At 36.2% G+C, this 72,089-nt stretch overlaps 1 protein-coding gene across 1 annotated transcript in view; it reads left to right on the top strand.

Moving 5' to 3' along the window:
* The first annotated feature begins 70,639 nt into the window (after window positions 1-70,639).
* LOC141723384 (protein SPEAR1-like) overlaps window positions 70,640-72,089 on the top strand; it is a 2,865-nt gene continuing 1,415 nt past the window's right edge. Inside the window, exons 1-2 of the mRNA XM_074525167.1 lie at window positions 70,640-71,125; window positions 71,260-71,385. Coding sequence (XP_074381268.1) covers window positions 70,859-71,125; window positions 71,260-71,385 — 393 coding nt within the window. The 5' untranslated portion in view covers window positions 70,640-70,858. The remainder of the gene's footprint in view (window positions 71,126-71,259; window positions 71,386-72,089) is intronic.

Genomic DNA, 72,089 nt, shown 5'->3' with positions numbered 1-72,089 from the left:
TAAATCATTCTCAGAAAAATTATCGAAACCCGTAGCATGACACCCAAAAACATCGAACCAGAATACTCTAACATACATCCCAAATAGATGACCACGAATGACAACATTGATAAAATGGTACACAATAAAATTCAATCCAAAATGGATTATATATCGATTTTATTGTTAAAACTGATAAATATAAGGGAGTTTGAGAGAGCGAAGGAAAAGGGGAAGGAAGGACCGGAAAATGAAGAAGGGAGGGCTATATAAAATCTGAAATATAAGAGTCGACTCTCAAAACCCTTTTCTTAGCTTATAAGAAAGTTACAAAAATTCAATAAATTTAATTTGAAACACAAGCGATCCTATGTAAAACAATTCATATAAGATTTGGTGGTGAGTCGATCACATCAATTGTTTTATAATCGTTCATTTAAATAAAATTCATCTTCTCGATAATAAAAATAATAAAATTCATCTGAAATCATATTAAAGTTATATTAAATAATTATGAAAATAATTGTGTGGCTGACCATGTAATTCATGATTATTGTTGTAAATAATGTGTTGTAAGCCTTGAATTACTAGATAATATATGACTTAATAATTTCCCATATAGAGAGAATAATAGTTGAATAGAGAATTATATTTTCATATGTTTCCGTATCTCTGATTTCAACAATTGAATGTCCTATTTATAGAGAGTGGTTAACAAGTCTTACTAAGGAAGGTATCTAAGTCTTCTTTGATAAGTATCGCATATCTTTACTATTAAGTTTTAGAAGTCTTCCTTAATGAGCTCTATAATTCTTCCTTACTAAGTTTCTTCTTTAAAAAGTTATGCAAGTCTTTCTCGATAAGCTTTGAGAGACTTACTCGATAAGTTTTATGAGTATTCAAGATTAAGCTTTGACAATCATTATCATATTATAACACTCCCTGTGATATCCCGTATTTTTAGAATTTATTATTATTATTATTTGAATATATTTATGTGATTTTTGGATTTAGAGGTTGTGTCTTTTTATGGCTTAGTGTGTTAATTGATAGGGTGTATTGATCTTTGTCATTATTGTGAAAGTATTTGATAACTTTACTACTTTAAAAAAATCTTGTTTAAAAGCCAATCATTTAATCCTTATCGGTAAATTGAGTTTATTTTGCAATCTTGGGGATTGAGTAGATATTTTATCTGCGTGATTATTTTCTCCAGGTTCATACTCATAGCGGGTGGATTGTGAAAATATTAAAAAAGTAGTAACTAACAACTATTTTGTTACGCGTTAAATGAGTTCTTATGTGTTTATTTTAATTTAAAATGTTGCTGGCCATTATTTAACATGTGATATATTTGTATGTAGTCATGTAAGGACCAATATACTTTTCAGATATTTGTTACGTGTTAAATGCCAATGTATGCGCTTAATTGCTATCTGAAATTAATTATGTTAGTCGGTGTCTCGTATGTCATGTTCTGTGTTTTGTGTGTGTCCGCATGTTTTATATTAATTTTTGGGGTTTATTTTAAATTTACAAAATATTTTGGTATTTTAAAAATGATCGGATCGGGACCCAACCGGGACGCCAAAGCCCACAAAAAGTGTATTTTCATTTTTATAAAATCAAAGATCTTGCAAATATTCTGTGTTTTCGTATTTTTGGAATATTCATAGTTTTTGGGGAATTTTAGAATATATATTTTGTATTTACATAAAAATAATAATTTTAAAACTATTCCCTGTAAATTATTATGTTTGGGCTTCTTATTTTAAATTATGATAACAAAAAGAGTACCGATTGTGATTTATCAGGAGTAATTTTACGAGTATAAATATCCCCGTAATTATCTGTAACTTTTATAAAAATCAAAAATCTATATAGACAATTATAAACTCTCTCGTATATCTTGTTAGTGTTTTTATAGCTCAGTTGCAAAGATTTCCAATTTTTAAGAGATTCATCCACCGTTTCATTTCATACTTGATATCGAATTGAAGCTCTCGAAGAGACGGTCCTTTTGATACCGAGAACTCGGACTAAGGTTTGGTATTATGCAATAACGACGTTCGTTGTTTTTCCTTAAATTGGGATGTCTAATTTTTTGAATTTTTATTTGTTTTTATGCTTCAGTTAGATTCCTGAGAGCGGTTGGAGTCGAATCATATAGTTATGTGTATCAATCATTTACCGAAAGGGGTTGCTCGAGTTTTAGTTTTTTGTGTTTATAACATTCGATTGTTAGAATTATTTAGGTTATAATTGCTTGGTTTGAGTACATAAACTGATTGTACGACTCCTGGGCTTCATTTTGAACTATAAAACATTGGATTTGGTTATGATTTGAGCAAAAATGCTGCTCACCGGAAAAGCTCAAAGTTTGTCCAATTTTAATGGCGAGTCTGGTCGGAGATGGAGTTCGAGTGATTGTTTGAATTGGTTGTGATTCCTTGTATGTTATAATCAGTGGTTGAAATCGACTAGCATTAAAAACCGTGCAAATCGAGCCCCTATGGACTATGGTCGATGCTCGCCAACATCCGGAAAGGGCAGCCGGATTCTGGGCTCTACCCAATTTTCGGCTGGCGTTCTTGGCGACCCGGCTGGAAACCTGTTGGGTTATATTTCGACCCGGTTTTGATTCCTTCAAATCCAAACCCCAATTCAATTTCTGTTTGTGAGATTTATTTTTTAAAAAATAAATCAAATTTCATTTCTTATTCCAAATATGAATTTGTTGTGATTTATTTCGGGAACATATTTTCTGAGGATGTGCAATAAGAACATATACGACACTATCAAAAATTTTAAAATGTGAAATATTAGGAATTTAACCAAGAACTAACTCACGAGGAGATTTTTTGTGATAAGCCGATGGTCTTATCTTAATTATATTTATAACATGAAGTATTGTGTGACCCCAAACAGAAGTAATTTAGCTCTTAGAAGTAAGGGTCGTGCAATAAACTGAATTCTTTTAGTTATGGATTCAATTAAGCCATTTTGTGTATGCACGTGAGCTATGGGGTGTTCGATTGAGATTCTTACCGACATATAAAGACAACAGATGTAAATTCAGTGACATTATTTAGTCGAATTGATTTGATAGGATTATCAGGAAATTGGGCTCGTAATTTGGTTATCTGAGTAAAAAGTTTGGCAAAGGTTGTATTTCGGGTGAAGAGTAGACAGAGTTGAGACCATCTAATTGAAGCATCGATTAAAATCATGAAATGTCTAAATGGTCTAGATGATGGATGAATATGACCATATATATCATCTTGAATTCATTCTAAGAAATATTGAGACTCGATTTGCAGTTTAACGGGAGATGGTCGAACAATTAGTTTTCCCAAAGAACATGCTGAACAAGGAAGTTCATCATGTGGTATAACCTTTTGATTCTTAAGAGGATGTCATGTTGAATTTTCTATGATACGACGCATCATGGATATTTCTGGATAACCAAGTCGTTCATGCTAAATGGTGATTGATTTTGGGTTTATGACTTTGGGATGGTGATACTGTGAGACTCGATCCTTTTAATTTTGGTAGCATATAATCTAAAGGAGATTGATTGTAATTTTTCTAAGATCTGCTTATGGCCCGAGATAATTGAGGTGATAAGAAGATATTCTTTTTCATTCTCAATTGTGGTTTCTAGTGAAAACCATTAAGACGAATAGTTTTAAAACTCATAAGATTCCTAATTAATTTTCTAGAATATAGAGCATCATGTATGTGAATTTGAGTCCTATTTGGTAGGATAAAACTGGTTTTACCAAAACCCTCTATGATATTTGATGTTCTCGAAATAGTCCAAACATGTGAGTCGGCTTTTGTCAATTGTGAGAAATATTTTTTATTTTTTAAAATTGTGTGAGTGGTTGCACTGTCAGTAATGCATATATCTCCCATATTTATGCTCTTTTTGTTGGATAAATTTTAGTTGACATAGGTTCGTGAATAAAGTTAAGACTTACTTATTATATAAACCAAGATTCAGTTGGCAGAGACTCGTGCTGATAACGTGTTGTAAATAACATATTGTAAGCCTTGAATTACTAGATATTGTATGACTTAATAATTGCACTTATATGGAGAATAGTAGTTAAAGAGAAGAACTTTATTTCAATATATTTTAGTATCTCTCATTTCAACAACTGAAAATCCTATTCATAGAGGTTGGTTGACAAGTTTTACTAAGAAAACTATTTAAGTCTTTTTTGATAAGTATCGCAGATCTTTAGTCATAAGTTTTGTAAGTCTTTCTTAATAATCTTTATATTTTTCCTTACTAAGTATCTTCTCTAAAAAGCCGTTCAAATATTTTTCGATAAATTTTGAGAGACTTTAATGATAATTTTTATGATTCTTCTAAATTAAGTTTTGACAATCATTATTTATCATATTATAACAACTATAAGATTTCAGAAACTAAATCTCTTTATGCTTAGAAGAGTATCTTTTTTTTAGGGATGCTTCGAAGAGTATCCGTTATTAAGACTTAAAATATATTACAGTTTTGATTGCTAGGATTCAATTTATTATTTAGATCTTGAATTTCTCTCCCAAGCAGGAACATCGCTGTGATTAAGTCACAAGATTTTTAAAATTTATTATGTTTTGACATGAATATATGAGTTGATCGAGATTTGATCCACATAAACTTACTGCTAATAGTACTTAAAATTTTTAGATTTTGTATGTGATTCCATAGTTAGATAGGCATCATGGTGCTATATTTGTGTGCTGACGTCAAACACTGCAAAGACTCCAAGAATCCCTTCCTTTTCTGCCCATCATTATTTTTGGTTTTCTCAAAATACCCATATTTTTTATTCAACTTCCCATCCTACCCAACTTTTTCTCCCTATTCTCCATGTCATCCACCTTTTCCCAGTTTCCCCTCCTCCACATCATCTCATGTTTAGTTTTTTATACATACACTTTTTACGGTATTTTCAATTATATTTATAATCATGCATATTGGTTTGTTCTTCTAATAAATATACTTATTTATTATTTAACTAAATAATTTATTTAATTTAGTTAAGTTGAAAATTAAATTTATTATTTAACTAAATAATTTATTTAATTTAGTTAAGTTGAAAATTATAAATGTAAGAAAACATATTTAAATTATAAATAATCAATAAATAATACTCCCTCAGTCCCACTAGATTGTTTACGTTACTTTTCGGCACGATTTTCAATGCTCGTTTAAAGTATACTTCCATAATATTTTTTTTTAAAAAAAAATTCTGAAAAAAAGTTTCCTGTTTAAACTTTTATTCAGATATTTTTTTTTAAAAAAACATTATGAAACTATACTTTATTGAAGCCTCGAAATACGTGCAAAGAGTGTACGTAAACAACTCACCGGGACGGAGGGAGTAACATATTAGTACAATTATTATAAATATTTTTTGAATTAAAATTTTTAAACATATAGAAAAATAGGTTTTGAATTATTACTAAAACAATTTGCAGTGAATTGTCAAATCTTAACTTTTCAGGGACTTGTTAACTCAAACTTTTGATTGAATAGTCACTTCCAACCTTTCAGTGTATTATCACTTCCAACTTGTATTGTAGTGTCAAGGCAAATAATTAGAGTATTGATAGGGATAAATAAATTATGATTGTATAATTAAATACTGCATTAATTGTACAAGTTGTGGGCTGCTAGGCCCAATAAAAAGATATATGAAACTCAGACCAGAAAGGTTAAGCCTGATGGACCAGATCAGGCCTGGTGGAATAAAAAAGGCCCAAAAGCCCTGATTATTAATTAATTTCGTAATTAATTAATAAGGGAAAAATCAGCTATTGAGAAGAGTCCCGATAAGGATATAAATCCTTATAGATTAGCCTCAAGGGGACCTAAAAGGATAAGGGATCAGCTTCCTACTTCCTAGGACTCCTAAGTCTATCCTAATTCAGAGGCTTGTCCACCAAGTCTCCTATACCAAGTCCAAATCAAGGACTCCCACATCTATATAAGGGGTCTCACCCCCACCAATCAGAACTACGTTTTTTGACTTGATCCTTGGCAATCAGCAAGGTACGTAGGCATCTTGTTAAGGCAGATTGAGTCACGAAACACAAGAGCAGTCAAATCGAGCCTCGAAGCTCACGTTCCTTAGTATTAAATACAGCAATTATATATAGTAGTTTTAATCCATAACATTTGGCGCCGTCTGTGGGAAAAACGCAACAACAACCATGGCGAGAACACGGAGAACAACCAGCACTCTGGAGGAGGGAACACCATCAGGGACAACCCAGGTGATTTCATCAACCGTGGAGGTTCCTCCCCATTCAACTTATGCATCTACTCAGGGGGAAGCCCAGACAGGGGCAACTCAACCTCAGCCACAAGGGACAACTCCCCCGACTATTCAAGGTACGAATCCTCAAGTTCAACAAGTACATATACCTGTGAATTCTCGACCTGTCGGGTATGAATATTCAACTGTTGTTACTACTAACCCCCCTTATGGGATGCCCCTTCACCCTGAGGTTGGAGGAAGCGGATATGCTGGGCGAAGTGAAGCACGAGGGCGGTCGCCCCCCTATATACGAGGTTTGGATCCTATCCCTGAGGATCGGGAATTTTCTGGTCCATACACTGAGAGAGACTCCGAATCTTCGGATGATGAAGTGGCCCCGAGAAGGAGGCGTCCTGGAAAAGAGCCAATGGCCGATGGAAGGCAACGCCCCCAAAGCACCCCAGGGGCGAATCCCCAAGAAGTGCAGGAAAAGATCAGGGCTCATGAGGCTGAAATCCAAAGGCTGAGGCGTGACCTGGAGGCTCACCAAGCCACCAGAACCCACATACCACCTGGGGGAGAAATCCTCCTCCTATCATAGACCTGGATGGTCCGGTAAGAAGAAGGGCTGCTGTCCCAAGAACTGATCCAAGCAATCTCCTTCCCCTTGGAGATCCTGATGATCCAACTCCACCCTTCACAGAAGGGATAATGAATGCCCATATCTCAAGGAAATTCAAGATGCCCACTATCAAAGCCTATGATGGCACGGGAGACCCCGCTAATCATGTTAGGACATTCTCTAATGCACTGCTGCTGCAACCCGTGAATGATGCTATAAAATGTCGGGCCTTTCCTCAAACCCTGTCGGGTATGGCTCAAAGATGGTACAGTCGCCTACCCCCAAATTCTATTGGATCATTCAGAGAATTAAGTCAGGCTTTTATTAAGCAATTCATCAGTGGAAGAGTCCATGAGAAAAGTTCAGCATCTCTTATGAGTCTTGTGCAGGGAGCTAAGGAATCCTTAAGAGATTACCTGAATCGTTTTACAAAGGAGGCTTTAAAAGTCCCAGACCTTGATGATAAGGTAGCCATGATAGCACTACAACAAGGAACTAGGGACGAGTTTTTTAAGATGTCTTTGGCCAAACGACCCCCTGAGAGCATGTTGCAGCTCCAAGAGAGGGCAGGGAAGTATATCAAGGTTGAAGAAAGTATGAGGAAGACCGTAGTAAGTAATGAGCCCACTGGAGGCAAGAAATGAAAAACTGATTTGGAGTATATCGCTAAGGACAAATATCCTAGAACCGAACAAAACCCTGATTCAACCCCCAAGAAGGGAGGACCTGGGCAAAAGTTCACTGAATACGCTAAGCTGAATGCTCCCAGAAGTCATATTTTGATGGAGATTGAGAAAGATAGAGATATTCGCTGGCCTAAGCCCTTGAAGGCTGATCCCGCCAAGCTAGATAGGGGCAAGTATTGCAGGTTTCACAAAGATGTTGGCCATGACACCGATGAGTGTAGGCAATTGAAAGATGAAATTGAGTTTTTGATTCGAAAAGGAAGATTGAATAAGTATACTGGAGATGGAGGGGACAGAAATAATAATGGAAGGAAGAACTTTGAAGATCGTAAGAGGGACCAAGATGATCAGGGGCGGAATCCCCAACCTAGAGGACCAGTTATAAACACCATTTATGGAGGGCCGAGACCTCAAGGGCCTGTGATAAACACGATCTTTGGAGGTCCAACTGCTGCTGGATTGTCCAAAAATTCCAGAAAGGCATATACTAGAGAGGTTATGCATATTGTTGGAGAAGCCCCGAAGAGGGCCAGGACAGAAGTAACATTGGCTTTTGATGATTCCGACCTAGAGGGTGTGAAGTTTCCCCATGACGACCCGCTGGTCATAACACCAATAATAGGAAATAGCCCGGTTAAGAGGGTCCTTGTGGATAATGGTGCTTCTGTGGATATCTTGCTCCACGACACCTTTCTAAGGATGGGGTATAACGACTCCCAGTTAACACCAACTGACATGCCGATATATGGATTTGCTGGAGTAGAATGTCCTGTGGAAGGGATAATCAAGTTGCCAACCACCATAGGTACGGAGCCAAGGCAAGCAACGCAGATGCTGGATTTCGTAGTGGTAAAGGCTAGTTCAACTTATAATGCTATCATGGGGAGAACAGGGATACATGCCTTCAAGGCAGTCCCCTCTTCCTACCATTCAGTCATGAAGTTTCCCACCCGAAACGGGATTGGAGAAGAGAGAGGAGATCAAAAAATGGCTAGAAGCTATTATGTGGCCTCTTTGAGGGCAGATGGAGTCGGGGGGCAGGTTCTTCCTATTGAAGATATGGATGTTCGAGAAAATGATGAGAATAGAGGAAGGCCAGCAGAAGAATTGGTTTCGGTTCCTTTAGATCCCAAGAATCCTGAGAGGATGACTTTCATTGGAGCCACATTAGAGGAGCCCCTTAGAGGGAAGTTAGTCAAATTTTTGCAAGAAAATAGTGATGTGTTTGCATGGTCAGCAGCTGATATGCCAGGCATAGACCCAGAGTTAATTACTCACAAGCTAAACGTGGATCCAATTCGGAAGACAGTGAAACAAAAGAAAAGAAATTTTGCCCCGGAAAGACAAGAGGCTATAAAGTAGGAAGTGGAAAAGCTCTTAGAGGCTGGTTTCATTGAGGAGATTCAATTTCCGGAGTGGTTAGCAAACCCTGTAATGGTGAAGAAGGCTAATGGAAAGTGGAGGATGTGTATAGACTTCACCGATCTGAATGATGCATGCCCCAAAGACTGTTTTCCGCTGCCTAGAATTGATACTTTGATTGATGCCACCGCTGGACATGAGATGCTGAGTTTCATGGATGGGTTTAGCGGATACAACCAGATCAAAATGCATAAGGATGACATTCCAAAGGTATCATTTATCACTGACTTTGGTGTTTATTGTTATCTTGTTATGGCGTTTGGTCTCAAGAATGCAGGAGCCACCTATCAAAGGTTGGTGAATAAAATTTTTAAGGATCTTATTGGGAAGACTATGGAAGTCTATGTTGATGACATGCTAGTCAAGAGTCTAGTAAAGACTGATCATATAACCCATTTGAGGGAAGCTTTTGAGGTCCTGAGGTACCACAAGATGATGTTGAATCCCACGAAGTGTGCTTTCGGAGTAGGATCTGGAAAATTCTTGGGATTGATGGTCTCAAAGAGGGGAATTGAGGCTAACCCCGATAAAATAAAGGCAATCCTGGACATGGAACCCACAAAAACTGTCAAGGATGTTCAGAAACTCACAGGAAGGGTTGCTGCGCTAGGACGATTCATCTCCAAGTCAGGAGACAAGTGCTTGTCATTCTTCAAGTCATTAAAGAACATTAAAGACTTTGTATGGAGTGAGGAAAATCAGAAGGCATTTGAAGAGTTAAAGAAGTATATGGGTCAGGCCCCGTTGTTGGCCAAGCCAGTTCTGGGTGAAGTTTTATTCTTGTACTTGGCTGTTTCAGAAAGCGCCTTGAGCGCGGTGTTGGTTAAGGAGGAACTGAAAGTCCAGAAACCCGTATACTATGTCAGCAAAATTTTGCATGGTGCTGAGTTGAATTATTCAGCCATTGAGAAATTCGCTTTAGCCTTGGTGATGGCTTCAAGAAAGCTGCGTCCTTATTTTCAAGCTCACCGAATTGAAGTGCTAACAAATCAGCCACTGAGAAATATCATTCACAGTCCCAAGGCAAGTGGGAGACTAATTAAGTGGGCAATAGAGTTGGGAGAGTTCGATCTCAAGTATAAGCCACGTATGGCCATAAAAGCCCAGGCACTAGCTGACTTCGTGGTGGAATGTACCATACCCAACCAAGAAGTCGGGGGGCAGGAAGATACCACACCTCAAGACAAGGGAGTCGACAATGGGGACAAGGAGAAAGAATATTGGGTTCTCTATTTTGATGGAGCATCAAAAACACATTCCAGTGGAGCAGGGTTGGTTTTGCAAAGCCCTGATGGATTCTTAATTGAGTATGCCATGAAGCTAGACTTCCCAACCACAAACAATGAGGCAGAGTATGAAGCCCTGATTGCTGGCCTTGGTCTAGCTGGGACACTTAGAGTCAAAAACTTAAAGGTCCGTGGAGACTCGAAGTTGATCATATCCCAGGTAAAGGGAGAATTTGAAGCAAGGGATGATACGATGGCAAAGTATGTTCGCCTAGTAAGGGCTGTGATGACCCAATTTAATGAATGCCATGTTGAACACATTCCAAGGGAAGAAAATGCTAAAGCAGATGCGCTATCAAAGTTTGCTTCATCTGAGATTGAAGAAAGTTCAGGAAGTGTGTACTTCCGTGTTTTGAAGACACGAAGCATAGATGTTAAGCTTGTGGCTCCCGTAGGCTTGGGGACGTCATGGATTGATCCCATCAAGGCTCACATTCAGACCGGTTGGTTGCCAAGCGATACAATTAAGGCACGGAAGTTAACTGTTCGAGCACTAAGGTACTCTTTGATAGATGGGATTCTATATAAAAGATCTTTCGTGGTTCCTTACTTGAGGTGTCTCAGGCCCGATGAGGCACGCTTGGCTCTTGAGGAAGTGCATGAAGGCATTTGCGGGCAACACTTGGGGGGCAGGGCCTTGGCTCATAAGATAACTCGTTTAGGCTTCTATTGGCCAGAAATGATGGCTGATGCCAAAGAATATGTAAAGAAGTGTGATCGTTGTCAGAAGCATGCACCAGTCGCCAGACAACCCCCCGAGATGCTGACCTCTATCAACTCACCTATTCCCTTTGCTATGTGGGGGATGGATATTCTAGGGCCTTTTCCTATGGCCACAGCACAAAGGAAGTTTCTGATTATAGCCATTGATTATTTCACCAAGTGGATCGAAGCCAAACCTTTGGCCAAAATCACAACTAAGCAGGTTGCACAATTCCTGTGGGAAAACATTATGTGCCGATATGGAATTCCCCGTATCCTCGTCACTGACAATGGAACACAATTCAACAATGAGGAATTCAAGAAGTATTGCGAAGAAAATGAAATTGAGTTACGGTTCACCTCTGTGGCTCACCCGCAAGCCAATGGGCAAGCGGAGGTAGCAAATCGGATAATCCTGGATGGACTAAAGAAGAGGATCGAGAAGTCAAGAAATAATTGGGTAGATGAGATACTTCCAATATTATGGGCCTACAGGACTACTTGTAGAGTCACGACAGATGCAACTCCTTTCATGTTGGCATATGGGGCGGAAGCAGTAGTTCCCGTGGAGATATCACATTCCTCTCCAAGGATTCAGGCCTTCGATGAGAAAGAAAATGAGGAAGGGCAGAGATTAGCCCTGGATTTAATTGATGAAGTGCGAGATAAAGCACACGCAAAGATAGTAGAATATCAGAAAAAGGCTTCATTCTACTACAACCTAAGGGTTAAAGAGAGGTTTTTCAAACAAGGTGACCTAGTCTTGAGAAAAATAGAGGCTTCTGGTGTCGGACAGAAAGGAAAGCTTGCCCCAAATTGGGAAGGGCCGTATAGAGTCAAGAGCGTTCAGGGTAGAGGAACCTACAAGCTGGAGACTATGGATGGTTTTGAAGTCCCGAGAACCTGGCACGCACAAAACCTGAAGGTTTACTACGTGTAAGATGGTCGAAGTACGATTCTCACTTGTCATTATGACAAGTAGGTTTAAAAGCACCTTGAAGCTTTGTTTGCATAGTATTTTTTTAGCTATTATAGATCAGGGTCGAACCCATATTATGTAAGATTTTGGAAAACCAGACTTGAAATTGAAGAGTTCGAAATTATTTCAACCTATGGATGTTTGAGTTGTGATAATACTTGTGTGGCCCATTAAGCCAAGTTTGAATATTAAAGTATCGGAAAAATGAAGGAGAGAATGCAAATAAGGAAAGTAGCATAGCCCCGCAGGGTAATAAGATCTGATACAAACAAAAGTCCAGACATAAATTAAGGATCAAATTACAGAATAGAAAAACTACTCCTCCATGTGGGAGCCTTCATTCTCTTTCTCCTTATCAGCGCCTTCAGCGTCCTTCGCAGGAGAAGCGGGAGGAGAAGCAGTGTTAGGATCCAAGATGCGATCATCTGGCTGAGGGGAGTTAAAGAGGGCATCTATGCTGTCCTCCGACTCAGCCTGCTCAGGACTTATAAAGTCCTTAGGGTCGACTAAGCCCGGGTACTTCTCAGAAACCGCCTTCACGGCCGCGTCCCATCCCTGAGTAAACTGTAGGGAATAAAGACCCTCATCATGAATCTCCATGAGATTCTTAAACTTGTCAGAATCCATGTAGTCATCGATGAGCTTATCCTTATCGCTCCTAAGTTTCACCAGCTCGGAATGAGCCTGAGCCAGCTCCTCTTTCTTCGTGTCCAGCTTCTTCTCCAGGACCTTGGCTCTCTCCTCCCATTTCTTCATCTCTTTCTCAAACCCATCTGAGTTACCCTTCCAGGACCTAGCCTGATGGAGGGCCGCCTGGAAGTAGGTATTACTCTGCAAAGAAATATGTATGAGTTAGCACAAGTTCGTTGGAATACAAGAAAGTTGGGATTCAAAGAAGGAGAGAAAGAAAATTACCGCAGCTTGGGCTTGAGAACCCAGAAGCTCAATAGTCTCAATATCACTCCCCGTAACAATGTCAGTAAAGTCATGGGGAGTGACGGAGTGATAAGACCAATCTTTAGCGTGTTTGGTGGATCCAACCACCGTATCGCTCCTCCTGAAGCCCCAGTTAGGCCTGAAGGAATGTGCCTTAAGTGGAGGATCCACATCGTCCCCCAGCTCGACCACCGGGACGTGGGGCTTAAGAAAAGAAGGACCGTCAGGTTTGCTCCTAGGGTCCCTGTTTAGCTTGGCCCTTTTCTGACGGCCTGACTCCCCCTCCTTAGGCCTGTTAACATTATTGATGGCCTCGCAAGCTGAAAGGAAAAGTAGAAGGAACATTAAAATCCAGAAAAAAAAGAAAAAGTGCGATTAAAGAGAAGGAAAAATAATTACGCAGGTATAAATTTACCCTTATCACTGGCCTGGGAGAGACCAACTTTCTTCAAGGAAAACTCCTCTAAAAGGGTCCAGGTATCCGTTTTCCCATCATCTGAAATTAAGGCCTGGTAGGCCACCTCCTCCTCATCAGTCAATCTGATACTACCAGGACTACCATCTGATACCTTGCAAAATGGCCTACGGAAGAGTGTGGCCCAATCACCCCCAGCCCAGGTCAGCCTCACAAACTCATCCCTCCATTTAGGGTTGTTCTCGACTATAGAGTTACTATCAAAGATATGGGGAACTTTTGGTCGTTGGCGAATTAAAACCCATCCCGGTTGACTCATGGAGCTATTATAGAATTGGAAAACTTTCCTAAAGACAGCTACGGAAAGAGGGAAGTTATTCCTGAGACAAAGGACCATAAAACAGATAATATTCCTCCAGGCGTTGGGAGGGAGTTGACAAGGGTTGATTTGTACATCGGCTAATAAACGAGGAATAAATTCGTGGAATGGGAACCTAAGACCTGCGGTCAGGGCTCCTCGATAAATGAACAGGGTATCCCCCTCCCAATTACAAGTCCTATCCCCAGGGGCGGCTGGAGTGATCCTAAAGTGGGGTGGAAGTCTGTACAGGGTGTTCATAGACTCTATTCTACCATCTAACTCATGAAAAGTGTTACCATGATTATACGAATCTAACTCAGATAGAGAAGGATATTCATCACCTCTCGAGTTAATCATGTCAATGAGAGAAGTATATGGAGATTGAATTTGAATGTTTGTACCTCTCTTAGAGACATTCATCTTCTGCAAACGAGCCAAGTCGCGGTCCGCCATTGATATACTTCGTTTAAAAGCTTGAAACCCAGAAATACTTGAGAATGGTGGAGCTACGGTGGCTGTGTGCTCGCCGGAAATCGCCTACTCAAAGGGAGAACTCTAGAGAAGTTTGTAGAAGAAAATGAGAAATGAGAAGTGAAGTGAGGATTCTCACTTCACACTACACTTATATAGGCGAAAAGCTCGGAATACGAGGCGTTTCTAGGCCCATTTAGCCAGGCCCAACCTAAAAGCCCGTCTACTAGAAATATCAGGAATAATCTAGAAGCTCATATGGAAAATGAATGGTCAAAAATCGACCAGAGTTTTAAACTGGATCGATCAGAGTCCTGATCGATATATTATTCGAACAGAAGGGAAGAAATCCCCTAAATCCGATCAGAGTCCTGATCGATACAAAAGAGAATCCTGATCGATATATTATTCGAACAGAAGGGAAGAAATCCCCTAAATCCGATCAGAGTCCTGATCGATACAAAAGAGAATCCTGATCGATATATTATTCGAACAGAAGGGAAGAAATCCCCTAAATCCGATCAGAGTCCTGATCGATACAAAAGAGAATCCTGGTCGATATATTATTCGAACAGAAGGGAAGAAATCCCCTAAATCCGATCAGAGTCCCGATCGATACAAAAGAGAATCCTGGTCGATATATTATTCGAACAGAAGGGAAGAAATCCCCTAAGATCGATCAGAGTCCTGATCGATACCAAAGAGAATCCTGGTCGATATATTATTCGAACAGGAGGGAAGAAATCCCCTAAAATCGATCAGAGTCCTGATCGATACCAAAGAGAATCCTGGTCGATATATTATTCGAACAGGAGGGAAGAAATCCCCTAAGATCGATCAGAGTCCTGATCGACACAGAAGAAAATCCTGATCGATATTCCATTCGATCAGAATGATAGAAAATCACTTAATTCGATCAGAGTCCTGATCGAAATCGATCAGGAATCCTGATCGATTAAGCACGTGTAACAGTCGACTAGGGTGTCACTTTGAAGATCAATTCGATCAGAGCCCTGATCGAAATCGATCAGGAATCCTGTCGACCAGAGTGTAAGATCCTGAGTTAATTCGATCAGGATCCTGATCGAAATCGAGCAGGAATTCTGATCGATTTGGCTGAATCCTGATCAATTTCTTCTGCATCCTAATCAATTTTGTATGCATTTTAAACCAGAAATTACGGATAAATCCAGAAAATTGCGGATAAATCCAGAAAATTACGGATAAATCCAGAAAATTGCGGATAAATCCAGAAAATTGCGGATAAATCCAGAAAATTACGGATAAATCCCAGAAGTTAAGGATAAATCCCAGAAATTAAGGGAAAAATCCGGAAATTAAGGAATAAATCCAGAAATTAAGGATAAATCCCAGAAATTAAGGGAAAATTCCAGAAATTAAGGATAAATCCCAGAAATTAAGGGAAAAATCCAGAAATTAAGGGAAAAATCCAGAAATTAAGGATAAATCCCAGAAAAATAAGGGAAAATCCCAGAAAAATTAGGGAAAAATCCAGAAATTAGGGAAAAATCCCGGAAATAAGGGAAAAATTCCTGGAAATCAAAATAATTCCTAAATAAAAGGAAAAAATCGTTGTAAACGTGTAGGTCGCTCCACACTTTACGGAAAAACAAAACCCTGTAAGGGAACAAATAGACTTAACTTCTGCGAAACCTATTCAATGTTTCCCAAAAGTTGGGGGGCAAATGATAGGGATAAATAAATTATGATTGTATAATTAAATACTGCATTAATTGTACAAGTTGTGGGCTGCTAGGCCCAATAAAAAGATATATGAAACTCAGACCAGAAAGGTTAAGCCTGATGGACCAGATCAGGCCTGGTGGAATAAAAAAGGCCCAAAAGCCCTGATTATTAATTAATTTCGTAATTAATTAATAAGGGAAAAATCAGCTATTGAGAAGAGTCCCGATAAGGATATAAATCCTTATAGATTAGCCTCAAGGGGACCTAAAAGGATAAGGGATCAGCTTCCTACTTCCTAGGACTCCTAAGTCTATCCTAATTCAGAGGCTTGTCCACCAAGTCTCCTATACCAAGTCCAAATCAAGGACTCCCACATCTATATAAGGGGTCTCACCCCCACCAATCAGAACTACGTTTTTTGACTTGATCCTTGGCAATCAGCAAGGTACGTAGGCATCTTGTTAAGGCAGATTGAGTCACGAAACACAAGAGCAGTCAAATCGAGCCTCGAAGCTCACGTTCCTTAGTATTAAATACAGCAATTATATATAGTAGTTTTAATCCATAACAAGTATGGTGCTTAATTATTCTATAAATACATTTCAATGGATATCTAAAATCAAACAAGTTCACCACGAAGAAGTTTTTGTATTTTTATTTTTGTATTCATTCATTCTTTCAGTTATCACTAATAATTATTTTTATTTATTGCAGATGGATAATACTTCTCTTCTTAACGAAATCATGAGATCAACTATAATATATAATTTAAATGGAGCAGATGATGAACAAGAATATAATCATGAGTCAGAAATGGAAGAATCTAAAGGTGAAAAAATGGATAATGAGGACCAAGAAGACTCAGATCATAGCACCGATAATGATGGTGAACATATTCCAACTGCCCCTAGTCTACAACCGAAGATATCAACGTTAATTCTGGTAATTCTTCAAACATAAACTCACTTGACGATGATTTGTTTGAAGGCCAATATTTTGTAGACAAGCGAACATGCTGGAATTATCGAAGCTATGAAAAGGGAAGAAAGTGGCTTTACCGGTGTAATCTACCATAATTTTTAAAGTTAGATTAATAATAGAATAATAGAATATAAAGTATTAAAATTAGATAAGGACTAGGACTTAAAATTGAATTAGAGTATTGGGCCTAAAATTTAGATCAGATTTTAATATGGATAACTTGTAGGTTAAGATATAAGATTTTGTATCATTATAAATACATCTTATTCGTCTTCCTTGTTTTAATTATTAAAATCCGTAGGGCTTTCAGGCACAAAAATCAGCAGTCTTGTAAAATTCATAAAAAAATCATCGTAAGTCAGAATTCAGTGACCCTGTACTTTTCGGAAAGATCTTTCCGTTCTCTACAACTTTTATGTTTTATTTTTCCAAGAAAATGTCATTTAGAGGGTAAAAAAAAGTAAATTCAGATCTGACTGGTATTTGAGGTAAGTTTTTGATCGATTTTGCTAGTGTTTTCAAAATTGTATGTCATGAATATATATTTGATTATCAAAATTTGGGCAAAGTGATTATATTTTTGAAAGTATTATATGTTACAAGTATACGTATTATTGTATCTCCGTGGTGTCTAGATGATAATTCTGATTCTCTGATTTGTGTCATGGTTTGTGAAAATATCGAATAAGAACTTAGGACCGCAATCACCGGATTATAGTGACAGTTTTATGAAAATTTATGACTGTTATCACCGGGTTGTAGTGGTCGTGGCATGGATTATGGATTTTAAATAATTGTTGTTTGTGTGTTATGTGTATTGTGTGTATCGAATAAGAATAAGAATATATATCAAAAGTGTTTGTTTCATATATTATATCGTATAGATTATCATATTTTTTTATGTGTGTGTGTTACTTGGCCAACTAGTTGGATCGAGTTGGTTAGCATTGGTGTTAGATATATTTGTGATGTCATGGCTAATATGATTTGTGTTTAAGTTTTCAGATCTTACTTAACAGGACAAATCAGTACTTAGCTGGAAATCAGTACTTATACTGAAGTCAGGACTTAAGATATCAGAACTTAAGTTATAAGAACTTAAGATATCAGAAGATATTTATCAGGAGATAATATCAGGACTTAAGGAGATATTCAGATAAAGCAGGCGGCTGATTGAAAGGAAAGAAGATCAAGACAAACGCAAGAAGAAATATGCATGAACAAGGAATCCTATGAAGAATAGAATACTTGGAAGAAAAGATATCTGATTGATATATTTTAGAAAGCAGAATTATATTCGATATCAATTAGAACATTATCTTGTAACTGTGTAGTATAACACAGACATAGGGTTTACACTATATGTGTTATCTTAATCGAAGTCATTATTCTTTGTAATCCTAGCAGCTCTCATGATAATTTGTTCATCACTGAGAGAGAACAGTTCTTTGTAACAAAGGTTATTGTGTTAAATAAAATCTGTGTTCTATTACTTGAGTTCTTATATTCGATTTGATTGTAGTAAACACTGTATTTAACCCCCTTCTACAGTGTATGTGTGTGTGTTACCTAACAAGTGGTATCAGAGCAATCTGTTAACACACATACAGTTTAAGATCTAAAAACAATCATGTCTGAAGAAGAAACTCTAACCAAGCCCACAAAAACTGAAGAAACTCTAAAAACCATAACCCATAGTCGATATGAGACTATAAGAGTTCCCATGTTGAGACCTTCTGAGTATTCCATATGGAAAGTGAAGATGGCTATATTTCTAGAAGCTACAGATCCAGAATATCTTGACAGGATTAATGAAGTACCACATATGCCAACCAAACTCTCTGTGGAAGTTGTAGGTCAGCCAGCAAAGTCTGTACCAAAGGAAAAAAGTGATTACACTGCTGAAGATATCTCATCGATTGCAAAGGATGCAAAGGTAAGACACTTGCTGCATAGTGCCATTGATAATATCTGAAAGGAATATGTCCTAAGTCCAATCATGTATTAGGATTTAGGAATAACTTTTATGTAATCTGTTTTGATTTCATTGATATTAATAAAGACTTGTTTTGTTTTTATTACAGGCTTTATCTATTTAAGTGTTTAAATAAGATATACCATAGTTTAGAGTAAAGCTTTTTATGGATTATGATGAGATCATAATAGTGAGACCTAAAAAGATGATAACTCTAAATTTAAATAGTTCCTGGTCATAGGATTACTAACTGGTAATTAATAATCCGCAAAGATCGGTACATACTATGCTTGCTTCATTATGAAGGATGTCTGTTCTCATAGACATTTGTGTGGTGACACTATAGCTAGTATGTAGGTGCTTATTATAGAATAAGTTCACTGAACATGACTCGCACAGCTGAACAACTGATGGAGTTCACTCACGTGTCAGTAGTTGTTCACATAGTGATAGTTGTACAAGTATCCTTAGACTTGAGGTCATCATAGTCATCTTGTGTACACTGAACTATGCTTTGGTTTAGTTCTTAGTCTCCAGGGACAATTATTAGGGCCCTTCTGGGTATAGGAATTTGTACACGAAGATAACGTATGATCAATAAAGGATCTACCCCTTCCAGTGAAGGAAGCGAATGTTCAAGGCTGATCCACTTATGCTAGTTCAGGAATCTCTGGCTAGAGTAAATGAAATTAGAAAGGAGTTTCTAATTTGCATAGAACTACGCATAGTAAATGGTAAGCAAAGTGACTGAATTAGATAGGCTTGACACGAGATCCATGCCTTGTATTTAATCGGGACATTGTAGGGTAGAAGAAGTTTATTGTACGGTAACTATTCACTGAATAGGTTCTTGGTATTCTAAGCAGTGAATTCATATTATCCGGATAGTCGCGATATGCTGAGAAGTATCCCTCACGATGTAGAATAAATGTGATTAATTAATTAATCATGTTTAATAAATTAGAGAATTTATATAAATAATGATAAAATAGTTTTATTATTATTTATTTCTACTACCGGCTTAATATTGAACCTACAGGGTCACACCATAAAAAGAGAATGATTTAATGGTGGAGGAATTAATAAATAATGGCTAATGATTATTTATTTGTGAAATAAATAATTAATTGGCAAATTTAATAATTGATTAAATGAGATTTAATTGATTATAAATTAATTAAGAAAAGTTCTTAATATTATTAATTAAGAATTTAATTTTTGGAAATTAAATCAAGAGAGAGAATTATTTCTAAAGTGTTTAGAAAAAGGATTAGTAATTAAAAGGTGTTTTAATTATTAATGAGAATAATAAATGGGATAATAATAATAATATTTATGGGAAAATTTCAGCTGAAAATTTTGCCTATAAATACACTATTATAGACCCTAATTTTATTCTAACCTCGAAACCCGAAAACCCAAAAAGTTTGGAAAACCCAATTCTCTCCACCTCCTTCCTCCTCCTTAACATCGTTTTCTTGGTGGATACCGGTGGAGTGCTTCACACTTGAGGAGCAACTGCTATGGATCTCTGATCGTTGTCTCCGAATTATTTTAAAAGGTTAGATTCGATCCCTCGAATTTTTATTCACGATTTATATGCTTTTATTTGGATTTTATATGTGCAAAAGTGTTTTACCATGCCCCCGCTGCGATTAAAATCCAACAATGGTATCAGAGCATAGGTTGTATGCATATAGATCTGTGGTAAAAATTTCAGAATTTTATGTGCTTGTATGAATTAATTATGTTTTTTACAAGTTATATCATGGATTAATTTTATCTGATGAGAAATCGTTTCTCAGAATAATTTTGAATGTAGATCTGGATTCTACAAGTGTTGTAGATCGTCTGGGTATTTTTTTCATAATTTTAGGATGTATAGATTTTTTATTATGAATTTTTGAAGTTGTTGCAATTAAAATTCGTAATTAAATAAATCTTATATATATATATATATGAATTGTATATATTATACTTCTGCTGCTGTTCTACATCTGTGTGTTTGTCTGCTGTTGAAACTGTGATGCACGGAAAAGGTACAGAGACTGACAGGCACAACAACCGAGAAAAGGCGGCGGCGGCTGCTGCAAAAAAAAAAAATAGGGGTGTAACGCATTCCGGGAATGCGTTACACATCTGTGGCGCATTCACGAAATGCGTTACACCCTTTAATGGCTTAAAAGGGGTGTAACGCATCACCGGAATGCGTTACAGGTCTTGTAACGCGTTCCTGTAATGCGTTACAGCCCGTCTGTTGATTTTAAAATTGATTTTCTGGGAGTTTCGTAACTCCGTTTTGGGCGTGCAATATACCGTTGGATTCATTTTTCCGAGACGGATCTAATGGAGTGATCAATTTTAGTTTATATAAAAGTTTTGAACTTTTTATATTTCCGGAAGTGTTTTAAAGCTGTTTTTGACTGTTTTAATTGCTTTTAAATGCTTCATGTGATACATAGAGATGTATAATGCTTAGACTATTGTGCTAGATGATGTAACATGCCTACCTTGATGTTTATTCATGTTGATATATGTGATATATGCTTAGTTTATCATGCGATGATAGATTTAGGTGAACTTAAATGAACATAAGGCGTTTGTTAGACAACCTAGTATAGTGAAATTGTTTCATAACCTTAATGAAAATATTATGAATACAATCATGAGATTCTTGTATTTATGAAACACTTAATTAAATATGAATTTTCGATATGAGAGAAAGGATGATTCTGTCAACAACAGATTTCTATCTGTAAGAAAGGGTTATTAAGTGACGCCTCTTGACAATGCTCCACCCGATCTGGGAATCATCTGATTATTGATTATTGATTTGAAATATTTAATTTAAAAGGAAGAATTTCTTTATAATATGATTATGATTGTTACGTAATATAATCCCTCTAAAATTAGATAATATCAAGTAGTAATTGGCCAATGATACAACGGGCTTGTGTCGGTCATAGTCTTCCAACATGATAGAAAAGTAGTTCTTATTTTTGAATCATTGTCGGTTCGTGCTACAGCCGAGGGCTTTGATTTTGAAATAAGAAATACTTGTCTATTACATAGAGATGTGTACATTGAATAAGAATCTAAAGGTCGGTACGTGCTACAGCCGTGGGCCTTTGGGGACTGATTCAATTATACGGAATATTGGGTTAGACTTGACTTAGAATATTGAGTTTGTCGTGCCACAGCCGAGACTCAATTATTCAAGAGGCTAGAGTTTGATTAGGGAATAACATAAGATGTAATTGACAAGAGTTGTCTGCCTATTGAACATTACATGGCGGTTCGTGCTACAGCCGGGGTTGTGTAATGGAATGTAGGATCCATATTCCCACTAGCATTATGAATGCTTAATTTTTCACGTAGGGGGTTGAATAAATTAGGAAAACTAGTGGGAGCCACTTATGAATAAAGACCCGATTCATATAGTGTTATGAAATGAAATCGAATATTTGCTGAGTGTTGTTATGTGTTTATCATTTACAGATTTACAATATACATTATGTCTTCTGCACTATCACTCAGGAGCATACTAGATGCTCATAAATTGACTGGTCCTAATTATGCTGACTGGCTTCGAAACTTGAGAATTGTTCTCAGGATTGAGAAGCTGGAATACGTGATTGACTCACCTAAGCCTACTGAACCTGCTAGTGATGCACATAATGATGAACATGTTGTGTATCGTAAGTGGATAGATGATGCAAATGTTGCTCAATGCATCATGCTAGCTTCCATGAACATTGAGCTACAGAAGCAACATGAGCATATGGATGCTCACACTATCCTCATGCATCTACAAGAGTTGTATGATGTGGTGGGGAGGACAACTCGATATGAGATATCAAAGGAGTTGTTCGGTTGTAGGATGTCTGAGGGATCATCTGTGAATGACCATGTACTTAAGATGATCAATTTGATTGAACGTCTTGGACAACTTGGTTTTGCCATGGATGGGGAGCTGAGCCAAGACTTGGTTTTGCAATCGCTTCCGAGTTCGTTCTCGCAGTTTATTGTGAACTTTCACATGAATAAGTTGGATGTCAGCCTGCCTGAACTCCACAACATGTTGAAGACTGCGGAATCGAATTTTCCCCCTAAGAAGAGTTCTGTTCTTCTAATTGGTGAAGGTTCCAATCCTAAGAAAAGGAAGAGGAACCCTTCCAAGAAGAAGAAAGTAGGTGAGAAAACGCCGGTTCCACCAAAAGCTGAAGACCCCAAGAGCAAAGTTGTTTGCTTTCACTGTAACAAGGTGGGGCACTGGAAGAGGAACTGCAAGGTTTACCTTGTAGAATTGAAGAAGAAGAAGGGTAGTGAGACTACCGCTTCTGATTCAGGTATGTTCATGATAGAAATGAATATGTCATTAAATCAAATTTCTACTTGGGTATTAGATACCGCCTGTGGTTCTCAAATCTGCAATTTGTTGCAGGGACCAAGGAGAAGTAGGACTCTTGAGGAAGAGGAGGTGATCCTACTGATGGAAATGGAGCAAGAGTTGTTGCTGAAGATGTAGAATCATTTCATTTACATAGGCCTACGGGCAAGACTATTATTTGAAATAATTGTTATTTTGTTCCCTCGATTGTGAGGAATATTATTCCCATGTTAGACTTGGCTGGATTTTCATTTATTATTGAGAATAATGAATGTTCTATTCTTAGAGATAATATTCTTTATGGACGTGGTGCTTTTAATAATGGTCTGTATATATATGTGACATAATTTGCTTCAGATTGAACAAACTAATAAAAGAAAAGGGATGATGAAAATCTCACTTTATAGTGGCACTGCAGTCTCCATTTAGTAGACATGGAGAGAGGGCTGCAAATTTGCTAGGAATGGTACACACAGATGTATGTGGACCAATGTCTAAGCATGCCATGGGTGGATTTTCATACTTCATTATTTTATAGATGATAGATCTGGATTCGGATATGTGTTTGATGAAACACAAGTCTGAGGCCTTTGAAAAGTTCAAAGAATATAAGTATGAAGTGGAGAAACAACCAAACATAGTATTATAACTCTTCGATCAGATCGAGGTGGTGAATACTTTAATGGAGTGTTTCTAGATTATCTCAAAGTAAATGGTATAGTCTCCCAGTGGACTCCTCCAGATTGGTATCTGAAAGGAGAAATCGAACTTTGTTAGACATAATTTGGTCCACGATGAGCTATGCAAATCTTCCAGTATTCCTATAGGGTTATGCATTGGAAACCTCAGCATATTTACTGAATAAGGTGCCTTCCAAAATCTGTTCCTCAAACTTCGTATGAGATATGGAAAGAAAGGAAACCGAGTCTTAAACACGTTAAGATTTGGGGATGTCCAGCTTATGTCAAGTAAGTTGACCCAGATAAACTGGAATATCGATCCGTAAAATGTAGTTTTGTGGGATATCCTAAAGAGACTTTAGGGTATTACTTTTGCACCGATCATCGGGTGTTTGTCTCCAGACATGCTACCTTCTTGGAAAAAGAGTTTATCCTTGAAGGAAATAGTGGGAGCAAAATTGAACTTGATGAAGTTCAAGAAGCACAAACTACTACGGATCAAGTGGAAACACCTGTTCTGACTGAACAACCTTTTGTGGAACAGCCCATTCATAGATCAGGGAGAGTGTCTCGCCAACCTGAGAGGTATTATGGCCTTGTCATTGAGAATGACAATGAGTTGTCGATCATTGATGATGACGACCCTGTGACCTATAATGAGGCTATGAGTAGTGTTGACTCAGAGAAATGGCATAGTGCCATGAAATCCGGAAAGAAATCTATGTATACGGGATACAAAAGAATGATTAGAGCAGATGGCCAGGTGGAGACCTTTAAGGCCAGACTTGTGGCAAAAGAATTCAAACAAAGGCAATGGATTGACTTTGATGAAACCTTTTACCTGTAGCCCTGTTAAAATCAGTTCGGATTTTGCTTGCGAATACTGCTTACTATGACTATGAGATCTGGCAATTAGCCAGATGGTTTTCTTTCCAAGAGAAATGAAAACCTAGTGTGTAAGCTGCTGCGAACCATATGTGGTTTATAACAGGCTTCTCGAAAGATGGAACATTCGTTTTGATGAGACAATCAAAGAGTTTGATTTTATCAAAAACGAAGATGAACCATGCGTCTACAAAAGGGTTAGTGGGAGCATGGTAACATTTCTTGTATTGTATTGAAATAGAGTTGACACATATAACAACATAGCAGACCCACTCACAAATCTACTTTATGAAAGTCACTTTGATCGTCATAAAGACAAGATGGGTATTAGATACCAGAGTGATTGGCTTTAGTACAAGTGGGAGATTGAAAGTAATATGTCCTAAGTCTAATCATGTATTAGGATTTAGGAATAACTTTTATGTAATCTGTTTTGATTTCATTGATATTAATAAAGACTTGTTTTGTTTTTATTACGGGCTTTATCTATTTAAGTGTTTAAATAAGATATACCATAGTTTAGAGTAAAGCTTTTTATGGATTATGATGAGATCATAATAGTGAGACCTAAAAAGATGATAACTCTAAACTTAAATAGTTCCTAGTCATAGGATTACTAACTGGTAATTAATAATCCGCAAAGATCGGTACATACTATGCTTGCTTCATTATGAAGGATGTCTGTTCTCATTGACATTTGTGTGGTGACACTATAGCTAGTATGTAGGTGCTTATTATAGAATAAGTTAACTGAACATGACTCGCACAGCTGAACAACTGATGGAGTTCACTCATGTGTCAGCAGTTGTTCACATAGTGATAATTGTACAAGTATCCTTAGACTTGAGGTCATCATAGTCATCTTGTGTACACTGAACTATGCTTTGGTTTAGTTCTTAGTCTCCAGGGACAATTATTAGGGCTCTTCTGGGTATAGGAATTTGAACACGAAGATAGTGTATGATCAATAAAGGATCTACCCCTTCCAGTGAAGGAAGCGAATGTTCAAGGCTGATCCACTTATGCTAGTTCAGGAATCTCTGGCCAGAGTAAATGAAATTAGAAAGGAGTTTCTAATTTGCATAGAACTACGCATAGTAAATGGTAAGCAAAGTGATTGAATTAGATAGGCTTGACACGAGATCCATGCCTTGTATTTAATCGGGACATTATAGGGTAGAAGGAGTTTATTGTACGGTAACTATTCACTAAATAGGTTCTTGGTATTCTAAGCAGTGAATTCATATTATCCGGATAGTCGCGATATGCTGAGAAGTATCCCTCACGATGTAGAATAAATGTGATTAATTAATTAATCATATTTAATAAATTAGAGAATTTATATAAATAATGATAAAATAGTTTTATTATTATTTATTTCTACTACCGGCTTAATATTGAACCTACAGGGTCACACCATAAAAAGAGAATGATTTAATGGTGAAGGAATTAATAAATAATGGCTAATGATTATTTATTTGTGAAATAAATAATTAATTGGCAAATTTAATAATTGATTAAATGAGATTTAATTGATTATAAATTAATTAAGAAAAGTTCTTAATATTATTAAATAAGAATTTAATTTTTGGAAATTAAATCAAGAGAGAGAATTATTTCTAAAGTATTTAGAAAAAGAATTAGTAATTAAAAGGTGTTTTAATTATTAATGAGAATAATAAATGGGATAATAATAATAATATTTATGGGAAAATTTCAGCTGAAAATTTTGCCTATAAATACACTATTATAGACCCTAATTTTATTCTAACCTCGAAACCCGAAAACCCAAAAAGTTTGGAAAACCCAATTCTCTCCACCTCCTTCCTCCTCCTTAACATCGTTTTCTTGGTGGATACCGGTGGAGTGCTTCACACTTGAGGAGCAACTGCTATGGATCTCTGATCGTTATCTCCGAATTATTTTAAAAGGTTAGATTCGATCCCTCGAATTTTTATTCACGATTTATATGCTTTTATTTGGATTTTATATGTGTAAAAGTGTTTTACCATGCCCCCGCTGCGATTAAAATCCAACAATGTCATGTCAAACAGGGTAATTCAATGCAAGACTACAAAAGAGATATGGGATGCTTTGGAAACAAGGTGTCAGGGAACTGATTCAATCAAGAAGAACAGGAAGAATATACTCACTCAAGAGTATGAGCACTATGACTCAAAGCCTGATGAGTCATTAACTGATTTATATGACAGATTTGTCAAACTCTTGAATGATTTGTCAGTAGTTGACAAAGAGTATGATATTGAAGATTCAAATCTTAAATTCCTGTTAGCTCTTCCTAAAAGATGGGATTTGAAGGCCACAATAATAAGAGACAACTATAATCTTGATGAAACAACTCTTGATGAAATTTATGGGATGCTCAAGACTCATGAACTTGAGATGGAACAAAGAAGCAAGAGGAATGGAAGAAAGTCAAGGATAGTTGCCTTTGTGGCTGAGGAGGAAAGTCCCAAAGTTGCTGCCTCAAAGAAAGGCAATGGAAAATCTCTCATCACAAAGTCTGATACTGAGTCATCGAGTTCTGATAGTGATGATGACTCAGAAACTGAAAGTATACCTGAGATGGACCCTGATGAAGAGATGATGAAGCTGTGTGCTCTTATGGTGAAAGGAATCACAAAGATTGCATACAGGAAATTCGGGAGAGGAAAGAAGTTTTCCAGGAAAGGTGCAAGTTCTGATAAGAAAGGTTTCAGAAAATCTGAAGGCAAAGGAGGAAAGTCTGACAGAGGAGATTACTCAAATGTTAAATGCTACAACTGTGGTGAGAAAGGCCACATATCTCCTGATTGCAGAAAAGGGAAGAGTGACAAAGGCAAGGCTCTTGTCATAAAGAAGAAAAGCTGGTCAGATGCTTCAGATTCTGAGGATGAGGAAAACTATGCCTTGATGGTAAATATTGATAGCAGTTCTGATACCGCTGACTTACAGGTACCTCAAACTACTTATGCCTTTCATACTGATGATATTACTGAGTTAAGAAGATATCTTAAAACCATGTTCATTAGTTATAAAGATCAAACTTTAACATGTGAAAGAATAACTTCTGATAATCTTGCTTATAAAAAGAGTAATGATTATTTAGAAAAAGAGTTAGTCATGTTCCATCAAACTCAGAAAGATAGAGATTATGCCTTTTATGTTAGGGATGAAGTGCTAAAAATGAATGAATCTCTAAAAACTGAGTTAGAAAAGGAAAGAAAGATTATCAGGACTTGGACTAACTCTGGTAGAGCAACTCAGGATATTCTTAGTAGTGGAAACTGGAAAAAGGGCTTAGGTTATGGAGATGATAAGAACAGTAAGGGAACTGTAGAAACTGAGCCTACTGTTGTTAAACAAAAACCAAAGGTAAATCCTGTTAATTTTGTAACTGCAAAGACTGATATTGAGAAATCAGAAGTTAAGGAGAAATTAACTTCTGACAAACCTAAACAGGATAAGCCAACTGAAGTTAACATATGTTTAATGACTATGAAGCAGCTTAAGCATAAGTTGAAAGAGGTTAAAAATGTAAACAAGGTAAAGCCACCTAGGAAAAATAAGAATGGAAAGGAAGGTGTGAACAAAAGTAACAATTTTAAGCCTGTTCCTAATGCTCCTAGAAAAACATGTCATAACTGTGGAAATTCTAACCATCTGGCTTCTTTTTGCAGGAAGAATAATAACATAAACTCCTTACCATCAAAATCAGGAGTTAAGAGTCAGTCTGTTATATATAAGCCACAAAATCCTTATTTTCATTGTGGTAGTTTATGGCATTCCATTTATACTTGCAAGGAATATCATAGTTTGTACTATGATTATTATCAAATAAAAACTTCTGTAAAGAAATTTAGCATTGTTCCTTCTAGTGTAAGTTCTGATGCAAAGTCTGATATTGTAAATTCTAATAAGAAAACTGGTAACATAAACTCTGATGCTAAATCCGCTGTAAATGTTAACAAACTTAATAAGGCCAAAGGATTCAAGCAAGTCTGGGTCCTTAAAACTAATCATTAGTGGTGTTTGTGATTGCAGGGCAACGGGAAGAACATCCTAGTTCTGGACAGTGGATGTTCAGGACATATGACTGGAAATAAAGCCCTGCTATCAGACTTTGTGGAGAAAGCTGGCCCATGTGTTTCTTATGGAGATGGCAACATGGGAAAAACTCTAGGATATGACAATATCAATCTTGGGAATGTCATCATTGAAAAAGTAGCTCTGGTCTCAGGACTTAAACACAATCTGTTGAGTGTAGTCAAATCTGTGACAGTGGTTATCATGTGGATTTCTTTGAAGAACACTGTGAAGTTGTAAGTAAATCTACAGGCAAAGTTGTTCTGAAGGGATACAGGCATGGTAACATTTATGAAGCCAAGCTTTCAACAAGTACTGATGGTTCTGCAATCTGTCTGTTGAGTAGAGCATCAATTGAAGAAAGCTGGGATTGGCACAAAATACTCTCTCATTTAAATTTTAACAATAAAAATGAACTAGTCAAGAAAGATCTTGTGAGAGGACTACCAAAATCAGTATTTGCTCCTGATGGCCTTTGTGATTCATCTTAGAAGGCAACATAAAGAAAATCTTCAGTCAAGAGTAAGACTGAATCATCAATTCTTGAGCCTTATCACCTACTACATGTTGATCTATTTGGTCCAGTGAATGTCATGTCTATTGCAAAGAAGAATTATGTTATTGTCATAGTGGATGAGTTCACCAGATACACATGGGTGTATTTCTTGCACACAAAAAGTGAAACTGTATCTATCTTGATTGATCATATCAAGCATCTCGATATATTGGTCAAAGATTCTGTGAAGATCATAAAAAGTGATAATAGCACTGATTTCATTTGATCATGGATGAGTTCTACAAAGACCATGGAATAAAGCAGGAATTTTCTTCTCCTGGAACTCCACAGCAAAATGGAGTTGTTGAAAGAAAGAATAGAACTCTTATTGAAGTTACACGAACTATGCTTGATGAAGCAAAGTTGCCAACCTACTTTTGGGCTGAAGCTGTGCAGACTACTTGTTTTACTCAGAATGCTACACTCATTAACAAGCATGGAAAGACACCATATGAGATGGTGAAGAAAAAGAAGTCAAATCTGAAGTATTTTCATGTATTTGGATGCAAGTGTTTTGTTCTTAAGACTCATCCCGAATAGCTATCCAAATTTGATCTAAAAGCTGATGAAGGAATTTTTGTTGGATATCCACTTTCCATAAAAGCCTTCAGAGTCTACAATTTAAGAACAAGGGTTGTCATGGAATCTATCAATGTCTCTTTTGATGATAAGAAGATTACCGGACTTGAAGATTTCAATGGTCATGAACAGCTGAGATTTGAAAATGAAGTTTTAAATTCTGATTCTGTAAATCATGACAGTCTAAATCCTGATACTGCAAACTCTGATGGATTAAACTCTGATGTTATTGAAACTGCGGTGACTACGCCAAAGGAAAATGCACCTGTGCAGGGGGAGCATATTGAAGATCCAACTACATCTCAAGAAGAAACAGAACCTACAACAGGCTCTTCAAGTTCTGATTCATCAAGTTCTGATGAGCCAAGTTCTAGAAACTCAAATTCTGAAGGATCCAACTCAGAGAGCATAATTTCAGGGGGAGCATTAGAAAATGTTGATGGAGACAACATGGATCATGGGGGAGCATCCAGTTCTAGAGATAACCTTCCATCTGCAAGGAAGTGGACAAAAGCACATACACCTGATTTAATTATTGGAAATCCTGATACAGGTGTCAGAACTAGAACATCTACATCAAATGAATGTCTCTATCATTCTTTTCTTTCTCAGACTGAACCGAAGAAAGTGAAAGAAGTTCTTCAAGATGCTGATTGGGTGCAAGCAATACAGGAAGAGTTAAATGATTTTGAGGATAACTGTGCTAGATGCTGACCTAGTAGTCTTTAATATACTAAAGATCCCGTGTATGAAGTAATTGTTTCTGTGGAAATCTTTTAACACAAGCAAATTCTGATATTGAGCTTAGTTAAGTTGACTTTGTGTATCTTATTACTAAGTCAAAAACAAGAATAGTGCTTCTTATCTGTTAAGTTCTGATGTTAGTAAATCTGGTGGATGTTCTAAGTGCTGATAAGCCTCACTTATCAAAAGAAAAAGAAAAAGAAAAGAAATAAATATCAGGTACTCCTTTGAGATCTAGAGTAAAAATATGGAAGGGAAGACCCAAGTGCATTGCTGGTATTAAGTAATATGCATTAAAAAAGCAAAAAAAAAAATTCTTGGTGACTTTTCACACTCTATGATTACTGGAGAAATACTCTGATAACAACATAAACTCTGATAAGCAGTCGTGACTCACTTACACTGAGAAGCCAATGTAAAATGGAATTTCAAAAGATGCATAAAATGAGCACAAAACAATTGAGGTGGACTCATGTATGAACTCATTCTACAGTAGACTTCAGAATAATGACAGATTTTAAGAAAAGTTCTTAGTTATGCCTTATTTCTAAGATGTACTGAAGTGAATCAGATTTTACTCTTTGTCTGATATTTAGCTTAATGCACACACATACACTCCATATGAATGATGAAAATTACTGTGGTGATAAATGTTGTTTTAGATGAACAGTTTAAGTGTCAGTTGCATAAATTATGAGGGCAAGTTCTGAAGGAAGTTCTGATGATTAAGTTCTGAGGAAACCATATCAATATTTGTGTGAAGAATTACAGGAATAACCATTCGCTTTTCGAGTTAAGGAGCCATATTCTGATGACTTTTAAATTCTGATAATAATCAAGTTCTGATGCTGGCATGGCAGTATTTATTTACTTGGTTTATTTTTTGTCATTGCTTGAACGATCATATTTTTACAGAATATTGGTTTATGTGAGAGAAAACAGTCATAATCATTATGGGTTAGTGGTTAACGCGCTAATAATACACGCAAGTATACGCGTTCGCAAGTAATATATAATACTTTCTAGTTTGTTCCCACAGAGACTCAGACTAATTATGTTCAATTAACACTCACTCACTAATGTATAATTACTTCTCAATATCAAGACAATAACACATATAATAGATTGACTAATTATTAACTAGAATTAACTACGATAATTAAACACTTAATTGACACTTGAATTAACAATATTAAACACACATGAGATCATAACTTCATTACTACTTCCTTCAATAGTTATTGTTATTACCCTTAGCATGTAACAGTGATGTTATTAATCGAACAACACGAAACTGATAAAAGCCAACTTCCATTGTACTAATACCATTCTATCAAGCATCCGTAATTAAGACAGAAGTTGAATAGTCATCAATTATGTTGAGACCCTATATGTCTACAGAATTTGACAACATAACTATTTAAGCACAAGTTATTCCTTTTGATTACACAGGGCAAGTTAAACGGTTAGAGTTACCCACTAATCATGCATACACATACATGAACCTATGATAGCATGGCAAGTTCTAAATCTCAAGATCCACCGTCGCTTCACAAGAGATTGACACCTTATCTTATATGTTCGCGATGCACATAAGACGAATAAGCACAACCAATACTAGATATCATATAATCATCACACACTAAGGTATTAAACAACTAACTAAAGAATTCTATAATAAATCTGTTACGACCCCATGATCATGATTAGCCCATGATTGAACTCATCGTCACCATGGGTTCATATGAAAACATGATAAAAAACACACAAGAATAACTACTAAAACTACTTATATTAAACCAGAGTACGTCACAAGAGTAAATAGGTTCAAAGTAAAGAAAACTAGCATCCACTTTTACAACGAAATAAAGAATCACAAGAAAATATGTTTCCTCTTCGTTGCTATGTGCTAAAACGGTCTACTTCCTTATCTCGTTCCTCCTCGATTGATACTACAATTCAACACACGTGAAACGTCTCTGAAAACTACTTATATAGAAGTCCCACAAAACCCAGCTATCTCAGAAGTTGGAAGCTCAACAGAATTAGGAGTCTAAAAATAATTATTTTAATTTACGTCCCTGAGCGGCCGCTCAGCAATCCTGAGCGGGCGCCCAGCTCCCTGAGCGGGCGCCCAGCTCCCTGAGCGGGCGCCCAGCTCCCTGAGCGGGCGCCCAGCTCCCTGAGCGGGCGCCCAGCTCCCTGAGCGGTCGCTCAGCAGAGCTGAGCGGGCGCTCATAACCTTTCTGAAAAATTCATTTTTCTGCTCCCGTTCTTCGCTGCATTCTGCTTCTAACTTCCCACTTGCCATGCCAAGCATACACTAAGGCTTATTCTTGACGAAATCTCTCCACAAACGCAAGTAATACCCTGAAATGCACAAACACTAGAAAAACGCATCAAATACACAAAATACTTGATTTCAAGACATCAATTCAAGCTATTATAAGAAGTTCTAAGTGGTATAAATGTCACTTATCACACCCCCAAACTTAAATCGATGCTTGTCCTCAAGTGTCACAGACTCAAAAACAAAACAAAAACATGCATGAATGCAATCTACATGAAATGCAGCGATCCCCCTCACTACGACAAAACCATCCAATTCACGACATCTCAACAAATGTAATTAGGCGAATAAAGATCAATCAAATCATACACACTAACATGCAACCAGAAACGTGGTGTGTGCGGATGCTTAACAGATATGCTTCGAAACTAGATCAATTATCATAACTCAACTATCCTCAAGGCAATCACATGATTATACGAAGAATAAATTTTAGGCACAAAATGACTTATAACACTTCAAGATTACTGGAGCTTATTACGGAATCATGCTTATTATTTAACACAACAATAATGTTTATTTGACCATGCAATGAGTGAGGTCCACAAAAGACTTATACAATGGCATCCATTTAGCGAGCATTAGGTCAGTGGATCCTAGACTATAAAAGCCTTAGGTCACTAGGCACAAAGCCCCTAAGAACTTAATAACTCGAATAGCAAAGAGCCCACTCGTGATCAATTATGCATTAACTCTTTATTTTTTTTTCTTTTTTTTCTTTTTTTTCTAAATTTCTGAGCAAGTGTGTTTCGCTCCATCTTGCTCAACCCTAGACTACTCGCATAAAAATACGAGGCGGCTACTAGCCATTTGACGCCTAGCCACACTTAGCAATGAATTCCAATTTTTTTTACTCCAATTTTTTTCTTTTCATGCCTTTTATCACTAAGAAGCTATTATAAATTCTAAGCATAATCAATAGATTAACCTCAAAAACCATCAAACCATGACAACAATCTAGTCCTTAAGTATTCTCTAAGACTTAGTGAATTACAAGTGTTTCTAGCATGCACGTCAGCCTACAAGACTCAACATCACTCTAACGCTATCACTACACTCGCATCAATATCACAAATCAATTGGTAAAGCAACGCAAAAGGGATCATGGTAAATACATGAGCTAAATGACATGATAAATAAAGCTATAAAAATAAAAATAATAAAATAATAAAAAAAAACTTAATGACAAAAATATGCAATTATATGAACTAAACTATCATGAATATGTAACTACATGACACACACACAAAATATTCCTTAACTACCACCCCCAAACTTAATATCTTCACTATCCCCAATGAAGGTAGTAGAAAGGAACACAAGGTATACCTACTCGGAGAAATCATCATCATCACCCTCAGAGGGTGGAGTATCAGGAGGCGGATACGCAGAGTTCTCACCAAAAATGGGCCACTAGATGTCAGCTCCAAGGCCTCTAAAAGCAGTCCCAAGTGCAAGGGTGAGCTTCTGAGCAAACCTGCTCTGCGTCTGGTACATAGAATCCATCCTCCTCGACAGCCTCCTATACTGGGCATCAGCCATCCCAGCACCCTCCTGAGCTCTAGAAAAGCCTGCCTCATCACGCCCCGGTCTCTCCATGGTAGCACCAGCTGCTGGACGCCCTCCTGAAAGACGATAACCCAGCCCATGCTCCTCGGGCTCTCCACCAGTCCACTCCTGCATCGCATTCAGAGTCCCGGAATCAATAGGAGCGGCCGACAGCTACAACTGCTCATGAGAAGGCCACTGAACTCCCACTGCTCAGAAAAGCTTTGTAACAGTAGATGCATAAGGGATGTTCATGTTCTTCGCTCCCCTCAAAAACTTAAAAATTCCTTGGTAGATGAACTCACCAAGGTCCACATAGTACTCCTCATTCAAAATACCCCATAACAACTGTGCTCGCTCAACTATAATCTCATATACATGTGAAGTAGGCAGAATATTAGCACAAATAAAGGCATTCCATGCACGGGCATACATATTCATCGCAATCGCCAAAACATGACGATACTCGTTAGTCCCAGTCTTAAACGTCCAAAACGTGCCCGGCCTACAGAGAGTAGCAAAAATCAAATCCAAATCAAAATCAGTCTTCTCATTCTAATTCTCCTATGTGGGCTTCCGCTATCGCTGCCCAATCACATGACGAATCGCCTCAGGATGATAATCCACCGTTAGCCCATGCACAACAGAAAACCCATTCTTTTCAGCCTTTGTGTTCGCATAGAACTCGCGAACCACGCTCATCGGAACCGCCTCCGGTGACTCACAGAAAAAAATCCACCCCTTTTCAGCAATCATCGACAATAACTCACCATCCTTTCCCGATGGTAAGAATCCCCTCTTCTTCAAAATTGGCTTACCCAGAAGCCTAGTATACTCCTCCTCCGCAGCCCTATCAAATAAACGAGGTCTCGCAGCAGTACCCCTCGAAGAATCAGCAGTAGGAATAGTGTTGCTGCTATCAATTGTCCTGGATCTCTTGGGTGCCATTAAAACTGAGAAGAAGTGTTTAAGATTTATGTTTTTGAATATGGGAGAGAGTTTAAGGTTGAAAGTATATGGGGGAGTATATGAAATAGTTGTATGTATATATAGGGTAGAGATTAGGGTTAAAATTTGATTAGGAGTGGGTTTGAGGGTTAAAAACGTGGGTTTATGGGAAAAGGATTCGTGGGTAGTGGGTTTGTGTTTGTATTTTTTTATTTTCTGATTTTTTTGTGTTTTTTATTAGGCTAATAAAAATTCAGGCAGTCGGGCCCTGAGCGGTCGCTCAGCAAAGCTGAGCGGGCGCCCAGCTTGCTGAGCGGTCGCTCAGCGGGTGCTCAGGGACCTTTTGGAAAAAAAAATCTTGGCCTAGTTTTTCAGATTTTTTTTGTGGTTTTGGATAGGTTCCTAACTTCTAAGGGTTCCTATAGTCACAAATCATGGGTTGCCTCCCAAGAAGTGCTTCTTTTTCATCATTAGCTTGACGTAGGGTACCTCGCTCAAGTTGAAAATAAAACGGCACTAACCACTTCCCGGTTTTTCGTGTCCCCATAGTAATGCTTCAAACACTGACCATTAACCTTGAATGCTTGGCCCGGATCATTCTCAAAAATCTCCACCGCTCCATGTGGAAACACAGTTTTGACAATAAAAGGTCCAGACCACCTTGATATTAACTTCCCAGGAAAAAGTCGGAGACGAGAGTAGAATAAAAGAACTTGCTGCCCCGACACGAATGACTTAGGATTTAACTTCCTGTCATGCCACCTTTTCACTTTTTCCTTGTACATTTTGTTGTTCTCGTACGCTTGGAGTCGAAATTCATCAAGTTCATTTAACTGAAGCATTCGCTTCTTTCCAGCTACACCTAGATCAAGGTTCAACTTCTTCAACACCCAATAAGCCTTATACTCAAGCTCCGCAGGTAAATGACATCCCTTACCATAAACAAGTTGAAACGGGGACATCCCAAGTGGAGTCTTGTATGCTGTTCTGTAAGTCCAAATAGCTTCATCGAGCTTTAAAGACCAATCCTTCCTTGACGGACAAACAACCTTCTCTAAAATACGCTTGATCTCTCTATTAGACACTTCCGCTTGACCATTCGTTTGCGAATGATAGGCAGTAGCAACACGATGATTCACATTGTAGCGCTGCATCAAAGAAGTGAACTTACGGTTGCAGAAATGCGACCCCTCGTCACTTATGATTACTCGTGGCATTCCAAACCTTGTGAAAATCTACTTATGAAGAAAATTCAACACTACCTTTGCATCATTCATCGGTAGAGCCTTGACTTCTACCCATTTTGAGACATAATCGACTACCAGCAAGATGTACTGATTATTGCAGGACGAGACAAATGACCCCATGAAATCGATTCCCCAAACATCAAAGACCTCGACTTCAAGCATCACATTTAACGGTATCTCATCCTTCCTCTTTAGATTCCCCACTCTTTGGCAACGATCACACCCTAAAATGAACTGATGAGCATCCTTAAACAAAGTAGGCCAGAAAAAACCTGCTTGCAGAATACGAGCTGCCGTCTTTTCACCACCATAATGTCCACCATAAACTGTGGAGTGGCAGTCTCGCAATATCCCCTCCGTCTCACAGAATGGGATACATCTCCTGATGATCTGGTCAGCTCCCTGTCCAAACAAATACGGTTCATCCCACATATACCACTTCACCTCATGCAAAAACTTCTTCTTTTGAGATGTATTCATATTAGGAGGCATTATATTGCTGACAAGATAGTTCACAATATCTGCGAACCATGGCTCTTCCTCCTGAACTGCGAACAACTACTCATCCGGAAAAGATTCGTTGATCAATGTCTTATCATGCGAAGTAGAATCGGGATTCTCCAATCTAGAGAGATGGTCAGCTACTTGATTCTCAGTACCTTTTTGATCCTTGATCTCTAACTCAAATTCCTGTAGCAAGAGCACCCAACGAATAAGTCTAGGGTTCGAATCCTTCTTGGAAACCAAATAGCGAATGGCCGCAAGATCAGTGAACACTGTCACCTTTGTCCCAAGCAAATAAGATCGAAATTTTTCGAAACCAAAGACTATAGCTAAGAGCTCCTTCTCAGTAGTGGTGTAGTTCATTTGAGCTCCATTTAAAGTCTTACTAGCATAGTAGACCACATGAAAGAGATTATTCTTGCGCTGCCCAAGAACTGCGCCCACCGCATAATCACTCCCATCACACATCATCTCAAAAGGCTCTGTCCAATCAGGTGCCGTAATAACTAATGCAATTATCAAACTCTTCTTGAGAGTCTCAAATGCCTTCAAGCATTCATCATCGAATTTGAAAGGCACATCCTTCTCGAGCAAATTGCACAATGGCTTTGATATCTTCGAGAAGTCCTTGATGAAACGCCGATAAAAACCCGCATGACCAAGAAAACTACAGATTCCTTTCACAGAAATAGGTGGTGGAAGATTTTCAATGACTCCTACCTTGGCTTTGTCCACCTCGAGACCCTTGCTAGATACCTTATGCCCAAGAATAATGCCTTCACGCACCATAAAGTGACATTTTTCCCAATTGAGCACCAAATTAGTTTCCACATACCTTTTAAGCATCGCACGAAGATTGTTTAAACATTCATCATACGAATGTCCAAAGACGGAGAAGTCGTCCATGAACACCTCGACATTATTTCCAATCATATTAGAGAATATAGCCATCATACATCTCTGAAAAGTGGCAGGTGCGCCACATAAGCCAAACAAAACTCTGCGAAAAGCAAACGTGCCAAATGGACAAGTGAAGGTAGTCTTTTCTTGATCCTCTGGTGCAATACATATCTGATTATACCCCGAATAGCCATCCAGAAGACAATAATACTCATGACCGGCCAACCTGTCAAACATCTGATCAATAAATGGAAGAGGGAAGTGATCCTTCCTCGTGGTCTTGATTAACTTTCTTTAGTCCATGCATACCCTCCATCCTGTGACTGTTCGAGTGGGGATGAGCTCGTTCTTCTCATTTGCTACCACAGTAATTGTGACGGCCTCAACCCCAGGGTCAAGAGTTGACATCACCAACAACAATAATAACAATCATAAATCAGTCCAACTCATTAATAATACATAACTACGACCCCTTTACCAAGACCTTTTCCAGGTTTAAGTATGACTTAGGTTACTCAACTAACACAACCCGAATTACCTTACACAATCCTGACCACTAATTTAACGCAGCAACTCAACAGACCTTATCTGGTCTGAGCACAACTACCTCTGAGGAGCCTGACACGAAAGGAGCTGGAACTCTGCCCTGACTATCGCACAAGAATCTCCTAGGCATCTGCAATACATACAAAATATTCTGCAAGGGTGAGCAATTGCTTGCTCAGCAGCACCACTATATGAATAACGAGTAAAACAGTTTAAAGTAAAGCAGTTATAGGAACATAATTCACAACTTGCTTAAAAAACAAGTTAACATTCATAAACTTGATATTCAAAACTAGCATGCTCTGTAAAACAATAACATCAGTAGTGTGTTGTGCATGAATACCAAAGAATAATTCTAGCATGCCATTTTCATTTCCAAATCCGCTATATCAACTACTCATGCCATTACGGACATCACAAATCCAAATCAGATACGTAGCGGATATGTGAAGACAGCTGATCAGGCTATCAACAGCAGGCGGCTCCAACTGCCATCTCATTTACATGTTCCGGAACTCAGAGACTAGCTTGGTCTCTGACTTGCTGGACTAATCGGTTATACAATGCGCGTAACCGAATTAGCCTCTTACGCCACCTCAATAGGCCTACTCTAGCCCCAACGTATCCCATATCTGATCGTTTTATCCAGTTTTCAAAATCACTTTTACCTATCTCTTTTTCAAAATCAATTCTGTCACAGCACACTATTCAAATCCTCTTTTCATTTAAATTACATTTAGAGATAGGTATTTTCAGAAGTTACTTTTCCCTAAAACAATTTGAAAACATTGATTTATAACTACAGGGGATACGTAACTTAAAACGTTTCTGTTCCATTACGAGAATAAAACATTTAGCTATTCATACGTACTGAACCATAAAAGAATGGTCAGGGGTACTTACCTTGCAGAGCGTTATGACTATCACTGACTGATTTTGATAGGCTTGAATGTTAGGGCTCTCATGGAAAAATGACTGTCTCACTAGAAGACATCTTTGCTTCACATCAATCTATCTCAAGATAGGATCCAAGACTCTCAGGGTTCTTCGCTTGGAAATCTCGAGGCACTTGTCGACTGACCACTAGATTATCTTAGTTCGATGTCAATTCTTGAGTCCTTCGACTAGAACCTACAGAGCCGAAATACCCTATGTTAGGCGTCTAGGTATGCTTGACATATCCTCAATAACACATCTACCCATTCGATATCAAATCTCGACTCGTAATTATATACATTATTACAATCCAATAACACATCCAACAGTCAGGGTTCACGTTCGCGAGAAATCGGTTTGGTGTATATTTTCAGAAAATACGTATAATCATCATTTTACGAAATTAGGGTTACTGGATTTGGACAAAACATTCACCACAACATACCGTCAGGTTTCGCACAAGATATATGTATATACTTATTTATACTTGTTCGATGTTCCGATAATTACAGGGTACGTCCCACATTTTTTAATTTAATTTCCAAAAATTTGGGTAGCACCTCCTCTGTTTATCGGCCTACCCCTCGAACAACTCCACGTCTCAACAATTAATAACCAACAATCCAATCATTACAGTTTCACAATCCACAATTAAAACTCACAATCCGAACCAAAATCATAACCCAAACACCAATAAAATTTCCAACATAATTAAATATGTTTCAATTTGAATATTAATATACGAACTAAATTATTTATTTTAAAATATTAGGACTCAGAACCGTGTCATCACAGTCCACTGTCGACTCGTTAAAAGTCATCGTCGACAGCAGCAAAATTTATTGGTGCCCGATAAAATTCGGGTTTCCAAATAAATTCCACCGATTAATTACAATCATTCCCGCACGAAATATGTGTTATTTCACAAATATTACTCAAGTAAATTTCCTACAGGGAATAAAAATAAAAATAAAAATAAAACTCAGCCAAACAGGCACACACGCACAACACGTGCTAATCGGAAAAACAGGACACGATCGTGAAACAGAAGGAAGCAAACAAACAGCCACCAACAGGAACAGACAAAACACAATTACAGGGAACATGCAAACATATATACACATATATAAACGCAACTAAAAAGCCAGAAATCGGACAACAGAATACCAGAACACAGCCGCGGCCTTCGCCGGAAAAGGACAACGGCGGGGAAAGGTCCGAGAACCACAACAACACAATACGATGCACACATATACATACAGTCATGCATAAACAGAACCACAGCCACCAAGACCACCAAAAAGAGGCGGTGGCGGCTTACCAGAAAATGGCCGCCGGGAGACAACAGAACAGAACAGGGGAAGGGGGTAAGCACAGTTGTGCTTATCTCTCTTTTTTTCTTTATTTTTTTATATATATACATAACTGTTAATATGTGGACCACGCGTGTCTATCAAAATGGACATGTGTCTCCGAAACTCCCGAGGCCAAGTTTTTATCTCGACTTATACAATTTTATCGAACAAAGTTGGGTATAAAACTGGACCGAAAATTACCAAATACATTTTAAAAAAATCACAAATAATTCAAAGTTATTAAAAATAAATTCTTCGTAATTTTTGAAGTAATTTTGAAACGCAACTCGTACCCGCATTTCACAATTAATGAACCGAGCTGCACTTAAAATAATCTCTATTAAATCACAAAAATAGTCCTAAAATATTATAAATATCCTGAAGTTAATAAAAACATAAATTTCATAATTTTAAAATAATTTCTGAAATGCCATTTATACCCGCTTTTTAACAAATAACGAAACGACGCGCGGGTGAAACTAACTCCGAATATTTCTAAAATAATTTTAAAATTTTCAGAATAATACGAACTTAATAAAATATAAGTTTCATAATTTTTGAATATTTTCATAATTAAATATGGATTTTACCATTAAACAGACTCGGAAAATCATTTAAAAATAAATAATTATTGAAATATTGATTTCTCAATTTTTGAAAGTCCCAAAAATAATTATTGTAATTATAAAATTATAAAATCAATTTTAGAGATCATCCAAATATTTATGGGAATAAATCTGCAATTCAATCCACTTTTTAAAGTGGAACAGAACAATACCACTTACTATCTATTACACAAATAATCCATATACATCCACAGTCACCCATAAAAATAGTAACACACAATACACTGCTGACATTACCAATACACATATTTTATTTATTAATTATTTAACAATTACACATTTAAATAATAAAATATACGAGTCGTTATAGTAATACCTCCTTTCTTAGGTACACATTGCACGGGGCTCACCCAAGAACTGTCAGAAATAAGATATATGATTCCTGCATCCAGCCACTTCAGAATTTCTTTCTTCACCACTTCTTTCATGATAGGATTAAGTCTTCGCTGTTGCTCAACCGTTGGCTTACTACCTTCTTCTAGCAGAATTTTATGCATGCAGTACGTAGGGCTGATCCCCTTTATGTCTGCTATAGTCCATCCGATAGCCGATTTAAATTCTCTCAAGATCCTCAAGAGCTTGTCCTCCTCACTACCTGAAAGGTCAGATGCAATAATAACAAGTAAAGTAGATACATCACCTAAAAAAGCATACCTCAAGTGTTCAGGCAATGGTTTAAGCTCCAAAGTAGGTGCTTCCTCAATAGATGGTTTGAGCTTTCCTTCAGCATTTTTGAGGTCAGAAGTACCAAGAGATTCAAATGGCATATCTAGCTTTCGCCTCCAAGGAGAAGCATTTAGATATTGTAGTTGCTCATTGCCATCCTCATCATCACTGTCAAACTCCCCCACTAAGGCTTTTTCTAATGCATCAGATATTAGCATATGATCAAGTTCTGAAGTTACCGCAGAATCAATCAAATCCACCTTTAAGCACCTCGTCTTCTATAGGGAATTTCATCGCTTTGAACACATTGAATGTCACATCCTGATCCTGCACCCGCATAGTAAGTTCTCCTTTCTGTACATCTATCAATGTACGGTCTGTAGCCAAGAAAGGTCTCCCCAAAATTGTGGGAATCTTCTTATCTTCCTCGAAATCCAGAATAACAAAGTCTGCAGGAAAGAAGAGCTTATCCACCTTTACTAGCACATCCTCCACTATGCCTCGTGGGTATGTAATAGAGCGATCGGCCAATTATAGAGAGATGTAGGTGGGCTTTGGCTCAGGCAGATTCAACTTTTTGAAGATAGACAACGGTATCAGATTGATGCTTGCTCCCAAATCGCATAAGCATTTGTCAAAAGACAACTTGCCGATGGTGCAAGGAATGGTGAAGCTACCTGGATCTTTAAGCTTTGGAGGTAATTTTTGTTGCAGCACAACACTGCACTCTTCCGTTAGAGCAACGGTCTCAAGGTCATCCAGTTTCACCTTCCTTGAAAGAATACTCTTCATAAATTTCGCATAACTAGGCATTTGCTCCAGAGCCTCAGCGAAAGGTATATTGATGTGAGGTTTCTTGAACACCTCCAGAAACTTACCGAACTGCTTATCCAGCTTTTGTTGTGGCAATCTCCTAGGGAAAAGTGGTGGAGGATAGAGCTGTTTCTCCCCTGTATTACCCTCAGGCAGAGTGTGTTCAACAGTATTCTTCCTTGGTTCCTCCGCTTTCTCCTTTTGCTTCTCTTCTTCATCGCCAACTTCAGCTTCTCCGTCTTTTACTTTTTCAGCATCAGCAACTTTTCCAGACCTTAAGGTAATAGCCTTGACTTGTTCTTTAGCTTCCTTTCTGCCTGGCACTTCAGTATCACTGGAAAGTGTGCCATGTTGATGATTGAGCACTGCATTGGCTATTTGACCGATTTGATTCTCCAAGGTCTTGATAGAAACAGCTTGACTTTTGCACAACAGCTTGAGTTCCTCGAAATCAGCACTAGAAGGTGGAGCTGCACCTCCTTGATGAGGATATGATTGCCTTTAAGCATAATGCTGTGGTTGCTGGAATCCAGGTGGATTAAATTGTTTACTTACGCCTTGCTGATATGGTTGCTGAATAACATTTTGATTATTGCTCCAGCTGAAACTGGGATGATTTCTGTTGTTAGGATGATAGGTAGCTGGCACAGGCTGCTGCAGTCGCTGATAATTGTTTACATACTGAACAGATTCATTAACAAGAGAACACTGATCCGTATCATGAGAACTTGAACAAAGCTCACAGACCATAGCTATCTGATTGACTCCATAGGTGGCTAAAGAATCGACCTTCATAGACAACGCTTGGAGCTGCGCTGCAATAGTTGTAGCTGCATCAACTTCCAGAATACCTGCTACCTTTCCAGGAATCATCCTTTGAGTTGGGTTTTGATGCTCATTTGCAGCCATAGTTTCGATAAGATTATAAGCCTCAATATAGTTTTTGGCCCACAAAGCGCCTCCAGCTGCTGCATCGAGCATGGGCCGAGATTGGGCCCCCAAACCATTATAAAAACCAGTGATCACCATCCAGTCAGGCATACCATGATGTGGACACTTTCTCAACATCTCCTTGTAGCGATCCCAAGATTCGCACATAGATTCTGTAGGCTGCTGCGCAAACTGGGTAAGAGCACTCCTCATAGCTGCAGTCTTCGCCATTGGGTAGAACTTTACCAGAAACTTTTGCGCAAGATCTTGCCAAGTAGTGATGGACCCAGCTGGTTCAGAATGTAACCAGTCCTTAGCTTTATCCCTCAAAGAGAATGGGAAAAGCCTCAGCTTGATAGCCTCATCAGTCACACCATTATATTTGAATGTAATACAGATCTCGACAAAATTCCTGATGTGCATGTTGGGATCTTCAATAGCCGCACCTCCGAAAGAAATAGAATTCTGCACCATCTGAATAGTGCCCGGCTTGATTTCAAAAGTGTTAGCCTGAATAGCCAGATGAAGGATGCTTGACTGAATTTCATCAATTTTAGGCCGAGAAAAGTCCATAAGAGCTGGATCTGCCGGAACTATACGATCACCCATGATTACTGGTTCTTTCTGCTTACTCTCTTTATCCGAATCTTCAAAATCTATCTTCTCCGAAATATCAAGAACTGAGTGTGTCTCCTCAGCCGTATCTAAGGTCCTCTTGCGAGTATGAGAACGTGTTTGCATAAACGCTCGCTAAGGTACCTGAAACACAATCGGAAATAATAAGTAATACGTTTTAATCAATGAGTCCTAATGACCACTAATGGTAAGTACATAAACTAAACAAATACGCCGAGTCCCCGACAGCGGCGCCAAAAACTTGTTAGGGCGGAAAACACGCGCTAATAATGCACACAAGTATACACGTTCGCAAGTAATATAGAATACTTTCTAGTTTGTTCCCACAGAGACTCATACTAATTATGTTCAATTAAGACTCACTCACCAATGTATAATTACTTCTCAATGTCAAGACAATAACACATAGAATGGATTGACTATTTATTAACTAGAATTAACTACGAGAATTAAACACTTAATTGACACTTGAATTAACAATATTAAACACACACATGAGATCATAACTTCATTACTACTTCCTTCAATAGTTATTGTTATTACGCTTAGCATGTAACGGTGATGACATTAATCGAACAACACGAAACTGATAAAAGCCAACTTTCATTGTACTAATACCATTCTACCAAGCATCCGCAATTAAGACAGAAGTTGAATAGTCATCAATTATGTTGAGACCCTATATGTCTACAGAATTTGACAACATAACGATTTAAGAACAAGTTATTCCTTTTGATTACACAGGGCAAGTAAAACGGTTAGAGTTACCCACTAATCATGCATACACATACATGAACCTATGCTAGCATGGCAAGTTCTAAATCTCAAGATCCACCATCGCTTCACAAGAAATTAACACCCTATCTTATATGTTCGCGACGCATATAAGACAAATAAGCACAACCAATACTAGATATCATACAATCATCACACACTAAGGTATTAAACAACTAACTAAATAATTCCATAGTAAATCTGTTACGACCCCATGATCACGATTAGCCCATGATTGAACTCATCGTCACCATGGGTTCATATGAAAACATGATAAAAACACACACAAGAATAACTACTAAACTACTTATATTAAACCAGAGTACGTCACAAGAGTAAATAGGTTCAAAGTAAAGAAAACTAGCATCCACTTTTACAACAAAATAAAGAATCACAAAAAAATATGCTTCCTCTTCGTTGCTATGTGCTAAAACGGTCTTCTTCCTTATCTCCTTACTCCTCGATTGATACTACGATTCAACACACGTAAACGTCTCTGAAAACTACTTATATAGAAGTCCCACAAAACCCAGCTATCTCAGAAGTTGGAAGCTCAACAGAATTAGGAGTCTAAAAATAATTATTTTAATTTACGTCCCTGAGCGGCCGCTCTGTAATCCTGAGCGGGCGCCCAGCTCCCTGTGCAGTCGCTCAGCAGAGCTGAGCGGACGCTCATAACCTTTCTGGAAAATTCATTTTTCTGCTCCCGTTCTTCGCTGCATTCTGCTCCTGACTTCCCACTTGCCATGCCAAGCATACACTAAGGCTTATTCTTGACGAAATCTCTCCATAAACGCAAGTAATACCCTGAAATGCATAAACACTAGAAAAACGCATCAAATACACAAAATACTTGATTTAAGACATCAATTCAAGCTATTATAAGACGTTCTAAGTGGTATAAATGCCACTTATCAGGGGTCATTATTTATACTTGTAATTTTTAACCAGTCCTTGCGTCCCTTGGCATTCTATTGGCTATTTAAACCGACTAATCATTCCAGCCAAAATCTTTCATTTTCTCACAAACTCACTCTCTTTTTATTCTCATCAACAAAAATGGTTCGTTTCAACTTGTTCCTGAACTATGAAACCTTTAACATCGAGTTGAGTTGTGATGAATGGTTTGATATCCCATATTTTCAAATATTATTATTATAATTATTTGGAATTATTTATGTGAATTTTATGTGAATTTTGGTGAATTATCTGATAAGTGGAATTGATGTTTGGGTGTTTAGATGTGATATTATTTGAGTATTTTAATTTTTATATGTCCAAAATAAAATATAGATAATTGTGATATTTTTATGGTAATTTTTGGACTGTTAAATGATTTTATATTAATTTATGAATTATTAATTATTTTCTGAATAATTACCAAAATTATTTTATAAAGCCAGGAATCGTCTGACTTCAACCGTTTTACGTTTTTACAACCCAAAACTCTTCCGAAAACTCCTTCCTAACCTAATCTAGTAATTCCGGACATTTTCCGTGTTTTGACTTTTTAGATCCGGATTACGGTTTGACCCGTGCGCGGCCCGACGCAAGATTTTCGATACGATAGTTATTTCGGTAATCAATAAAACCCGTATTCTCGAGAGAAGAGATATTTTTACATTATTTTTGTATAAAGTGTTTTATAAAAAGCTTGGTTTTGATAATTATCCAATTCTGGTATTGAATTGTATCGTTTTTATAGTTACTTAGCGGCTAAGCAACTAATTTAACGATCCAAAATGATCCAGAACGATTCAATATTCCATAAATATAAATAGCTACTTAATTCTTATTTTATTGATTTATTTTTCATAAAAATTTCAGAAAATAGAGAGTTCAAGAACAAAGTTGGGGGTGGAAATTTTATTCTTGATATTTGATTGATGATTTGAGGAGTTACAGATCTCCGTTTGTGACGTTCTAGTAACCGATTTGAAGCTCTCAACGAGCCCGTTCTGATGATACCAATATCATTGATTAAGGGTGATTACTCTACAATTTGATTTTTTTATTCTTTGGGTCGAATTCGGTTTTTTGTTTACAGTGATTGTTGGATGAATTTGATGTTTGGGTTAGATTCATATGCTAATTTACAGTCAATTTATATAGATATTTATGACGTTCGAGTGCAGAATAGTATAAACCGGGTTTTGGTTTTAATCATTTTAAATTTTTCATTTTTTTGAATATTGGAGATGTTGATTGTTGTTCTTGATGATATGGATAGATAGTACGTGTTACAAGCTTTAATTTCATATATAGAACACTAATTTTTATTAAGAATCGATCCAGATGTGTGTTCGCCGGAAAATTGTTGGTCCTCGTCGGCGTTAATGGCGTTTCCGATTGGAAGCTGCGATCCTGACGCCGGTGGAGAGGATTGGGGGTGAGTTCGGGGCAGCTGGGAGGGTGCTGTGTGAGTTGAGACCGAAAACCGGTGGAACAGGATGTGTTAAGGGGCTAATCGGGGTTCGCCGGAATCACCGAGAACAAGCCGGATTCTGCAGATTTTCCGGCAAGTTCTTGGTGTTCTTGGCGACCCAATTACCCAAGAACTCGACCCGGTTCCGACCCGTTTTCTGATTTAGCTGACCCGTCTTTGATCCTGTTTCCTTCTATTTCAAAACCAAAATTATGTTTCTGCATTTTCTGTTTTATATTAATTCAAAAATCCTAATTTTAATTTCTGAAAATTCATTCTCATTTTGAAAATCATTATTTTTAATTCTGAAAATTTATTTTAATTCGAAAATAAATCCAAATTATTTAATTAATTAATTTTAGTTGATAATTATTATTTAATTAGTCAATTAATTTAAATTTTAATTGATTAATTAATTTAATTAGTTATTAATCAATTTTAATTGATTATTTAATTAGATTTAATTATTTATCTTTGATTTAAAAATTTCTGAAAAATAGTTTCGAATTTTAAAATATTATTTTAAATTATTTTCTAGGCTCGATAATTTTTATAAAATCAATTTTGAATGTTCGAGCCCTATTATTTAATTATTAAATGATTCGGAGACCCGTTTTAATTCCGAAAAATGTTCAAAAATTCATAATAAATAAACCGTTCGTCCGTTTAATACGAAACGAACGCGTACAGACTCAGAAAAATATTCCGCTTTCAATAAAAATACTTTCGAGACCCAAATCCTTTTGTTTCGAAAGGTTGCTTGATTTACGAATGATTCTGAGTCGATTATTCATCGATAAATCATATTTTGACCTGATTTCAGTTTTAAGCGTACCGAGTCGAATGTTTTGACGAACCGAGTCATATGTGATACGTGAGTTATGTATTTACATGCTATGTGAATTACGTGTATATGTGGGTCATAAGTCTTGTGTTTGACTGTTTTCCTTGTGTGTGGGCTATCGTATGGGTAAACGATAGGCTTTTGACGCGTAGTTCGTCGAGTGGTTATCGATTAGACAATTAAAGTTTTATATTTTAATTATAGATGCGGATCATTCGAGTTGATCAAGACAAGATGTTGGATAAAAAGTGAGATGGAATGGAAGTGGATATCTGGCTTCTAGCAATCGCAGGAGCAGCATATCAATAAGGTGTTGAAAAGCAGGACGGAGATGTCTTGAGACAGAATGTCCGAATAGATGCGTCTTTGCGAGTGTGACTAACTGCTTAAAACCCAAAGGCAAGTACCCCTGACTTCACTTATCATTCAAGTGACGTTTATTTCGAATTATATTATGCAAGTATTGCTTTCCCTATTCTCAGTTTAGAATTGATAAACGTTTTACATATCGCTAAATTAAATGATTCTGTTTACGCAAGTACCCCCTGCTATTCTATATTCAGAATAGTCAAGTGATTTTACTTATCCAATTACTGGATTTATAAATGTTTTGGATTTTGAGAAAAGTGATTTGGTTGTGAATATTCCTACCCAAGTTAATGGGGGAATAAAATTATTTCGGGTGTCGAGTATTATGACCCCTTTTCAATAAAAGGTTTTGAGATTTGATGGTTACTGGTAGCGTAAGAGGCCGAGGCACCGGTCCAGCGTGAGCTATTATACGGAAGTGCAATACAGAAGTGTAATATCTTACAAGGCTAGTTATGCCTTTTTCTGGCGCCCTATAGGTACCGTATGTCTTCGGGATATGGGTAGTACCTATATTTACGGTATACTGCGGGATACCGGTGCTGTTTCATGACTGATCATCAGGAACAGCATAGTGCATAATTTGGTTCCAATCGAAATTATTATATTGATTTTGACATCTTACAAGGAATGATTTATTGAGTATTTTATTTTTGGATAAAAGATGAAATGTGGTTTTGATTCAGTTTCTTATTTTGCTTATACTTACGTTATTGTTAAATATCAAAGGTGGTATTAGTATAGATGATTGATGTTGACTTCAGTATGGGTGTTGTGAGCATCAAAGTTCGTATTGATATCTAATTTGATATAACAGCAAAGTAAGTATTAATTTGAAGAGTTCGGTTTTGAATGAGTTTATGATCCACTCTATAATCATTGTTTCATGTTATTGTTGTTTACGATATTTCCGTAAACACTGTTTTACGAGTTTTATTCTCGTCAAGATTCAAAGTAGTGCTGAAGCGTTTCGCTCACAAATATCAAAATGGTTTTGAATACGATTAAGGAATCAATTCTGGGATTCCTCAACTAAAATTTTATGATTCAGCAATTATGATTTCTAAATGATCTGCACTGATGCAGATGTTAGTTTTTTTATCAAAATGACCCGATATTTACTATAATGAACTTGCTGAGCATTTCTTTCGCTCATACTTGCCTGTTTTTAAATTTAACCTCCAGTGAGGATTAGCTTGCGCTGTTTAGCTGTGTAAATCGAGGAAACAAAGACGAAGCTTTTTGGAAGGTGATTGATCCAGGGTTGCGGGCTAGTGTAAGTTTTATTGTGTAAAGTTGTTTATATTATATTATATTATAGTTGTGTATTTTATTTGGGCCTAGTATACTTCATTTCGAAGTTATACTAGTGGGTTTAGTTTTGAGTTGGTATTTGTTGAAAAGAGTTTTAAAAGAAAGTGAAAAATTATTTGTGGAATTTTGATTTCTTGTTTCTAGAACTGTAACCTTAAAAGATCTTGGATTAGTTTGGGGTCATAAATGTTAAATATCTTCCGCTGGCATTTATTTATTGATTTAATAGATTATTTTGGATTGAGGTTTTATAGTGACGACCAAATCCTCTGACCCCGGATTTGGGGGCGTTACAGGTTGGTATCAGAGCTGAGGTTATAGTAAACTAGAAACGAGAGTGTGTAGGAGTGTGTATAGCTATGTGAGGACGCTTGAGCTCATATCAAGTTCCTGTTGGACTATTGGATATAGTACCAACGAATAAGTTAAGATATGCGCATTTGTTTGAGATGGTTGTGCTGAGCTGGATGGAACTCCTGGCAGTTGCAAAACTTCTATTGTGGAATCTTTCGAGACTACGATTCGACGACGATGGAGATTATCGATATCCTTGGAACGTGAAGAAGTGTCTAGAAGTGGGTGACGATTCAACTGGAGAGTTCAAATTGAAGATAAATATTAAGACTTTGGCAATACCTTTTCTTTCTATAATTCCTTTTGACATCTCTCAAAAGAAGTAATTGTTAGAGGATATATTCCCTAACACTCATTTTCAATCCTATATGTGTTTTAAATGTGCCAGAGGCTATCATGAAGCCTATTTTTCAGGTTTTGATAGCTCTGTCAAGTTATAATAATTAATTCCACTTTTCTTATTTGGTGGATAGTTTCTTGATGATGTGACACCAGTTCATTCATTTTGTGCCATAATTTTTTTTTATTTTTTTATTATTATTCTCTGGACTTCATTTCCTTCAGAAATATCAGCTTTGAAATCTTTTCAGTTTTATTCATTTGATTTTGAGATCTTTGATAATTTTATTCCGACTGAGATGAACAACCCTAACTATAGGGGACACAAGGTATACCTGTCTGTGTGATAGGAGTCGGATGGGACGCCATCACTTGTGTGTGTTGTGAATACATGAAGGTTAACAACCTTTAGTAGTGTCCTAATTTGGACACGCAATACCAAGTTCGTTTGATCATATTGATCTCTCAGTTATTCTTTTATTTCAACAATACTTTTTCTCAAATTCAGATTTTGGTTCCGTTATGGTATCAAATTCTTTTCTTTTTGAAATTCCATGATTTTGTCATCCCAAACATTCGAAGGTATGCCAATCAAGTTAAGCTGAGTTATCCTGGTCAAGTCAAAGCAGGGTTGTATGATGGGATTATCAAGAGCAACAGTGGATTGCAATGCGATTAAAATATCAGGGGTGTATAGCGAAGTCAATCTGTTCTTTTATTTCTCTCTCTATCTTTCTTTCTTTTCTTCCCTCTATCTTTCTCTTTATTCTTCTTTCTCGCAATCAGTAACGCAATTCTATTGAGGAATTGGTCAAAAGAGGTGAATGGAACAGTGGTGCACGGTGAAGCTCCTATAAAAGTTTTATTATACAAGGAATATAAGATTTATTTAAGATTATGGAAAATTGAGGTTATTTGGAAATGGAAAGTTGGCTAGAAGATCCCTTAGTGCTTTCTTCTGCTGATTCCGAGGACGGAATCCTTATAAGGAGGGTAGATTCTGATATCCCATATTTTCAAATATTATTATTATAATTATTTGGAATTATTTATGTGAATTTTATGTGAATTTTGGTGAATTATCTGATAAGTGGAATTGATGTTTGGGTGTTTAGATGTGATATTATTTGAGTATTTTAATTTTTATATGTCCAAAATAAAATATAGATAATTGTGATATTTTTCTGGTAATTTTTGGACTGTTAAATGATTTTATATTAATTTATGAATTATTAATTATTTTCTGAATAATTACCAAAATTATTTTATAAAGCCGGGAATCGTCCGACTTCAACCGTTTTACGTTTTTACAACCCAAAACTCTTCCGAAAACTCCTTCCTAACCTAATCTAGTAATTCCGGACATTTTCCGTGTTTTGACTTTTTAGATCCGGATTACGGTTTGACCCGTGCGCGGCCCGGCGCAAGATTTTCGATACGATAGTTATTTCGGTAATCAATAAAACCCGTATTCTCGAGAGAAGAGATATTTTTACATTATTTTTGTATAAAGTGTTTTATAAAAAGCTTGGTTTTGATAATTATCCAATTCTGGTATTGAATTGTATCGTTTTTATAGTTACTTAGCGGCTAAGCAACTAATTTAACGATCCAAAACGATCCAGAACGATTCAATATTCCATAAATATAAATAGCTGCTTAATTCTTATTTTATTGATTTATTTTTCATAAAAATTTCAGAAAATAGAGAGTTCAAGAACAAAGTTGGGGGTGGAAATTTTATTCTTGATATTTGATTGATGATTTGAGGAGTTACAGATCTCCGTTTGTGACGTTCTAGTAACCGATTTGAAGCTCTCAACGAGCCCGTTCTGATGATACCAATATCATTGATTAAAGGTGATTACTCTACAATTTGATTTTTTTGTTCTTGGGGTCGAATTCGGTTTTTTGTTTACAGTGATTGTTGGATGAATTTGATGTTTGGGTTAGATTCATATGCTAATTTATAGTCAATTTATATAGATATTTATGACGTTCGAGTGCAGAATAGTATAAACCGGGTTTTGGTTTTAATCATTTTAAATTTTTCATTTTTTTTGAATATTGGAGATGTTGATTGTTGTTCTTGATGATATGGATAGATAGTACGTGTTACAAGCTTTAATTTCATATATAGAACACTAATTTTTATTAAGAATCGATCCAGATGTGTGTTCGCCGGAAAATTGTTGGTCCTCGTCGGCGTTAATGGCGTTTCCGATTGGAAGCTGCGATCCTGACGCCGGTGGAGAGGATTGGGGGTGAGTTCGGGGCAGCTGGGAGGGTGCTGTGTGAGTTGAGACCGAAAACCGGTTGGAACAGGATGTGTTAAGGGGCTAATCGGGGTTCGCCGGAATCACCGAGAACAAGCCGGATTCTGCAGATTTTCCGGCAAGTTCTTGGTGTTCTTGGTGACCCAATTACCCAAGAACTCGACCCGGTTCCGACCCGTTTTCTGATTTAGCTGACCCGTCTTTGATCCTGTTTCCTTCTATTTCAAAACCAAAATTATGTTTCTGCATTTTCTGTTTTATATTAATTCAAAAATCCTAATTTTAATTTCTGAAAATTCATTCTCATTTTGAAAATCATTATTTTTAATTCTGAAAATTTATTTTAATTCAAAAATAAATCCAAATTATTTAATTAATTAATTTTAGTTGATAATTATTATTTAATTAGTCAATTAATTTAAATTTTAATTGATTAATTAATTTAATTAGTTATTAATCAATTTTAATTGATTATTTAATTAGATTTAATTATTTATCTTTGATTTAAAAATTTCTGGAAAATAGTTTCGAATTTTAAAATATTATTTTAAATTATTTTCTAGGCTCGATAATTTTTATAAAATCAATTTTGAATGTTCAAGCCCTATTATTTAATTATTAAATGATTCGGAGACCCGTTTTAATTCCGAAAAATGTTCAAAAATTCATAATAAATAAACCGTTCGTCCGTTTAATACGAAACGAACGCGTACAGACTCAGAAAAATATTCCGCTTTCAATAAAAATACTTTCGAGACCCAAATCCTTTTGTTTCGAAACGTTGCTTGATTTACGAATGATTCTGAGTCGATTATTCATCGATAAATCATATTTTGACCTGATTTCAGTTTTAAGCGTACCGAGTCGAATGTTTTGACGAACCGAGTCATATGTGATACGTGAGTTATGTATTTACATGCTATGTGAATTACGTGTATATGTGGGTCATAAGTCTTGTGTTTGACTGTTTTCCTTGTGTGTGGGCTATCGTATGGGTAAACGATAGGCTTTTGACGCGTAGTTCGTCGAGTGGTTATCGATTAGACAATTAAAGTTCTATATTTTAATTATAGATGCGGATCATTCGAGTTGATCAAGATAAGATGTTGGATAAAAAGTGAGATGGAATGGAAGTGGATATCTGGCTTCTAGCAATCGCAGGAGCAGCATATCAATAAGGTGTTGAAAAGCAGGACGGAGATGTCTTGAGACAGAATGTCCGAATAGATGCGTCTTTGCGAGTGTGACTAACTGCTTAAAATCCAAAGGCAAGTACCCCTGACTTCACTTATCATTCAAGTGACGTTTATTTCGAATTATATTATGCAAGTATTGCTTTCCCTATTCTCAGTTTAGAATTGATAAACGTTTTACATATCGCTAAATTAAATGATTCTGTTTACGCAAGTACCCCCTGCTATTCTATATTCAGAATAGTCAAGTGATTTTACTTATCCAATTACTGGATTTATAAATGTTTTGGATTTTGAGAAAAGTGATTTGGTTGTGAATATTCCTACCCAAGTTAATGGGGGAATAAAATTATTTCGGGTGTCGAGTATTATGACCCCTTTTCAATAAAAGGTTTTGAGATTTGATGGTTACTGGTAGCGTAAGAGGCCGAGGCACCGGTCCAGCGTGAGCTATTATACAGAAGTGCAATACAGAAGTGTAATATCTTACAAGGCTAGTTATGCCTTTTTCTGGCGCCCTATAGGTACCGTATGTCTTCGGGATACGGGTAGTACCTATATTTACGGTATACTGCGGGATACCGGTGCTGTTTCATGACTGATCATCAGGAACATCATAGTGCATAATTTGGTTCCAATCGAAATTATTATATTGATTTTGACATCTTACAAGGAATGATTTATTGAGTATTTTATTTTTGGATAAAAGATGAAATGTGGTTTTGATTCAGTTTCTTATTTTGCTTATACTTACGTTATTGTTAAATATCAAAGGTGGTATTAGTATAGATGATTGATGTTGACTTCAGTATGGGTGTTGTGAGCATCAAAGTTCGTATTGATATCTAATTTGATATAACAGCAAAGTAAGTATTAATTTGAAGAGTTCGGTTTTGAATGAGTTTATGATCCACTCTATAATCATTGTTTCATGTTATTGTTGTTTACGATATTTCCGTAAACACTGTTTTACGAGTTTTATTCTCGTCAAGATTCAAAGTAGTGCTGAAGCGTTTCGCTCACAAATATCAAAATGGTTTTGAATACGATTAAGGAATCAATTCTGGGATTCCTCAACTAAAATTTTATGATTCAGCAATTATGATTTCTAAATGATCTGCACTGATGCAGATGTTAGTTTTTTTATCAAAATGACCCGATATTTACTATAATGAACTTGCTGAGCATTTCTTTCGCTCATACTTGCCTGTTTTTAAATTTAACCTCCAGTGAGGATTAGCTTGCGCTGTTTAGCTGTGTAAATCGAGGAAACAAAGACGAAGCTTTTTGGAAGGTGATTGATCCAGGGTTGCGGGCTAGTGTAAGTTTTATTGTGTAAAGTTGTTTATATTATATTATATTATAGTTGTGTATTTTATTTGGGCCTAGTATACTTCATTTCGAAGTTATACTAGTGGGTTTAGTTTTGAGTTGGTATTTGTTGAAAAGAGTTTTAAAAGAAAGTGAAAAATTATTTGTGGAATTTTGATTTCTTGTTTCTAGAACTGTAACCTTAAAAGATCTTGGATTAGTTTGGGGTCATAAATGTTAAATATCTTCCGCTGGCATTTATTTATTGATTTAATAGATTATTTTGGATTGAGGTTTTATAGTGACGACCAAATCCTCTGACCCCGGATTTGGGGGCGTTACAGGTTGGTATCAGAGCTGAGGTTATAGTAAACTAGAAACGAGAGTGTGTAGGAGTGTGTATAGCTATGTGAGGACGCTTGAGCTCATATCGAGTTCCTGTTGGACTATTGGATATAGTACCAACGAATAAGTTAAGATATGCGCATTTGTTTGAGATGGTTGTGCTGAGCTGGATGGAACTCCTAGCAGTTGCAAAACTTCTATTGTGGAATCTTTCGAGACTACGATTCGACGACGATGGAGATTATCGATATCCTTGGAACGTGAAGAAGTGTCTAGAAGTGGGTGACGATTCAACTGGAGAGTTCAAATTGAAGATAAATATTAAGACTTTGGCAATACCTTTTCTTTCTATAATTCCTTTTGACATCTCTCAAAAGAAGTAATTGTTAGAGGATATATTCCCTAACACTCATTTTCAATCCTATATGTGTTTTAAATGTGCCAGAGGCTATCATGAAGCCTATTTTTCAGGTTTTGATAGCTCTGTCAAGTTATAATAATTAATTCCACTTTTCTTATTTGGTGGATAGTTTCTTGATGATGTGACACCAGTTCATTCATTTTGTGCCATAATTTTTTTTTATTTTTTTATTATTATTCTCTGGACTTCATTTCCTTCAGAAATATCAGCTTTGAAATCTTTTCAGTTTTATTCATTTGATTTTGAGATCTTTGATAATTTTATTCCGACTGAGATGAACAACCCTAACTATAGGGGACACAAGGTATACCTGTCTGTGTGATAGGAATCGGATGGGACGCCATCACTTGTGTGTGTTGTGAATACATGAAGGTTAACAACCTTTAGTAGTGTCCTAATTTGGACACGCAATACCAAGTTCATTTGATCATATTGATCCCTCAGTTATTCTTTTATTTCAACAATACTTTTTCTCAAATTCAGATTTTGGTTCCGTTATGGTATCAAATTCTTTTCTTTTTGAAATTCCATGATTTTGTCATCCCAAACATTCGAAGGTATGCCAATCAAGTTAAGCTGAGTTATCCTGGTCAAGTCAAAGCAGGGTTGTATGATGGGATTATCAAGAGCAACAGTGGATTGCAATGCGATTAAAATATCAGGGGTGTATAGCGAAGTCAATCTGTTCTTTTATTTCTCTCTCTATCTTTCTTTCTTTTCTTCCCTCTATCTTTCTCTTTATTCTTCTTTCTCGCAATCAGTAACGCAATTCTATTGAGGAATTGGTCAAAAGAGGTGAATGGAACAGTGGTGCACGGTGAAGCTCCTATAAAAGTTTTATTATACAAGTAATATAAGATTTATTTAAGATTATGGAAAATTGAGGTTATTTGGAAATGGAAAGTTGGCTAGAAGATCCCTTAGTGCTTTCTTCTGCTGATTCCGAGGACGGAATCCTTATAAGGAGGGTAGATTCTGATATTCCATATTTTCAAATATTATTATTATAATTATTTGGAATTATTTATGTGAATTTTATGTGAATTTTGGTGAATTATCTGATAAGTGGAATTGATGTTTGGGTGTTTAGATGTGATATTATTTGAGTATTTTAATTTTTATATGTCCAAAATAAAATATAGATAATTGTGATATTTTTCTGGTAATTTTTGGACTGTTAAATGATTTTATATTAATTTATGAATTATTAATTATTTTCTGAATAATTACCAAAATTATTTTATAAAGCCGGGAATCGTCCGACTTCAACCGTTTTACGTTTTTACAACCCAAAACTCTTCCGAAAACTCTTTCCTAACCTAATCTAGTAATTCCGGACATTTTCCGTGTTTTGACTTTTTAGATCCGGATTACGGTTTGACCCGTGCGCGGCCCGGCGCAAGATTTTCGATACGATAGTTATTTCGGTAATCAATAAAACCCGTATTCTCGAGAGAAGAGATATTTTTACATTATTTTTGTATAAAGTGTTTTATAAAAAGCTTGGTTTTGATAATTATCCAATTCTGGTATTGAATTGTATCGTTTTTATAGTTACTTAGCGGCTAAGCAACTAATTTAACGATCCAAAACGATCCAGAACGATTCAATATTCCATAAATATAAATAGCTGCTTAATTCTTATTTTATTGATTTATTTTTCATAAAAATTTCAGAAAATAGAGAGTTCAAGAACAAAGTTGGGGGTGGAAATTTTATTCTTGATATTTGATTGATGATTTGAGGAGTTACAGATCTCCGTTTATGACGTTCTAGTAACCGATTTGAAGCTCTCAACGAGCCCGTTCTGATGATACCAATATCATTGATTAAGGGTGATTACTCTACAATTTGATTTTTTTGTTCTTGGGGTCGAATTCGGTTTTTTGTTTACAGTGATTGTTGGATGAATTTGATGTTTGGGTTAGATTCATATGCTAATTTACAGTCAATTTATATAGATATTTATGACGTTCGAGTGCAGAATAGTATAAACCGGGTTTTGGTTTTAATCATTTTAAATTTTTCATTTTTTTTGAATATTGGAGATGTTGATTGTTGTTCTTGATGATATGGATAGATAGTACGTGTTACAAGCTTTAATTTCATATATAGAACACTAATTTTTATTAAGAATCGATCCAGATGTGTGTTCGCCGGAAAATTGTTGGTCCTCGTCGGCGTTAATGGCGTTTCCGATTGGAAGCTGCGATCCTGACGCCGGTGGAGAGGATTGGGGGTGAGTTCGGGGCAGCTGGGAGGGTGCTGTGTGAGTTGAGACCGAAAACCGGTTGGAACAGGATGTGTTAAGGGGTTAATCGGGGTTCGCCGGAATCACCGAGAACAAGCCGGATTCTGCAGATTTTCCGGCAAGTTCTTGGTGTTCTTGGCGACCCAATTACCCAAGAACTCGACCCGGTTCCGACCCGTTTTCTGATTTAGCTGACCCGTCTTTGATCCTGTTTCCTTCTATTTCAAAACCAAAATTATGTTTCTGCATTTTCTGTTTTATATTAATTCAAAAATCCTAATTTTAATTTCTGAAAATTCATTCTCATTTTGAAAATCATTATTTTTAATTCGGAAAATTTATTTTAATTCGAAAATAAATCCAAATTATTTAATTAATTAATTTTAGTTGATAATTATTATTTAATTAGTCAATTAATTTAAATTTTAATTGATTAATTAATTTAATTAGTTATTAATCAATTTTAATTGATTATTTAATTAGATTTAATTATTTATCTTTGATTTAAAAATTTCTGAAAAATAGTTTCGAATTTTAAAATATTATTTTAAATTATTTTCTAGGCTCGATAATTTTTATAAAATCAATTTTGAATGTTCGAGCCCTATTATTTAATTATTAAATGATTCGGAGACCCGTTTTAATTCCGAAAAATGTTCAAAAATTCATAATAAATAAACCGTTCGTCCGTTTAATACGAAACGAACGCGTACAGACTCAGAAAAATATTCCGCTTTCAATAAAAATACTTTCGAGACCCAAATCCTTTTGTTTCGAAAGGTTGCTTGATTTACGAATGATTCTGAGTCGATTATTCATCGATAAATCATATTTTGACCTGATTTCAGTTTTAAGCGTACCGAGTCGAATGTTTTGACGAACCGAGTCATATGTGATACGTGAGTTATGTATTTACATGCTATGTGAATTACGTGTATATGTGGGTCATAAGTCTTGTGTTTGACTGTTTTCCTTGTGTGTGGCTATCGTATGGGTAAACGATAGGCTTTTGACGCGTAGTTCGTCGAGTGGTTATCGATTAGACAATTAAAGTTCTATATTTTAATTATAGATGCGGATCATTCGAGTTGATCAAGACAAGATGTTGGATAAAAAGTGAGATGGAATGGAAGTGGATATCTGGCTTCTAGCAATCGCAGGAGCAGCATATCAATAAGGTGTTGAAAAGCAGGACGGAGATGTCTTGAGACAGAATGTCCGAATAGATGCGTCTTTGCGAGTGTGACTAACTGCTTAAAACCCAAAGGCAAGTACCCCTGACTTCACTTATCATTCAAGTGACGTTTATTTCGAATTATATTATGCAAGTATTGCTTTCCCTATTCTCAGTTTAGAATTGATAAACGTTTTACATATCGCTAAATTAAATGATTCTGTTTACGCAAGTACCCCCTGCTATTCTATATTCAGAATAGTCAAGTGATTTTACTTATCCAATTACTGGATTTATAAATGTTTTGGATTTTGAGAAAAGTGATTTGGTTGTGAATATTCCTACCCAAGTTAATGGGGGAATAAAATTATTTCGGGTGTCGAGTATTATGACCCCTTTTCAATAAAAGGTTTTGAGATTTGATGGTTACTGGTAGCGTAAGAGGCCGAGGCACCGGTCCAGCGTGAGCTATTATACGGAAGTGCAATACAGAAGTGTAATATCTTACAAGGCTAGTTATGCCTTTTTCTGGCGCCCTATAGGTACCGTATGTCTTCGGGATACGGGTAGTACCTATATTTACGGTATACTGCGGGATACCGGTGCTGTTTCATGACTGATCATCAGGAACAGCATAGTGCATAATTTGGTTCCAATCGAAATTATTATATTGATTTTGACATCTTATAAGGAATGATTTATTGAGTATTTTATTTTTGGATAAAAGATGAAATGTGGTTTTGATTCAGTTTCTTATTTTGCTTATACTTACGTTATTGTTAAATATCAAAGGTGGTATTAGTATAGATGATTGATGTTGACTTCAGTATGGGTGTTGTGAGCATCAAAGTTCGTATTGATATCTAATTTGATATAACAGCAAAGTAAGTATTAATTTGAAGAGTTCGGTTTTGAATGAGTTTATGATCCACTCTATAATCATTGTTTCATGTTATTGTTGTTTACGATATTTCCGTAAACACTGTTTTACGAGGTTTATTCTCGTCAAGATTCAAAGTAGTGCTGAAGCGTTTCGCTCACAAATATCAAAATGGTTTTGAATACGATTAAGGAATCAATTCTGGGATTCCTCAACTAAAATTTTATGATTCAGCAATTATGATTTCTAAATGATCTGCACTGATGCAGATGTTAGTTTTTTTATCAAAATGACCCGATATTTACTATAATGAACTTGCTGAGCATTTCTTTCGCTCATACTTGCCTGTTTTTAAATTTAACCTCCAGTGAGGATTAGCTTGCGCTGTTTAGCTGTGTAAATCGAGGAAACAAAGACGAAGCTTTTTGGAAGGTGATTGATCCAGGGTTGCGGGCTAGTGTAAGTTTTATTGTGTAAAGTTGTTTATATTATATTATATTATAGTTGTGTATTTTATTTGGGCCTAGTATACTTCATTTCGAAGTTATACTAGTGGGTTTAGTTTTGAGTTGGTATTTGTTGAAAAGAGTTTTAAAAGAAAGTGAAAAATTATTTGTGGAATTTTGATTTCTTGTTTCTAGAACTGTAACCTTAAAAGATCTTGGATTAGTTTGGGGTCATAAATGTTAAATATCTTCCACTGGCATTTATTTATTGATTTAATAGATTATTTTGGATTGAGGTTTTATAGTGACGACCAAATCCTCTGACCCCGGATTTGGGGGCGTTACAAATGGCAATAGGAGTGGCATGTCACCGCCATTCCTGAAGAGCTTTGGAACTCAGTTCCATAAGAGGTTCACACAGAACTTTTGTTCTTTTCAATGGAGTACCATCTCCATCTTGATAGGTTGGAAGAGGAAAGGAGAGAAGCTCTCCGTCAGCAAGAACGGATCATCCGCCTTGCAATACTCTTTGTCAACAGTAGAAGGAGCTAGTTATTAGGTCTTCTTAGACTAGGACTAAGGCTGTTGATGTTAAGAATCGTAGAATAGGACTATCTTGTAATTTTTGCATGTAATTGATAAATTTCATGAAATGTACTCATCTGATATATCAATGAAATTTTCTTTAACTGCAAGATTTGTTCTTTGTTTCTCAAATTATGTGATTGTGCATGTTTAATTGCAATTTATTATTCTTTACTTCATCGATTTTTAATTTTATTTTGTGATGAATGTTTTGATTAAATTCTGTTGATTTGAGGAAACAACTGAGGAACAAGTTCCCATATCAGAACCTGTTGTTGTAGAAGCTGAGAAGGTCTTTTCTCAGAAAGATACTGTAACTGGGAGTTCTAGGCCCCTCAAAAGGTTTAGAAAGTTAAATTCTGATGATAAAGCTCCTACAGTGTCTCCACCTTTGAAGAAATTGAAGAAACAGAGAGCTCACAGGGACATAGTTGAGTCAGATTTAGAGGATGTTGTGGAAGCAACTAAGGAAGGGGGTCAGGAATCTCTGATCCCAACAGAACCAATTGTTATTGAATCACTTCCTTCTGCACACCCAGAAACTGCTCAAGACAGAGTGCCTACACCTCCTGTCTCACCTATAATTGAATAAGTACATACTGAAGACCCAGGTACAAGTGCTGAAATTGATATTCATAACTTGATTGTGCCTGAGGTTTTGTACTTGGAAGCTCCAGCAATTCAACTCACTCCACCAACAACACCAATTTTGGATGTTGATCAGAACTTGGCTGCAGATCAGAATTTAGAGGATGATGTTGAAGCCTCTATACAATCTACTATATATATAATTTTTATGAATACTGGACTGGAAGGGAATTTGAGAAGTCTTAAGATATGGAATTATAGTCTAAATAGAATCGCCTCACATACTGCTATTTTATCAGAGGATGTTGATACTGCAGGATCTGCAAGTTCTGATGCTGCCAATGAGGAAACTATTGGTGAAGCTGCTACCAATCTAAATCCTACTGCAGCTGGTCCATCAGGACATGCACCTCGACAAATAGTTAATAAAGCTGATCTAATCAAGAAGTTTGTTAAGGAAGCACCGGTACCTTGGAGTGAAACTCCTAGAGGACAGGAGTGGACTAAGGAATGGAACACAGTTAGTTTTGTTCCTTCTGAAAAGATTCTTGCTGAGCATCTGGAAAAAGCTGATGAAATGCTGATAAATGATGATTTCAAGGCACAGCTGAGAGTTACTGTATTGAGTACTAGGCACCTTCAAGGTCAACACTCAACAACTCATGCCAAGGTGAATAAAATTCAAGAAACCTTAATCCAGGAAGATATGAATATGAAACTTGAAAAGAACATATTTTTCAAGCATGCCTTTGACAAAATTTCCTACATTGAGAAAACTCAGGAGAAGCAACAAACTCAGATTGATGAAATTCTAAAGAATCAAGCTTCTCAGCAAACTCAACTCAATGAGATCCAATCCTCGATGGAATTGCTTGTCTCTCTTCTTTTACCTGCTGATGCCAAAAAGGGGGAGAAAGTGATTAAGTCCAAATGCAAATCTATTCAGACATTGAAGGGAAAGGATGATCAAAATAATGACCAGGGAAACTCTGATAAGGGTAGAGGTCAAGGTCAAGGCAAAGGATTTTCATCAAGTAAAGCTAGAATTACAAGTCAAGGAACAAGTTCTGATACTGGGAGATAATAAGTTCTGATACTGGTAAAAGGATAAGTTCTGGTGAACATCTAGAACTTGATGAAGAAATTTCAAAGCAATTATTTCTTAAAGAAAATCCAGGAATGGACTTCAGAGTCTAAAGGAACAAGAAGCTAGACTCAAAGCAGAAGGTGTCAAGACAAAATCTAAAGCTTCTGTTGTTGAAAAGAAATTTCCAAAGCCTAAGGGTATTATGATAAGGGAAAGAACAAATTCTGAGGCAACCAAAGCCAAATCACAAGTGGAAATTGATCCAAGGTCCAAGGGCAAAGAAAACGTTGATGAACCTGTAAAGGTTTATATGCCAGTCATGGATGAAGAAATAACTGAAGAAGATGATAGTCTTACTCTGATGACAAAGAAGATTTCTCAAACAACCTATGACATGGCTCATGTTGTTCAGAGTCAAGATGTAGTAAGTTCTAATATGACAGTGAAGCAAGCAACCTTTAACATAGCTCAAGTTGGCTTGATATCAGAAGATAAGGAAAAGGAAATCTCTGACATTGCTCATGTTAAACCCTTAAAGATACTCCTACCAGGATTCACCAAAGCTAAACAGACTCAACCTTTGAAGACTGCAACAAGTGGTTTTGAAGCAAGAGTTGTTACAGGAAAGGAAGCAAGAGATAAATCTAGACTGGGTAGTTCTGATGAAAGAAGAGTACATAACACTACCAATGATCCAACTTCCTTAAGTGAACCAGGTGTTGGAGCAACTCCTGAAAGATTGAATCGACTTGAATCTATACAAATGGTTTACCATACCTTTTTAAAAGAACATATCTTGTTATATTTTATGACAGATGGAAGCGTATACCATATTGAAGGAATTTACGGATGAGCGGAAGCGTGAAATAAAAATTATTCCGTAAAAACCATATACCGTACATATAGAAAAACATATAAAAAGGAAAAAGTGAGGAATCGAAACCATACCTCGTGAATCGAAGCTTTATAAAATTGGAGTGCTAGCAGTTGCTCCTCAGTGTGTGAAGCACTCTACCGGTATCCACCAAGAACGATCCTCTTCGATGAACCTTTTTATAAAACTGAGCTTTTATAAAATGGAGTTTTGAGAGAGAGAGAGAGGAAGAAGATGGAGGCTAGGGTTTTCACAAAACCAAAATTGTGTGTCTTGTGCAAATGAGCCATCCATCTCATTCTATTTATAGGACTCTCCTAGGGTTTTATAATATATCTTTATATATTTTAACCCCCACATTTTATCTTCATAAAATGCTTTAATAATAATTAAAACTATTTTAATCATTATTTCTTTTTCTTAACTATTTAGAAAAATAATTCTCTCTCTCATTATTCATCAAAAGAAACATTCTTTTATGGTGTGACCCTGTAGGTTCAATATTATGCCGGTAGTAGAAATAAATAATAATAAACTTTTTATTAATTACTTATATGAATATTAAAATTCACTAAATATAATTAACTGATTAATTATATTTATTCTACATCGTGAGTGATGCTTCTCAACATATCGCGACTATCCGGATAATATGAATTCACTGCTTAGAATATCAAGAACATGTCAGTGACTAGTTACCGTACAATGAATTCCTTCTACCCTTATAATATCTTGATTAAATACAAGGCATGGATCTTGTGTCAAGCCTATGAAATTTAATCATATGATTTCTTATTCATAATGCAAAGTTCATATTAATGCAAATTAGAAACTCCTTTCTAATTTCATACACTCTGGCCAGAGATTCCAGAACTCGCATACTAAGAATAACATAGGATATTCTCTTCCTATACTGGAAGGGGTAGATCCTCTATTGACGTTAACTATCTCTATACACAAATCCCTATGCCCAGAATAGACCTAATGGATGTCCTTGAGACTAAGGACTAAACCAAAGCACAGTTCATTATATATATGTTAGATATATTTGATAATGTCATGGCTAATATGTTTTATGTTTAGCTTTCAGATCTTACGTGAACAGGATAAATCAGTACTTAACTGTTGATCAGTACTTATACTGGAAGTCAGGACTTAAGGATATCAGTACTTATATTATCAGGAGATAATCATCAGAAGATAGATATCAGAACTTAAGTGCTGAAGGACAATCATATAAGGACAGTAGCTGATTAAAGGAAAGAAGATTGAGATAAACATAAGAAGAGATATGCATGAAGAAGGAATTCCGTGAAGAATGGAATACTTGGAAGAAAAGATATCTGATTGATATATTTTAGGAAGCAGAATTATATTCCATATCAATTAGCGATTATCTTGTAACTGTGTAGTATATAAACACAGACATAGGGTTTACACTATAAGTGTTATCGTTATTAGAAAAGATTATTCATTGTAACCCTAGCAGCTCTCGTGATATTTGTTCATCACTGAGAGGTAACAGTTCCATACTGTAACAGAGTTTATTGTTTCAATAAAGTTTGTTTTCTGTTACTTAAGTTCTTAAAGTTCGATTTGAGTGTACTATACACTGTATTCACCCCCTCTACAGTGTGTGTGTGTGACCTAACAATTGGTATAAGAGCCTATCTGTTAACTTACATACAGTTAAAGATCCAAACACAATCATGTCGGACACAGAAACTCCAACTAAGCCTACCACAACTGAGGAACCACCAAAGACACAAATTCAGAGTCGGTATGAGACCATCAGAGTCCCCATACTGAGACCATCTGAATATCCCATATGGAAGGTAAGGATGACCATGTTCCTGGAAGCAACAGATCCAGAATACCTGGATAGACTCAAGGAAGGTCCTCATAAACCAACCAAACTCGCTGTTGCAGTTGCAGGTGAAGCAGCAATGACCGTACCAAAGGAGAAGAGTGATTATACTGCTGAGGACATAGCATCAATTGCTAAGGATGCTAAGGTACGACACTTACTGCATAGTGCCATTGATAATGTAATGTCAAACAGGGTAATCAACTGCAAGACTGCTAAGGAGATATGGGATGCTCTGGAAACAAGGTGTCAGGGAACTGACACAATTAAGAAGAACAGAAAGACAATACTCACTCAAGAGTATGAACACTTTGACTCAAAGACTAATGAGTCATTGAATGATTTATATGATAGATTTGTCAAACTTTTGAATGATTTGTCATTGGTTGATAAAGAGTATGATCTTGAAGATTCAAACCTTAAGTTCCTGTTAGCTCTTCCTGAATGCTGGGATTTGAAGGCAACGAATATAAGAGACAACTACAATCTTGATGAAATAACTCTTGACGAAATCTATGGAATGCTCAAGACTCATGAGCTGGAGATGGAACAAAGAAGCAAGAGGAAAGGAGGAAAGTCAAGGACAGTTGCTCTTAAGGCTGAAGAAGAATTCCCCAAAGCAGCTTCCTCAAAGAAATACAAGGGTAAAGCTCTTTTCATAAAGTCTGATACTGAGTCATCAAGTTCTGAGAGTGATGATGACTCAGATTCTGAAAGCTTGCCTGAGACTGATGCTGATGAGGAGATGATGGTTGCGAAAGATTCCATCAAATATGTGGACTATGTCTCATGATGGAGGTTATCGTTATGGCCAAGCAACAACAAACATGATCGAGAGTTTCAACTGACTTTTATGTTCTGCTAGATTCCTGCACGTGACTACAATATGGAGTACATATATTATCGTTCTGTCAAATTAGTTACACAAAGACGAACTCAAACATTTTGTGACCTTCAAAGTGGCCATATTTATTGTAAAAAGTAAAGGGAGTTATTCGAAATTAGTGGCTAAGTTGTTTGACATGCAATATGGATTGGAAACACTATATTGAGACATACCACCATCTATGAACTTTTTGCAAAATGTATAAGTATGAATTTAATCTGATGCTTAATCAAGCATATTGGACATATAGTGTTCTCGTTGCTGATGAAAATACAAAGAGGAAGAAGAATAAGTGTGGAAAAAGAGGTCAAAGCTCACGTATTCGAGCTGAAATCGATAATCCTCGAAAAGTAGTAAGTTGCGGACGATGCAGACAAGAAGGCCATACAAGACGCAGTTCTCGATGTCCACAAAACGGTCAATAGTTTTCAATATTCACTTAAGTTAAAATGGTTTAATATTGTATTTTATATTTTTTGTGATGTTTTTTATGTCCACGCAATGTATTTTATATTTCAATGTTAATGTAATATATTTTATTTTAATGTGTAATGTTTAATCTAATTTTAGTTATATTTTAGTAAATTATTTAATAATTTAATTCACACAAAAAAATAATTAAAATTAACTAGTATATTATTTAATCATTTTTTAAATATTTATCAAAAAATATAGTATAAGAATTGCATCCCGAATGTGACTCGTGTGGATGTATTAAAAAGAAAAAGAAAAGTCATAAAAGTGTGATGACCTGGAACAACAAGAAAATAAAGTTGGGCACTTTAGGAACTTGAATGAAAAGGTGGGCAGTTTGAGTAAGTTGAACTCAATCATGGGCACAACATGAAAGGATTAAGACTCCAAGATGCACCGGTCAAACTTGTTAGTTCAATTTTATTTGTGAAAACCAAGACATTTATTGACCTGCTATATATTATATAAGTTTACTTATTTTTTTTAAAAAGTAGTGTATATAACTGATTTAAATAATTTTATCTATAAATTAAATCAAATCTAACTTTTAAACTTTTATGGGCCTGCTATATAAGTAATTGGCAGTTTGTAACTTACTTTTATTTTCATTTTTGCGATTTGGGTCTACATTATTTTCTCTGTCAATTAGCACCCCATAAATTTAATTTCGCTTCTATTTGTCCCATATTGGCGACTTTCCATCCAAGATGACCATTAACTTTAACAGAATCAGGGGCATTTCAGTAAATTACTAATTAAAACAGAAGAAAATAAGAGTATTGGCACTTTGTAACCCATTTTTTTGGGCATTTTTCAATTCGGGTCTATATTATGTTTCCTTGCAAGTTGCACCTTTAACTTTAAATTTCACTTTGTTTAGCACCCACTTTTATATAAGGGGTAAAATCGGAAATTTCTGGTCTCCAAGAACAAATCGCCGGATCCTTAAATTTCCCGGTCCAAACCAACAAATAAATACATTAATCGATTACAAATAGGGCTAAGCAAAACCGAATCAAAACCGAAAAACTGAACCAAACCGTACTAATTCGGTTTGGTTCAGTCCTGATTTTTCAGAAATTTGTTCTATTCGGTCCGGACCAAATAGACCGAAATAAAATCGGCTCGGTCCGGTTCTTTTAAAAAATATTTCGGTCCAAACCGAATAGATCGAATAGACAAAATCATAAATACTAAAATTTATATTATATATTTTACATATATCTTAAAAATTATAATCATAATATTTAATTTGTAATTATATTTATACACCGGTAGAACTCTACATATCACTTTACTTTAATTATATTTTAGAGTTCATATTTTTAGGTTTGAAATTTTTATTGTAATTTTATTTTTTTTTTTAAAAATTCAGTTTGCTCGGTCCAAAACCGGACCGAACCAAATTATTTCGATTTGGTCTGGTCCATAATACAATTTCGCTCCGGTTTGGTCCAAGAAAAAATGATAATTCGGTTTTTCAGTCTATACAGTTCGGTCTGGTTTTGGACCGAACCGACCGAATGCTCAGCCCCATTTGCAAATAACAAGCAAAAGTTATCTGTAATATCAAATTTCGTGAAAAATGCCCGAAAGTCAAACCCCCAATTCGAAATAAGAATCATATATGGAGTTTAATTTTTTATTTTAGCGAATCTGGATCGGCCTATTAAATATTTGCACCATTTATAATTGAATTTTTTTTATCTGATTGAATCCTGGATCGAATATTTAATATGCTGATCCATATCCGCTAAAATAAAAATTAAACTCGATTCTAGGATTCTTATTTCGAATTGGGAGTTTAATTTCCGGGAATTTTTTATTAAATTTGATATTACAGATAGCTTTTGCTTGTTATTTGCAATCGATTCATGTATTTATTTGTTGGTTTGGACTGGGAAATCTAAGGATTCGGCGATTTGTTCTTAGAGACCCTAAATATCCAATTTTACCCCTGATATAAAAGTTAAAAATGTTCATGGGGTGCAAAACAAAGCGAAATTAAAAGTTAAAGGTGCAACTTACAAGGAAACATATTATAGACCCGAATTGAAAAAACGCTCAAAGAAATGGGTTACAAAGTGCCAATTACTCTTATTTTCTTATGTTTTAATTAGTAATTTACTGAAATGCCTAAAGTTAATGGTCATCTTGGATGGAAAGTCGTCAGTGGGGTGCAAATAGAAGCGAAATTAATTTTATGGGGTGCATGTTGACAGAGAAAATAATCTATATCCAAATCGCAAAAATGAAAATAAATGTGGGTTACAAACTGCCAATTGCTCAATTATATTTTTCAAAATCTTAAAATTGTGCAAGGATTTTTTTTTTAATAAAGACACTCTTAATAAAGGTCTAGTTATATACTAGTTATATAACCATATCTATGGATAAATAAGATTATAATGATAACAAAAGATATTAACATTATGAAGTGTAAACCCTCAGGGCTAGTATATAATTCCACTTTAATTGTCACATTTGAATTTGACTCAATTAAATTGACTAAAATTTTACTAGATTTAATCTAGTTTAATATATAATTTTTAGTTTTTTAAATTAATATAAAAGTAATGTTTATTTTATGTTTAAAAATTAGTCAATTTGATTTCAATAAAAAGAAATGTCACTGTAAAATGGGATGGAGAGAATAATTAAATTGGTTGAACGCGCTCGATTTATATAGGAATAAATCTTTGAAAAATAATTGCAGGATTTGATGAGTTATACGATGACAGACGATCACTGTGATATATATATATATATGCCCTCAAAAAAAAGGGAAGAAAATCTTGGGGACAGAAGCTAAAAAAGAGAAGAGCATAAAGCGTAGGTGCACAGATATGATCATATGAATCTGTATAAAATCTCATATTACAGCTATGCAAAGTCATGACACCTTATTTAATAAGAGGGATTCATATATATTTGAGAGATCTCAAGAGCATATCAAATCGTATCAGAGTAGCTGAACAAAGGGTTGGTGTGTATATATTTTATAATTTGTAGCACAATCAACAAACATTAAACTAGTAAAACAAGCTAGGAGGGTGATCATGGGTAGCAATTATTTTGGGGAGGCAAATCTTAGGAATGAAAGATATGGTGGTGGTGGAGGAAGTAGTAGCTCGTCGTCGTCATCATCAAGAAAAGGGAAGAAGAAGAAGAACGGAAACAATAATTCCGAAAAGCCCAAACAACCACAAAGAGGTTTAGGTGTTGCTCAATTGGAGAAGATTAGGCTTGACAGTCAAATGGCTGCCTATAATATTAATTCCGATTCCATTAATCCTACTTATCCTATATATTTTCCTCATCCTCAGGTTTGTATTCAGCATTACTTTGAATGATTGCTTGTCTGCCAATTATTTTTATTTATTTTTAATTTGTATCAGTCTCTGTGTGTTTGTGTGCAGGCATCGTTTTCATATGCTTTGGTTGTTTTTTTTTTTTGCAGGAGGATATAAGAGTAGAAAGGCCTTATGTTTCAACGTCATCATCGCTATCTCCATCGCCCTTCTATACTTCAACCCAGCTGCCATCTTTAACTTCTTATGGATTCGATGCTCCTCAGAACTTAAAGGTAATAGCTTCAACCCGGCGATACACCGATTCCGTTAATATTTAGTTTTTTTTTATTTATTTCGTCATATTATAATTTTAAAATTATAATAATAATAAATTTATAAAAAAATAATAGAATAACTTGTGATCGTAGTTTAGTAAAATAAGTATACTATATCTAGTAATTTAACAATTTAATAATTTAACGGATATATAACACTATTTTTTATTTTTTTTATTAATAGGATAAGTCGTGATTGTAGTTTAGTAGGAGAAGTAGACTACGTATGTAGTAGTTTAATAATTTAGTAGTTTAGCGGATATATAACACTATTTTTTTATTTTTTTAATAACCAAAATTAGGGAGTAACCGTTGAGCCAAATTATATCTCGTTCCGGTTATTATAGATAGTATAGATCAGTATTAAGCATCAGTTTTACAAATTGGATCACCAAGGTGAATTAAATTTATTAAAATTAGATAAGCAACAAATATCGATGTGCCTCAGTTCAAGTATTTTAAATTGTTAAGAGGGGGGAGGGAGGGCTTATTATGTGCCTCAGTTCAAGTATTTTAAATTGTTAAGAGGGGGGAGGGAGGGCTTATTCAATCTCTATCTGATTCTCTCTCATCCACCATTTATCTAAAATGGGTAGTACTTAAAAAAAATTAAATTATCATTTTTTTTGCCAAGCTTTTATTGAGTTGCATACAAAGTTGGT

The sequence above is a fragment of the Apium graveolens genome, chromosome 5, assembly GCF_009905375.1.
Source record: "Apium graveolens cultivar Ventura chromosome 5, ASM990537v1, whole genome shotgun sequence".
In the NCBI taxonomy this organism is placed as follows: Eukaryota; Viridiplantae; Streptophyta; class Magnoliopsida; order Apiales; family Apiaceae; genus Apium; species Apium graveolens.
The sequence above is the reverse complement of the archived record's forward strand: the minus strand, read 5'-3'. Positions and strand labels throughout refer to the sequence as shown.